At 41.4% G+C, this 72,089-nt stretch overlaps 1 protein-coding gene across 3 annotated transcripts; it reads left to right on the top strand.

The window, feature by feature from the left end:
- Window positions 1-598: 598 nt before the first annotated feature.
- Window positions 599-39,227, top strand: PPIP5K2 (diphosphoinositol pentakisphosphate kinase 2; the record flags this gene model as incomplete). 3 transcript variants are annotated; one of them, XM_082012771.1, is made up of 30 exons in its annotated part: window positions 599-751; window positions 2,268-2,463; window positions 3,196-3,286; window positions 4,154-4,239; window positions 5,296-5,450; window positions 5,858-5,959; window positions 7,722-7,883; window positions 8,825-8,946; window positions 10,460-10,561; window positions 11,117-11,203; window positions 12,151-12,226; window positions 12,312-12,421; window positions 13,444-13,529; window positions 14,179-14,304; window positions 14,396-14,517; window positions 17,532-17,714; window positions 19,500-19,641; window positions 21,045-21,268; window positions 22,835-22,962; window positions 23,166-23,280; window positions 24,587-24,694; window positions 24,781-24,897; window positions 25,643-25,816; window positions 28,165-28,338; window positions 29,550-29,619; window positions 31,685-31,804; window positions 32,697-32,759; window positions 36,629-36,760; window positions 38,310-38,438; window positions 39,124-39,227. In XM_082012771.1, the coding sequence occupies 30 exons, from the start codon at window positions 599-601 to the stop codon at window positions 39,225-39,227; spliced, it is 3,759 nt and encodes a 1,252-aa protein (XP_081868897.1). The 3 variants fall into 3 exon arrangements, with proteins under 3 accessions (XP_081868897.1, XP_081868898.1, XP_081868899.1); XM_082012772.1 differs by having other exon boundaries at window positions 599-742; XM_082012773.1 differs by lacking the exons at window positions 38,310-38,438; window positions 39,124-39,227 and adding exons at window positions 29,231-29,254; window positions 34,480-34,539 and having other exon boundaries at window positions 599-742; window positions 36,629-36,785.
- Between the last annotated feature and the right edge of the window lie 32,862 nt (window positions 39,228-72,089).

The following is a 72,089-nucleotide window of genomic DNA, read 5'->3' on the forward strand; positions in this document are numbered from 1 at the left end:
TCGCAAATATTGGAGAAGACTTTTGTTGGTTTATTTTTTGTATAAAAGATACATTCTGCACTACCCTTCCTAAGTTAAGAAAAAATGCATTTGACAGTCTTTACTTTTGTGAGTTATATTGTCTATTGCATCAGTAGTTTGAAAATATCTTGAAATTATTCCCCCTGCTCTAAACATACATGTAAAAGTGTAGACTGTGTGCAATGTGCATTATTTTATTTCTTATGCTTTGCCCAGAGGTATGTAAATGTCCAAATACATTTTGTAGATGAGAAGGGTTTATTTTTATGTGCCTTTATCCAGTGTGTTTTTTCTTTTTGTTGTTTGTTTGGATGTTTTTCAGGTTAAAAAGTTGTATCCTCTCAGGGAAGCAGTAGCCTATTGTGGGTTTCTTGCAGCAGCAACTCCAACCAGTAATGAGCAGATGACACCAGTTAAACAGTGTCTGGCAGACAACATCATCACAGTGGCAACACTGCACAAGCAACATCAAAGAGCAGGGGACTTTTGTGTTCCTGAGACAGTGGGAAACATGCCCAATATCTCAGCTGCCAAAGTGGCTGCAGTTTCTACATAGATCTCTGTAGATCTTGTAACCATGTCTGTTAGCGCAACGGAGAGTGATCCTCCTAGATTCTTCGTGGGTGGAGAGGATGGAGAAGAATTACTGGATTCAGCCAGATCTACAGATTATGAACACTTCTATGACCATGGGGAAGAAGAAGAGGAAGAGTATGACTCTGTATGTACTGTAGGGACATGTGTGTACTATTTTGTATGTTCCCTAGCATTATTTTACTTTGAAATGGCATTAAATCACAAAGATCTAATACTGAAATGGTGTTCTGAATTGGAAAATTGTTCTTATTCAGGTAATGATCTGTGAGTTATATTTGGAAATGCAACACGCTTGAAAAGTAAGTATACCTTGAACTTTGAAGTAGATGTGCTTGACCTTCATACAGAATTTCGGGGCAGCTGAGGTTGATGTGCTAGTTTTGCAGACTTGATTTGGATTCTGGGAATGAACTTGGTGGCCTAAGCCTTCAATTTATTTATTTGGATAATTAGTAGCAAAAAATTATCAAGAGTTTTTCTTTTGTATGTGTTGTCAACTGCTGCAGGGTTAACCTTTGATTTTTGAGTTTGAACAGACTTAACTCTTCTTTTTTCATCTTACTGTTGTTTTCGTTAAGATCTGACATGTTTTCATTTTTCTTCCTTGTCTTGGTGTACAGAAAGTGCATGCTAAATCAATCTTAAGTTACACCTTAGTTTATTATCCTTGCAGAGTGTTCTGAATTGTATTTTAGCACTCTGCTTACCAATTTTTAGTTTAAGACAAACTTTTAATTTTATTATGCATCAGTTGTCATACGTCATTTTTTTAGCTGTATTTTACTGGTTTTTTAGTCTGTAACATTGTGCTTTAGGGAATAGTCAGATTAAATTTTCACTGATTACAAGCGTGTCTAAAAAATTTAAATGCGAGGAACTGTTAATAAAACACTTCACCATGATTAAAAGTGACTTGTAAATGCAGAGAAGTAGTGCAAAATTAGCAGCTCAGACAGCTCAATTAATTCAGTCAGTATATTTTAGCAAGGGAAGGTAATTGGCTCTGTTTTAAAAGAACAGCAAGTTGAAATAATGGATTGCTCTGGGTTTCTCTTTTTTTTGTTTCTTTTTAAACAGGGGTAGATTGGCTGTTGCACTTAAGAATACCAGTTGGGTTAAGAAATTTTTAAAAGCTTATAACATGAAAGAAAATACAGAGTGTACAACACAAAATAGCTCAGAAATTTAGTATAGTATTTTCTGGTTTACTAGTTTTCCTTTTCATAACTCATGTGTAATATTAGGTAATATGATGAGAAGCCTTGTGACTACTAAGTAGATATAGAAAAATGAAATAGTTTAAAAATTGATTGCTACTTAATTTCAGAGTAAGCCATAGGTATGATTTCATTCAGATTTCACATTTCTGACTTAGATTTTGATCCTGTGTATTTGTTCCTGATATGATACTCAAAAGAAGTAGTGTAGAGCTATTGAACAGTTTCATTTTTTGAGGCATTTTTCATAAGGATGCAGTGTGTCATGCTGTCATGCTGCATTTTGTTACCTGCTAGCAATTTACCTGATTAAAAACTAAATTAAAGGTAATACATGAATTTTAACAGAAAATGTCTGTTCTGGTATTGTGCTGCTAAAACCCTGTTGTGTTCTGAGAAAACTTAATAATTGCTTTTTCTGCCCCTCTTCAGCCACCAGAAAGACAAATCGCAGTTGGGATTTGTTCAATGGCTAAGAAATCTAAGTCCAAACCAATGAAAGAAATACTTGAACGCCTCTCCATGTTTAAGTACATAACTGTGGTAATATTTGAAGAGGACGTTATTTTGAATGAGCCAGTAGAAAACTGGCCTTTATGTGACTGTCTCATCTCTTTTCATTCTAAAGGTAAATCTTCTAATATCTTTTAAGAAATGTTTTTGACATTTAAATACTTTAACCAGTGTGAGGGTTTTCTTATTTTTCTTGTCTTGTAGTTTTACTGGATTTCCCTAGGAAGGACTTCATCTTGTTTAATACAAGATTAATACAAGTTTAATACAACTGACTTATAAAATACAAGCTTTTTAAATTATATTTTTCATTGCTTGAGAAGGATCTGTCTGAGATGGTATTTAAAATAGTTATTCCATTGGTAAATATTTGTGGAGCCGGTAGAAATGGTAATCTAATACTTACTTAGTCCAATAACTGAAGGCATGCTACTTTCTCAGTGGGACTGCTAGGTCTCTGGCCACTTGTTCATGTGTCTCTGCTAATATCTCAGGTTTTGTGGGGCTGGGCAGTGAACCAAAGATGCGTAGACTGAAGTTAAAAATCATATTTTCAGGCAGAGGCAATAAAAGCCTTAGTTCTGGCCCTATGGAATTGGAAGACATGTAGAGTGAGGGAGGAGGGGATTGGAGACAGGACCACTACTTTTGGCAGCCTATGCTGAAATTAGGCTGTAGTTTCATGATCATCTTAAGCTGATGTTATGTGTGTCTGTAGCTGGGGGAACATCCTCCCAATTCAGCTGTATGTCTGGTTGTACTCTAAAGCTTGAATATGAAGGTTCCAAACTATTTTCTGGTATTGTGTCTTGTACTTTTACTTTATTTGCATTAATAAATATTATAGGATTTCCACTGGACAAAGCAGTTGCCTATGCAAAACTCAGGAATCCATTCATAATCAATGACTTGAATATGCAGTATCACATACAAGACAGGTAAGTAACACTAATTACCTGTAAACAGCAAACTACTTTTAAGTTAGAGACTGCGAATCTGCTGGTATTGCATAGCAACAGTTCCAGTGTATTGTATAGTAGTCTAAATAAAATTACAGTGAATGTTATGCATAGTTTTCTGGGATATGTCTTTAGAAGTGTTTTTTCTTTTGCTGCTTTTGTATTGATACTTCTGAAGATTTACCAGGTAGAAGTTGGGTGATACATTTGTCTACAGCTTAGCAAATAAAAAAGTTTTAAACTTTGAAAATATGTATAGCATAGCTATGTGTAGCAACTGTAAAACCTCCTACAACTGTAGAATTCATGGGACTTTACTAAAGGTCTTTTTTTGTCTTATGTAGAATCTTAACAGAAGTTGCTGGTATATAAATATCATGTGGTTATTGAATTTTCTTTTGGGGCTGCAATCATGCATAGCAAATATTAACAAAATCATAGTGAGCAAAATACATAAACACTGGAGCTCCCTGAACAGTGAGCAGAATTGTTAGTTTGGATGCCTTCAGTTGCTGTCCTGTATAAACTTTTTCAACCCTTAATGTTAATAATCACCTTTAACAAGAGAATTGTTCTATGGTGTTGTACTGCTGGAGTGGAGAGGACAGGACTGACATAGCAAATTACATTTTTATCGATATTGATGAACTCACTGCAAAGGTACAGCTGTATCAGTCACCTTTAAAGCATAACACTAATAAGTAGAGTATTATATATGTAATTTCATCCTGTGTGGTTTAAAAAAAAATTGTATGTATTTTTCTCCTCCCTTATTCATGGACTGTAAAATACAAATATTTTCAGGATTTGCTGTCTTACTGTGCAACTTTTGTTCTTTGCTTCTAGGAGAGAAGTGTACGGTATTCTTAAAGCTGAAGGCATTTTACTTCCTCGCTATGCAGTTCTGAACCGTGATCCAAACAAGCCCCAAGGTAAAAACTGATGGCTAAAATAACAACCACTGGCATCTTTTTGTTTTCACTGGAGAAGAGCACATACATAGCAGGAAGCTAAATTTCACTTGCTAGGCAATCAGTTAATTGCTGCAGAGGTTGATTTCTGCTCCAGTATTTAAAGTATTATTGTGGATTAACCCCTACTGGATGTGGGGGCAGTATGTGAAACAGAAAAGGTGTTGAGGCTGTGTAAAGCACTGTTCAGCAATAACTAGAGTATCAGGACTGTTTTGGTCACAAATTCAAAACATAGCACCATACCAGCTGCTGTGAAGAAAATTAACTCCATCTTAGCCAAAGGCAGCACAAGTATGCATCTGAAAATCATGTTTCTGAAGCCTGGGGTCACAATCCCCATACAGCCACCATAGAACAACTAGAATACAAGGGCCTCCAAACTCAAGCAGAGATTGTAATATATCACCAAAGAGAAAATTGAAGTATTACTGTGGTGTAGCTCTTAAGAGGTAGGAAATTTTAGGTTAAAATATCTGCATAATCTAGGGGGAAAAGGACTAATTTATGCTCCAGAAGTCAAATAAAGCCAACCAATAGCGAAGAGATTCCTGATCCCTGATTCCAGAGGACCTAATTCTCTGTGCAAGGTGCATCAATCCCACAGTATGAGACAGTGCTCAGCCTATTAAAAGTACTACTGCATCTGGGACCACACCATGTTCACTGTCCATCTGCCATTCCCCTGATATTTCGGAGAAGGGCACTGAAGAAAGGGACAAACAGGAGGACATATGGCAGACATGCTTATACATCTGTAGGAGGCGATTTCCTGTTTGACACTGAGGAAAACAACAGAATTCCTCAAACATAGTGTTAAAGTAACATAATATAGATGTGGTATATCAGACATGTTCAGCACATGATCATCAAGTCTTTGAGCAGTCAGTAACAAATCAGTGAACCAGAAATGTGATACAATCTTTTTATTTCAACCTACGAAATTCCCCCAAAGCTCTAATAGTTTCTTTTCATTAATATGTTATTGCATCTCTGTTGTTCGCACTGTTTCTTCAGAATGCAGCTTGATTGAAGGAGAAGATCATGTGGAAGTGAATGGAGAAATTTTCCAAAAGCCTTTTGTAGAAAAGCCAGTTAGTGCTGAGGACCACAATGTTTACATTTATTATCCAACATCTGCTGGCGGTGGAAGCCAGAGACTCTTTCGAAAGGTGAGGGTACTGTACTAAAACTATTGAAAAGTTGTAGGTGTCTTAAGAGAATTGCAGAGTAATTCTGTCCTGTCCATGTGTTAGCTGGGACCTGTTTTGTCATGTCCTGCTTGTGTAGGAGTAGTGGCAGATCAGAGAAATTAATTTTAGGAGAATGGGTAAATTGAATGAAGACCCTTGTACCTTGCAGTAGATTATCAGCCACTGCAGATTCTTTTAGGTAAAAGAAGCATACCCTATCAGTGCACTTTTAGAATCTCATAAAGATTTTTTGGGAACAATCAAAACCTACTTGCTTCATTTGGTATGGGAAGTGTTTTCTCAGTACAAGTGTGTTATTTTAAGGAGTTTTGAATTTTCTCAGGCAGTAGCCTGTGAGTTTATTAATAGAAAAATATTCATTTCAGATTGGCAGCAGAAGCAGTGTTTATTCTCCTGAAAGCAGTGTAAGAAAAACAGGCTCCTATATTTATGAGGAATTCATGCCTACAGATGGCACTGATGTGAAGGTATGACAACTGCGCATTCTTATTTATAGTTAGAACAATCAACTGCTCCAAGATCTTGCCAGTTTTAAAGACGAAAATATATCTTTGTGTAAAGGATTAATTTTAATGAAGTTTTGATACAGTTTGTAAGTAAAAAAATGTAATTCTTATTCTAGCTAAACACAGTACTTGTAGAGCACCTTTGCTTATGTTTTTGCAATCAAGTGCTGGAGGCTTATTACCCAACATGCTGTCTTTCTTTTTTGTATTGTATTAGTATATATACAAGTATATATATTTGTATTAGCATATACTTTCCTGTGTAAACAGATAGATGCTGCCTAGATATTTTGTCTGAAGGTTACAAAGAAATCTGTAATTGAAATATTTACCAGCTATCTTAGTATTCTAATTAATATACAAAAGTTATTTACTAAAATTTTATGATGTTGCAGAAAATAATGCATTGACCTTATCTGTAATTATTTTCACTCTTTTCTTCATTTATTTGCTTAACAGATGTAAAGATTATGTATCATGAAAGAGTATTAAAATAGAGCAATAACAGAATAGATGTGAAGCCAGCCATATATGGAGTTTGATTTCTTTTCCGGTGTGTTAGTTCTGGCTATTTTAAGCCTATCACAAAACTTGTGAAACAAATGTTTTACAATATGCATGAGAGATCACCATATTTAGGCAAAAAGTGCAGGTTTAGAGAGTGTGAGATGTAGTCCATCTTAGGCCAAAGAGCCATTTCATCAATTGCAGTCAACTTCTTCCACTTGGTGATACATGAGGGGAATTCTCGTTTTATGTTCTCGGACAAATTCCCTGTTCTTTATGTTGCTATGTCTTCATGAGCTATACTCTTCAGACGGTTATACTGTGCAACACTTTGCAATAGGTTAATCTGAGTTTACAGACATCTGTGTAAGAGCTTTACATACTGTTTCCAAAATGAAAAGTTTTTTGCAACCTGAAGCAATGACTTGAGGGGACTATTTTGACTACTTGTACTGTAGTCATCAAGCAGCAGGGTATGAACTTTAACACCCCAAATAAATAATGCATTTCTTCAAGTAACAAGACTGTCAGCTTTGTATTAGGCAGCTTCACCCAGCTCGCCCTCTTGCCTGAACTGATTAAATTGGTAGTATTTGCAATCGTCTGGTTTTGTTGAATATTTTTTATCAAAGCTTAAGAGTTTTTAATTAAAGTGACAGTAGCCAATTTTTGAGAGCTGCTGACAAGTCTCTTCTAGCATATGCCCCAATCCTTCCAGTGAACATCGAAACAGTGGCAAAGTAGATAGCACATTCTCTCATACCCCTGCCTTGTCATGCTAAAATTGGGCAGATCTTTGCTTTGTTTAGTCCTGCCTAAATAATCAAGTAATCATAAACAAGAAAACTGAAATAATTCACAAAGTAATCTGCTCTCCAAGTTCTGCAGATACTTTGGAGAGGAAAACATTCTTTATCTCTGTACCACCATATTAAGAAATTAATTTTTATTCATCAAGTTTTATAATTACTGTTTTTCTTTACCTGTGCTCCAGCTGTTTTCTCCTCTTGCTTTATCCTAGGTTGTCAGTAAATGCTGGGTGTTCTCTGAAGGCAGAGAATACCATTGAGGAAGGTACTTTAGAGTGACCTTATCAATGACAAAAGCAGTATCTTTTGAAGTCATTTTCACATTTGAGATAAATTTAGCAAGTTGTATGCATATATGTAATGTAATTTAATTACACTGAATCAAGAGTTCCTGTTTTTCAATAAAGGTGTACACAGTAGGTCCAGACTATGCTCATGCTGAAGCTCGGAAGTCTCCAGCTCTGGATGGCAAGGTAGAACGAGATAGTGAAGGAAAAGAAGTGAGGTATCCAGTCATCCTGAATGCAAGAGAAAAGTTGATTGCTTGGAAAGTATGCCTTGCCTTTAAAGTAAGCTGATTACTTTCCTGTCTGATCAAACATTTAGTGTTAATTAATTGTTTATTACATGAAACTTCCATAGGGTTTTAGTGCACAGAGCCAGCGGTGATAAATGCTGCAGAACTCCTAGGAAGGTGAAAAGTTGAACTTCCACATCCACATCTTTTTTAAATGTAGAAGAATTCTTCCTTTAATACATCGAAAAGTTGTTTATGTTGCATGTTTCCTGAATTCACATGTTGCGATTGTGCTTTGCTAGTCCACAGCGTATCTGTTCTATGCATAATATGTTCAAATATTTTGTTAATGGTTTCTAAGTTAGTGAAACACAATTTCAATAGCTAAATGTTTTCTACTTTTGTTACCTGGTGTTTACATTGGTCCCAATGAAATGTTAACTTGGTACTGACATGACTAGGTTTTCTTTATATGAAGTGTTTGATAGTTTCCATTTTTGTATAGTTTTAAGATTCCTTTGTTCAAAACTTCATTCAATCTCTTACCCTTCACCTGTCTTATTACAAGCCTGTCTTTCAGTCTGTCTCACTACCTGTGTGTAATTTGTGTTGTCATTTCTTGCCTGACACCCTTAAAAACTACGTGTAGGGGAAAACCACTGTCAGAATGGGGAGTCTGTAGGTCCAACATTGCTTATGCTGTAAATCTCGACAGTTAAATTAGTGCACATGTGACCTTGACCTTCAATACTGATACTGCTAATTATGTCTAGGAAGGGTAAAATCAAGTTGGGGATATAAAGGTAAAAACAGAAAAATGTTTGCATGACCTGAGCGAACCTAACATGAAACTGGCAAAAGGTACTAAGTATAAATTCTGTCATATTTTTGTCATGTTTTCAGAGGAATACCATGTTAAAATGTGAAATTTATTTAGAATAAGCAATCCTAAGGAAGGTGATCAATGACTTGAACTTTTATTCTTAAAAACAGCAAACAGTTTGTGGCTTTGATTTGCTGCGTGCTAATGGACAGTCCTATGTCTGTGATGTGAATGGCTTCAGTTTTGTGAAAAATTCCATGAAATACTATGATGATTGTGCTAAGATACTGGGGTAAGATTTGTTTCAGGAGTTTTGCCTATTCATTCTGTTGTATGTGACTATAGTTTATGTACTACTTATTCCTTACTGTTAAATTAAATATTTGAAATTAAATGTCATTCATTAAATTAAATAATAAAATATTAAAAAGAGTCCTAAATCAATCAATAAATCATAAATAAATTCATTATTCCTGAAATAATCCAAAACATCTGAATCTGAGTGTTTTGTGAACAGTTAAAGCTAACTGAATAATATATTGAAAGCTGGATTAAGTTCTTAAAGGTAGTTGAGATTGTTTTCAAGTAGAGAAGCACCATGGTTATGCTTGCTGCTGTTTAATATGTGCCCAAATTAATGTACATTGTCCTTGATCTGAAGCCAGTATACTTGTATATTTGTGGATTTCATACTAGTAAATCCAAACTGATGTAGTATCAAGGTGTCTTCTGTCATACCATCTTCTTTCTGTTGCTGGGAGCAAAAAAAGGTATAACAAGGGATCATACAGAATTGGGTAGTGAACTCTTTGCCAGTGAAATGTTGTGCTCAAAGTAGGCTGACGCTATTTTGGCCAGTTGAACTGCCTTCACAGTAAGATTGCACTGATGAGATACAGCATGCATTATCAAATGGTCTAGGATCCTATTAAATGGAGGAAGAGCTAAGCTCAAATCCTAGAGAACAACTGTAGTCCTGTTGTTTTAGGCCACTTTTTGAGTTAGAGTTACAATTCTCAGACCCATTTTGATTTTTCTTTATTCAAATTGTAGCTGTTGAATTCTCTGAAAAAAGTTATCTCATCATTTTTTCTTTATGCTTTATTCCTTAAGGTAATACATTGCAGTGTTAATAGGAGAATTTTTTTTGAGCTTTTCAGAAATTATATTTTGGCTGATGCTACTTTAAGATGCACAGGTTTTTTCCTCAGTGTTACTGCTTTTTATGTCAATATTAATCTGAAGTTCAGTATATTTTGATGAAATACTTGGGAAACAGAACATTATCAAAATTGAATGGCCTTCTATAGGTGGAGGCAGTGTCCCCATTTTGTAGTTATGACTAGAGACTTTACCTATTTTTCCAGTTCTATCACAGAAACTTTTGAGAAATTGCCACTAAAGGTACCAGTTACTCTTTGATAAGAATGGCTTGCTGGTTATCAGGTGCTTCCAGTTAGGCAGTAGAGTCAGGTATCTGAATATTTAAATGAACAAGACTAAATCATATCCAGGAACTATTTTAGGAACTGGAGTTTGAAAACTGAGGTTTCTTACAAATCCAAGGCCAGGAGGCTAATGTTGTCTCTGTAGCAGTTGTAGTAGCTTTAAATTGTTGTTTAAGTAGGTTTTTAATAGAATTAAAAGAAAAATACGCATCTAGAGACTCATGACCGCTTATAGTCTAAAACCACATTGATAAAAATGCATGTATATATTATCTGTTTGGTTTGGAGTTTGCATGTGTTATATAACCTGTGCTTTAAACTTAGTGGTTTTTTTTTTCTTTTTCACCCCTTTTTTAGAAATATCATAATGAGAGAACTTGCTCCCCAGTTTCAGATACCATGGTCAATTCCTTTGGAAGCTGAAGACATCCCTATTGTGCCAACCACCTCTGGAACAATGTAAGAAAATAGTAGCTGCACCTGAATTGCGCAAACCTCTAATGTAACTTTTGTGTGAATTTTTTTTTTTCTTCACAAGGTATGCCCACTTTGGCCTATGAACGCTTGTTTTGTGTGATGAAAACAAGAAAGGAATCACAATTGCTATGCCAGCAATCAGAGTTTCTGACCCTTAGTCAAGCTGAGTATAGAACAGCAGATTTTCAAGTGTAGCATCTTTTATTCATAGCTTCCTTCACTGCTAATCATTGTTCCAGCACCAACTTAATATGCGCTTCTAATAAACATGCTCTCTCATTTAAAATCTCAAAATCGTTTTTTTAAAAACTACTTAAAATAGTTATTCTGTAGTTACCCAAGTCTTAAAATCAATATTTATATTTTATATCTTACATCATTTTCAGTTAACCTTATATTCTTGCATATGCTTCCATCACTTCTGTAGTTATGTCAGATAACTATGACTCTGTCAGTTGTCTTGATTCATGGTGGTTTTAGTATTAAATAAAAGACAGTCATATATAGAATTTTGAAATATAACTCTTGAAATTTCAGGATGGAGCTTAGATGTGTTATAGCTGTAATACGCCATGGGGACCGAACACCAAAACAAAAAATGAAAATGGAAGTAAAACATCAGAAGTAAGTAGAATCTTGGTAAAAATTAGATTGGATGCTTTCGAGCAGAACTCACTTCTTAGGGATGTGCAAGCTATGAACTTAGCAGGAATTGCATCATGCAAGTTATTTTTTGTATCAATTCGCTTTCTTTTAAATCTAATTGATGTTGCAGCTAATTAACAAGCAGGCACCTCTCTTTCTAACAGAACTGTCAAATTACATGTGTAGACTTCCTTCCTTCATCACATGCTGTGCCTTGTGAACAGTCCTGCTTGGCCGTAATGAAAATGCATTTGTCTCTATAGATGTCTTTGTCCAAAACAGTGCAGCAGAGAGTACTTCTGGTTCACCATTTGACCGTGTCTTCTACCTTTCTCTTTTTATCATAACTGTTCTTATGTGAGCTCTCATCTTACTGCACCACACTTTTGCCTTTTACTTTTGTCAAAGTTTGATGACTCTGAATTTCTAGTAGCTACCACCTTTATGTTAGTACTTGTAAAGTCCCTCACATGATTGGCCTTGAATTAGGTGTGATTTCAGTAACAAGTAATTATTTGCTTTGGGACTAGATTCTTGCATTCAGAGATAGATACTGTAAATGTGTAGGACTGCTCATTTGGTATTTTTGGTCCCTACTTCTGTTAAGGATCATTCTTGAAGATTAAGAGTTGGCATAGCTGTCTATTCGAATAATATGTCATTTGATATATGTAATAGCTTCCCTTTTTTTTAACACTTAACAAGTCAGTAAGAGAACATTTTTAGTGCTCTTATTTCTCTAATATGTTGAAGACTTTTTTGAAAATGGGATTTGATAAAGGTTAGTTTGACCTCTGTAATGCAGGTTTTAACAGGTTTTTCAAATTGTGTAGAGGCGCTAATTTCAGACTGCTTTAAGAGCCACTTGTTCAAGTAATATTTTAACTTATTAACTGTGTTTTTTAATCAATATCTTTCTTGTAAAGGTTTTTTGATCTCTTTGAAAAATGTGATGGATATAAATCTGGAAAACTAAAACTGAAAAAACCAAAACAGTTGCAGGCAAGTTTGTCTTTATTTTCTTCCTGTGGTATTTTATAAGTAGAAAACTATTTATTTAAGTAAATCCTATGTTTCTTTTGTTTAGGAAGTGCTTGATATAGCAAGGCAACTCCTTGTAGAACTTGGGCAAAACAATGATTCTGAAATTGAAGAAAGTAAAGCAAAACTTGAACAGCTAAAGACTGTGTTAGAAATGTAAGTGTCTAATTTTCAGGCTTCATAGCAACAAAGTTGTATCTGCTATTTTGACCTGTTTTACCAGTTACTGCATGGATTTCAATGGTTATCAAATATGTAATGATACATTAATTCAAGCACAAGGGTTATTAAGAGAAAGGATGTCATGTTTGACATTATGAAGGAGAACTAGGCCATCGCTCTGTTTCTTCTCCTTATATTTTTAATTGAACTTACTGCTTTATCTGGTGTCTCAGTGTACTTTCTACATGAAAAAGTTACTTCCTTTGATCTCAAATTTTATCTTCTTGCATGTTTTTAAACTTAAAGCATTTGAGTGCAGGGCCTTCTTGCAGTGCGTGACAATGAAGTCTGATGGAGCTAATAAGAACTTTCACCATGTGTACTGTCTTCTTATAGCAAACTTGGAGGATGCCAAATAAATAAGGCTTTGTATATTAAGCCTGAAATATTTAATAATTAAAAAAGAAAAACACAACCAACTCTAAGCCTTCAAGGTTTATTAAAGTGTGGAGTCTCAGAATTCTAAATGGTAGTAGATAACTTAAATTTTAAAAAATCAAGGCAAAGGCAGTTATTGAAATTTATGACAATTGTTTGAAATACTGAGTTCTGCTTGAGAACTTGATTGGCTAAGAAAATAGTGGCCATCTACACTGCTAGATTAGATTCTGGATACTGACAGCCACTGTAGTTGTGGATCTAAGCAGATTAATTACTTATGCAATCTGCAAATGCATTTTTTACCTTCCAGTTTTATGTTCAATGTTGTGAAAACAGTAGTAGATAGTATTTTTAAATGTTTCATTATAAAATGGTTGATATTCCTGTAGTCATTCTGTGCTTGTTGAGTTAGGTTTGTTCTAAGCGCTGTTTCAATAAATGGTGGTCAAATGCACAAATCAATGACTAGCATAGATTTATTATATCCTGTTACAGGAGCATAGCAGGTTTGGAGGAAAATATTTAAAATGTTTCTCTCCCTCTTCCCCTCTTACTTTCCCCTTTTCCTACTTCAGGTATGGGCACTTTTCAGGCATAAATCGCAAAGTTCAGTTAACGTATCTTCCTCATGGTTGCCCAAAGACTTCCAGTGAAGAGGAAGGTATTGTATTACTTTTGCTAATCACTTAATCACTTGCACTTAAACACACAAATCATGTGTGTTTAAATAGTCACAGACTAATGGTATAACATGTCTTGAAGGAGGAATATGTTGTTTTGAATTAATGTTTGTATTGTTGGCAGATATTCAGAGTCTTAATCTGCTGAATCACACGCCTAAAACTGTGTAGTAAATTTGTATTGTAACACTGCTTTTTTGTAACAGAAAAGTAGGATAAAAAGAAGCTTCACTGATTCATTAAAGGGGCCAAGATGGGAAAATCCCACTCAACATTTACTGCTATCTTTAAAACTTTATAAGCTTTTTTGGTTCTTGACCCGTGGTTATTGACTGAAATAACCGTAGCATCCAGCTTGTTTTAATTTTTCTGTCTCAATTTACTTTTTGCTTCAGATTCCATGGTAAATATTTTCACTTGTGTTTTCTCCGTAATTTAACTACTTCAGGTTTCTCTGTTTAAGTGCCCATTTAGTTCTCCAGTTCAATATTTTCTTAATGTTAGAATGATATTAAAGAGTCATAGTGTTGAAGAGATCCTTTACTGAAGCGCTGCATAGTCCAAATATTTTTGCAAAAAACAAATTATAATATATTTTGCTACTAAACTCCTCTCTCTGTGTACAATTAGATAATAGAAGAAATGAGCCATCCCTGCTTCTGGTTCTTAAATGGGGAGGAGAATTGACCCCTGCAGGCAGGGTTCAAGCAGAGGAGCTTGGAAGGGCTTTCAGGTGTATGTATCCAGGTGGACAAGGTAAAAAAAAAAAAAGTGTTGAATGACATAAATCGCTTTTGAAGATAATCCAGTGCAAAATGAAAGTTTGAACAAATTGTTTGTTTGGTAGGAGATTATGCTGGATTTCCTGGATGCGGTTTACTTAGATTACATAGCACTTACCGACATGATCTCAAAATCTACGCTTCTGATGAGGGACGAGTTCAGATGACTGCAGCAGCTTTTGCAAAGGTACAGTGTGAAATTGTATTTTCAATTTTAAAAATTCTAATGTTCCAGGTTTGGTTTTGCCTTTGAAGACTGGGGGAGCTTTACAATTTATTAGAGTCCACAATGTATAATGAGGCTGTGTTTTTTAAAAGAAATGTATTTTCAAAGCGTATTTAGTTCAATGTGAAAAAGTATCCAATTAGTGTGCCAAGCATTTGATGTTCTTTGAGTAAATGCAGACAGGTTTTAATTATACAGCCCTAGCAATATACCTTAGTCTTTTCCAGTAATAACCTCCAAAATCATAGAATCGTAGAATGGTTTTGGTTAGAAGGGACCTTAAAGATCATCTAGTTTCAACCCGCCTGCCCAGAGCTGGATGCAGTACTCCTGGGGGGATCTTACCAGAGTGGAGTAGAGGGGTAGGATCATCTCCCTCAAGCTGCTGGCCATGCTTCTTTGGATGCAGCCCAGGGTACCATTGGCAACATTTTTAGTTTGCACCTTTCTTATTTGTTTAGGGCCTAATTTCCTCAAATTTTGTCACATTTCTGTGACAGATTGTGTGTGTGTGTTGGTTAAAGCACAGATGTTAGAAGTGATTTGAGGTAATGTATTCATTTTACATGAGCAAAAATTGCAATTTTCAGTCACTTCAGTCATTTAGACCGGAAGATTTGGAGTTCAAAAGGCAACTCTTTTAATTAAAACCATCTTTTGTTCATTGATTTGTAACATTATAGAGGAAATTAGAGGGTTTGAAGCTATTGGAAATGTGGAATTAATAAACTGCTTTGCATGTATTTTAATGGGAAATTGTACAGACTATACATGCATGGTTTTTTTGGAATTAATAAAAGTAGTTTCTTAAAGTTGTTACAGGAGACTTTTTACTTTGGAAACCAGGACAGCCTTTCAAAATGGATACCTAATAAGTAAGACATGGTAGCATCTTGTCATTTTATAGAAAAATTTTTTTACATGTATTTTTGACATGAAATTATGAAAATTTTGTGGTGACATTTAAAAAGCATGAACACTTCTTTTCTGTACAAACTGAATTTATAGAGACTATTAATATAAAACATAGAATTCAGAACTTTCTGCATTTATAGTGCTTGCCAAAGTATTCTTTTAACCCTTTTCATGCTAGGCAAATTCCTCTTTTGCTCCTCTTCCCAAGTAGCCCTTTGCATGTATAATATTTCCGCTTGGTAATAATTTATTCACTTGTTTCCTCATTTCAGTGATACAGATATTTTCATCGTGTGAGTGGACACAAACAGTGCAAGTGTTACTCTTAGGTGAATGAATTTCAGTGTTAATACAAAGTGATCAAGAAGTTTTGTTTTCAGGGGGCCTCTGTAGGTCACCTAGTCCAACTCCATACAGCACAGAGACCATCTGGATGAGGTTACTCAGAATCATGTCCAGACAAGTTCTGAGTATCTCCAGGAATGGAGATTCCACAGCCTCTCCAGGTTTTTAATTCCACCCCTAATTTTCAGGTCATGTCTCTGTTCCTCTCATGTAGCCCATCCCAGCTTCTACCTTATGTATGAATTTCCAAATGTTAGAGTGGAGTGCTCTTGTGCTTTGAGGAGGTTGTTTTTGGAGAACATCCAGCTGTCCTGGGCTCCTTGGTCCTTCAAGACACTCCTCTGTAGGATTCTGTGAACAAGATTTGAAGTCCAGGGCTCTAATGCAATTGTTTGTCTTGTTCACTTCTCCATGTATCCGTCATAATACCAGGTTTCAATTACCAATGCTGCCATTGACCTCCACATTCCTGACAGTTCTGAGTAACAGGTCCAGGGGAATGCCTCTGCTCAATAGTTCATCAGTAACTTGTGTCAAAGAATTGTCCTGGGTGTTTTCCAGAAATCTGGATTGTTTGTCCATGCAATATTGCCCATGTATGAAGTACCCAGACCTAAGGGCCTCCATGGAAATCAGGGCCTGCAATCAGGAGACTTTTTCCAGTTGTGTTAAGAATGCTTCATCTATTTCCCCTTATAAATCAGGTGGTGTGTAGCAGAGGCCCACCGTGATGTTGCCCTGTGCTTATTTGTCCTCTGATCCTTAAAAATAAGATCTCAACTTGCTTGCTATTGGTTTGAAAGCAAAGGTTCTGGTGTTCAAGCTACTACTTTTTATAGAGCCCGACGCTGCCTCATTGCCTTCCTGGCTTCCAAAAGGCCTTGTATTTAGCTATAGCAAACCTCCATTCGTGTGAACTATTCCGCCACATCACTCTAATCTTAATAAACTTAAAACCCTGCAGATGTTCAGACTTCTTATTACTCCTGGCTTCCATGCTGCATGTGCTGGTGCAGAAGTATTTCAGCCATGGTCAACAGGCTTTAGGAGACACCACCCCATTTCCTTCCTTATCCCAGAGCCCTTCTGTTGGCAGATAAGTCACAAAAGTTTCCAGCCTTCTCCATTTTAGAAGTCTCCCTTCACCTTTTCTTCAACTGTAGCCTTTGATTGCCCTGTGCCACACAGGATTTGTGGGTTTGTCTCTGTAGGGTCTCTGCAAACACCCTATCTTATCTCCCATTTGCCTTCCCAGATGCTATTCTGTTTGCTGACTCTGCCCACAGCTACTGTCTGGTGACTCAATGCTTTGAGCAGAGCATGTCCCTCACAAGTCAGGCTGCTATTGCTCCTAGCCTCAGGGAGAAGGCACCATGCACTCCCTGCAACCCAAGACCTGAACAGCTGTGGCCTCCCAGGAGCAATGTTGGCACCACTGAGATGCTAGGGTCTCTAGAGGTAGTGCTGGGGAGCATGCTCTATGACATGTCATCATCACTGTTGCACCAACCACAGCAATCCTGCACACGAAGGCAGTGTGTCGGGGGCCATTTCTATGCAAACATCTGCATTGTCTACCAAGTCCCTGTTTAGATAAACCATAGACAAATGATACAATCTTAAATTTAAATTAGTATTTTGGGTGGGGTTTTTTAAGATACTCTTATATTCTCATCTGTATCTGTTTGCCTGATAAATTGTATTATTTGCTTCAGGGACTACTAGCCTTAGAGGGTGAGCTGACTCCTATTCTTGTCCAGATGGTAAAAAGTGCTAATATGAATGGCCTGTTGGACAGCGACAGTGATTCTTTAAGTAGCTGTCAGCATCGTGTTAAAGCAAGACTCCATGAAATTCTCCAGAGAGACAGAGAATTTACTGCTGATGACTACGATAAGGTTAGCATATGATTAGTTTCCTACAAAATGAAATAAATAGCCACACAAATTCTTGTGTAAAAGTAATGAGATACATTTTATGTATCTGTTTATTGTTTACACTTTCTGTGCTTTACTTTGACAGCATGTGGTATTACAAAATATATTGCCTGCCTACTGCAGTTGTTTCAATATTTAATCTGCTACAAGGCCTTTTTTTTTAACTCTAAGAATACAAAGATGCTGAAAACCAGTAGAATACTTTTTAATCGGTGAAAGGGAATTTCTCATTAACATGCTGAATTAGTGCATAATAATATAGTTTATGCTTAGTACAGAACACACATGATTATTCCTGGTTTTAAATGCAAGTACTGTTTGTTATTGTTATGAAATTTTTTTCTCTTTCAATTGCCCTTACTCTGTCTGCTATAACAACTAAATACAAGTCCTCAAGTGAGGTTTAAGCTTAAGCTGCTATTTTCTAACAGGTATTGAGAGCAAATTATTGAAATATAATTTTACTACCCTGCATGTATACTCTATGTGCATACTCTACGTGGATTCATTTAAATATATAAATTAAAACTATCATCCAAACCACTGCCAGCAGTACTTGGAAAAAGTGACAGGCTATAAGGTCTCAATGATTCATTTATATTCCCCATTCTTTTTGCTGTATTGATATAATGGGATTTTGAAGGTGGCTGGAACTAATAGACCACAGTCTTCTAAGACAGTCACTGAAAGTAACAAAACTTTGGGATAATAAAGTAATAATAACTTTTGGGGGTTTTATTTTGTTTGTTTTTTTAACTCGAGTGCGATTTGGGAAAACAATATATTGGTTTTTGTCTGTGCCAGAGCACCTTTCCTATTGATTCATTTGGTCATAATACAGGGGTTGGAACTGCTTCCTATTAGGTAGAGGGCAGAAGTTTCCCATATCCAAATTATCCTATGCATTTGAGGAAACCACGAAAATTGCTAATATATGTGTGTGTTATGTATATAAATTATTGTTTAATATCATTGTTTGCCTACTTTGGATTATGCAGACTTTTCTGAAAAAATGAGGCTCAGTCTGACTTACATGGATATTGACTATTGTTTTAGTCACACTCGATGGTGATAATTTGTAGCTTCTACAATTCTATAATTAAGTCAGCTCTGAAGGACATCTTTGGTCTTGATATATGTGCACTTAAAGGGTTTCTCTTTGGTTGCGTTTGTGTGCTGCAGTCCTATAGAAACAAAAACCTAAAATTTGAAGAGACAAACTTTTTTTCAGGTATCAGTTACTATTGCATATCTGGTTCTTCCTTTCAGTTATGCTAAGGAGAGTACTTCATAGAACAAAAAGTATTTCATGAGGCACATAGCCTAATGATAACATTCCTTACAGAATTTTTTTTAACCTTTTGAATACAATAGTTAGTTGAAAGTAAGTTATCGAAAGTTGCTAAGTACAAAGTTTTAAACGTCTTTCCAACTTTCTTGGAACAAAAAAAGAGTTTTAGGAACTCCTGCAACTGCTCACGTTTATAATGTACAGAATTAGTTGCCCTATGAATTTCTTGTCACCTTTGAATCTCTAGTAAATCCTATTACTTTTTGATATATTTTATTTTTTTAATGCTTCAAAGGGAGTAGATAATTGAGAAATGGTTTCAAAAATTAATAGCAACCTGCTTGAATGCTTTTTCTCCAGTACTTGTAATCTTTCATACATTCCATCTCATGTCCCCAGTTCTTTCAAGTCTAGTCAGTTTGTTTATATAATTCTGTATTTATTTCAAATTGCAGCTTACTCCATCTGGAAGCATCTCGTTGATAAAATCAATGCAGGTTATTAAAAATCCTGTAAAGACATGTGACAAGGTCTATTCCTTGATCCAGAGCTTGACTTCTCAGATCAGGCAAAGAATGGAAGATCCAAAGTCTGCAGGTACTTAATCATTTTTATAGTTGTATCTAGTTTCTCTTGTTTACATCTGAGAGAGAATTGTAACATATCTTTTCTTCATTGAACTCACTTTAGCAGACATTTAATCAACAATGGGTTAGGGATTTTCAGATTTTCGAAATATTGAAAATATTTTAAATGTTTTCTGATTCCATATGCATAATTTTAGAGTAAAAAGCAGGAGGAACACATGGTCATATTGCAGATAAGGGCTTTTTGTGGTGTTCAGAAGTTCAGGCTAGTTCTCAAATGTTTGCAGAAACTCTTGTCTTAATTATTTGAAACTCAGCAGTCAACAAGTGTAAAAGGAAAAGCAGATGGTACTAAATCTGTTACATAGGTACGTTTTTATATTTAAGTATCTTTGCTGAAGATCTGTTGCTTAGTGTATGATGTGTAGTAGTAATTGCACAGAATGATGCTCAGTATTAATGGTGGTGAACCAATGACACAGGAATACTAGAGCTGGAAGTAACCACAGTGCTTGGTACTAGCTAAATACTGGAATGTTTGCTATCTATGTTCACTGCAGCGTATAGTATGCAGACAGCTTCTGTTCTGAGGTTCAGCAGTATAAATGTCACCTGTAGATAGTATCAGTAGTTTTTGTCTGTTTGGTCTAATCTCCTGTCCTGGGATGGGCATAATCACAGAATCACAGAATCATTAAGGTTGGAAAGACTTTTAAGATCATGAATCCAACCGACAACCCAACACCACCATGCCCCCTAAATCATGTCCTGAAGTGCCACATCTACATGTTTTTTGAACACTTCCAGTGATGGTGACTTCACCACCTCCCTGGGCAGCCTGTTCCAATGTTTTACCACTCTCTCAGTAAAGAAAATTTTCCTAATATCCAGTCTAATTGTCCCCTGGCACAAACTGAGGCCATTTCCTCTTGTTCGGTCGCTAATTACTTGGGAGAAGAGACCAATCCATCCTTTCTATCCATCTCTTGTCTCTTGCCATTGACACATGCAAGAGAAAGAGAAAAATGGGATGTGTGGTCTGTTCTAAAAGAGATGTGTTCTTGCTCCTCTTCCTCCCTCCTAGAATATTCTTACAGCTTTTTTTTCTGCTTTTTTAACTATATGAGCTGTACCATTGAACACTATTTTTGGCCCTGTAGCTTTGCTTAAAGGGCCAGTGGTGCATTTCTGCAGCGAAGCTTTCTACTGTTTTGATGTGGCTATGTAGCTGTGGTGCCTTCAGCAGTAAAATTAACCATATGTACATCTGTTCTCTCTTCATAGAAGTAATGCAGTTAACTTATTTGATCCCTTTTATCCCTCTGTATTCAACTGTTACTACCATGTAATTAAAATTTCACTTTTGTTGCTTGTATCGTGTTGACTATTTATATGAGATATGTGTCTATCCAGATATTCAGCTGTACCACAGTGAAACACTAGAACTGATGCTGCGCAGGTGGGCCAAGCTGGAAAAAGACTTTAAAACAAAAAATGGAAGATACGATATTAGCAAAATTCCTGATATTTACGACTGCATAAAATATGACGTGCAGCACAATGGCTCCTTAAAGTTAGAAAACACAATGGAATTATACAGGCTTTCAAAGGCTTTAGCTGACATTGTGATTCCTCAGGTAAGCATTTTCAGGTATTAAGTAGAATAAGTTGTAGAATAAATGCTTTTTCAAATTTTGTGAAAACATCTGCTCTGTCTTTTCAATTGAAGGTTCCTGTATTTTGCAGTAATAGAAACCTTTAATGTTAATTCTTATTCTCTGGTAGCAAGGTGATGATTTTTTGTAAGAAAAAAATTGATTTATAATTCATTAAGCTGTGTTCAAAGTGAATTTTTCCAGCAATTTAAGATGTGAACATGTCTGCTTCCTTTACTGCAGTGTATTAAAATAAAGGGTTCATCTCAGTGGAGCCCCTGCAAACAACTGTGTATTCTGAAATTGCCTTTAATTTCATTCTTCCAGCTTTTAGAAATATCATTTTCAGGTTCTTTGCAAATGATATTGTTAATCCTAATCTATCTAATTTCACTTGTCTTAAGCAAGTTAAATTTAAAAAGACTTTTCTGCTGCTTCAAAATGCTAACACTCCCAGATAAAAATGTATGCATAAAGTTTCATAGAATTTCAAGTCAGAAGCAGACAAATTAAACTTCCATATAACACAGGCTGTTAAATGCAGGCTAGCTCTAAAATGTGGTAGGCTGCAGGATGTGATAGTGTTTTGTGATAACATGACAGAACAGGCTAAAGCTTTCCCCAAGTGTCCCTGCAGTTACAGAGCACTGTTGTAAGAGATGTATTATCTATATTGTATGGAGCAAGTGAGGGAACTTCTTCCTCTCTCTATCTCTCAAAAACTCCCTGACAGCAAGGAGGACAAAAAGCAATGATACTAAGTATGTATTGTGCTATGTAGACCTGTTAAGCTTAAATTTTGAGTAGAGTGTTGAGAAGAGTAGGTAAAACCGAGAACACATACTGAACAAAGGAAAACAAAGAAAACTTAATAAGCCTACATCATGCAAAGGAAAAGCTTATGTTGCTTTCTAGGGTAACCAGAAGATCCATCACAGTGATACACACTTCAATATCATGTGCAGTACAGAGCACACTTCCACACCTGGAAGAGGTGACTGGAAGAAGAGATACTAAAATATTGTAGATACTGTAACAGATATATTTTCCAGTTGTATTTAACTACCATTTTCAGTATTATCTGAGGTGAATAGGAGATATTCTGTGGGATGGTTTACCCCAAACTAAGATAGACATATTAAATAGGTAATGTGCCTATGTCTTTTTATGGACTTTTAAAAAAAAAGTTACTTGAAATCAGGTGACATGAAATGCATCACAGATGTCTAAATCAGGGTGGGGGGACGCAGGGAGAAGGCATAATTGCCTAGATGTTTTGCTTAAGAAAAAGAGCTTCATCATACCAGAAGGTGAATCTGCTTTTGTGGTTTAACTAGTGAATGAAAAACTGTTTCTCTGTCTCAAATCAAACAGCAAAGAGGCAAACCCCTTGTTGCTTGAAGGGACATCAGTAATCAAATGTAATAAAATTGCTAAACAAAACAGTTTGCAGCCAGAGCAAACTAGTAGATGACTAATTGACTTTAATGCACAAGCTTTGAATTAGAAGACATTTTAGTCTTTAACTGCCAGTTTCTTCTTACACAGGAATATGGTATTTCTAAGACTGAAAAACTAGAGATTGCCAAAGGTTACTGCACTCCTCTAGTTAGAAAAATCCGTTCTGACCTTCAGAGAACTCAAGATGATGATACTGTAAATAAGCTTCACCCTCTGTAAGTCTTTCACTTTTTTACATGGTTCCATTAATTTCCATAAGACTTAATGGAGATACTCCATAGCTTTCATATTTGAAATGTCTTACTAGCTCATAGTAATTTAAAAAGTATGATTTATTTATTTGTACATTGTCAGCTATTTCTAAAATAGGGACACATCTCATTATGGTCTAATAAGATTATTTTATTTTTCTTTCAAGTTACTCCAGGGGTGTTATGTCCCCTGAACGCCATGTTCGTACACGGCTGTATTTCACCAGCGAAAGTCATGTCCACTCCCTGTTATCCACCCTTCGTTATGGTGCCTTATGTGATGTAAGTTGAACACTTTTTCTGTTAAAGCTCTGGTATTTTGAGAAGAACCAAAAGGACTCAATCATACTAAAATTGTATCAATTGAAGGCTTAATTTTCTTAAGTCGATTTGAAATGTATCACACTTTTCAAACATTTGATTTCCTATTATATATGCAGAATCACATTTCAAATCACTGGCATGCACATTGGCAGAAATCAGCATGTCCTTTAAAGTAATGCTGAGTTCCACTGGTATGTTCAGCTGTATATGTTATGGTCTCAAAGAGATTTGAAAACAGCAGATAATCCATTTTTTGTCTTCTGTTGTCACCTATAAGTCTTCTAACTCTTTTTCCTTTGAGGTATCATTTAGGGTACTCACTTTTGCATTGCCTTTTGCACTGCCTTATTCGTTTTGACCATTGGCATATTATAATGACCTCCCTACCTGACTTCAAGAACGCTAATGTAGTGCAAAGTTTCTCCTGTTCAGTGGATTGTCTTACTTTTCTATATTGTCATAGAATATGTTGAAGGAGGTGCATTATTCTCCATCTGGTTGTCTTTGAAACAAAGGACTAAAAAAGACAAGGTGTCCAGATTCAGAAATGACCTAACTGAGCTCTTGGAGAAGATAAACCCAGCACCACAAAGCCTATATGGCTGCTTCTAACATAGATCTTGATTAATATACTAACTTTTGAAATGGTTGACATTGGTTTTGAAATATTAACATACTTTCTTCTGGAAATGGATGACTAAACTCACTGATGGCAAAAGCACTTTTTCTCTTAGACCTCTATGACATACGCTACAGCAGATACACCACTAGTTTTAGGCTGATAAACTTTGAAGTTTTTTAAGGTGAAAAAAGGTGAATATTCATTTAAAATAGTTTGGGATATGATGGTTATTTTTCCTCTATATATTAGAAGCCTTCATTTACTCTGACTCTAGAGCGATATCTAGAAACATCTTCCATGATACACCAGTTGAAATTACTTTATTGCAAAATTAACAATTCCTATTTAAACTCAGGAGAGTTTAAAACAGTGCCTTTGTCTACAAGACATGTATCATCAGTGGCGAAAGAACATGAAAGATACACTGAAATAAAATCTGAAAAGTTCTGATCTCCACTTTTTATTAATTTGATGAATAATTTTGTCACTTTTTTCCCCTAGTTGTATCTTGTTTTTTCCTTAGTTGTGAAAAGATTCCTACTTCTGCTGTGAATATAAAATCCATGTAAAAGGGGAAAAATTGTCTTTTTTCTTCAAGAAAATAGCTGGGTTTACCGTTGATTTTTTTTTCCCTTTCATAAGGAATCAAAAGATGAACAATGGAAACGAGCGATGGATTATTTAAATGTTGTCAATGAACTCAATTACATGACACAGATTGTTATCATGCTTTATGAGGATCCAAACAAGGTATTTACAGTGGATAAATATCTTCAGAAACAAGTAATGCTAAGCTATGTATTAAAGTGTAAAACTATTTAATCATTTTTCTTCAGGAACTTTCTTCGGAAGAACGTTTTCATGTAGAGCTGCACTTCAGTCCAGGAGCCAAAGGCTGTGAGGAAGATAAAAATTTACCATCTGGGTATGGATACAGACCTGCGTCCAGAGAGGTAATAATTATGCCTTTCTTTAAAGCAAAAGTCAGTTTTTCTGAATACGGACATACCTAAAATAAACACTGGGAAATTGTTAGCTAAAGAATACAAATGTGATTTTTGTTTTGGTAGAAAAATATCTAGTAAAATATAGTCAGTCCCAACGTATTATTCTATTTTGAGGTATACGGACATAGATAATTTAGACCTTTTATGGCTTTGCCAGAATTTTTGCTAGAAATAGGAAATACTAATTGTAAGAAAAGTGACATCAACATCAGTGTCACATCAATGATATTCTGGCAACTGAAACAAATACTTAAGAAAGTAAGGTAATTTGGCATGTTTGTGAATACAGATTGTAGAGGAAGGATTGATATTTTCAAAGATATATGGGCAGTTCTGTGGAGTTAACCACCTGCTTTTTGAGGAATAAATGAAAGCAAAGCTTGGCTGAAATTCTTCTATTTGACTTGTGGGGCCCAGATTTTATTACTGTGTCAACAGAAAATTGGAGTAAGGTATGTTGGCTGAACAGTGTCGTTAATTAGGACCACACTATCATATGCAGTGGCTGGTTAGGAATAAATACATATTATTAAAAACTGGAGCAATTTTTTCAATAATATGTGATTTACATCTTGTATTTTTAAAATCGACTTGCTTTATGTTTACACAGCAGATTTATTCAACAGCCACTTCTGTCTACATGTTTCAAGATGTGCAACTAAATTGAAAATAACTTATGTATTGTTTGTAGAATGAAGGCTCGAAGAAAAACTCTCATAGAAATGATAGTGATGAGGAGGCACATGCTTCTAAAAGAGATGAAACAGATCGGTCAGTAGTGATGTTCAAGCCAATGGTATCAGACCCAATTCACATACACAGAAAGTCACCCCTTCCAAGATCCCGGAAGATTGGTTCTGTTGAAGTAAGTGTTTATGTTCCAGATAATGTCTTTCATGGAGGTTAACTTGCTTACTTCTAACAAAACAAAAACTGCTTTTTGATTCTGCTTTTGATTACACAGAACGAGTATGACATTAAGTCTCACAAAATGGTTAAAATGGTTGCTCTCATTCTGTGGGAAATCTTCCATGGCAGTAATTTGTTTGAAAGAATATTTTTTAAATTAATTATTATTTTGCGATAAGACTTTTTTCCTTTTTTCTTTTTAAGCCATTTTAGAAAAGCCAATATTTGAAAATGAAGACTTTTTCTGTCTAAACCTACGTCTTCAAACTAACATACATTTCTTTTGTATTCATCCCTACGAGACAGCTGCTGTTGGGAATTAAGCAAACCTTCTGGGTGATCATGCTGAGAGGGAATGGAGGGATTGGGGGCGGTAGGGGAGGTACAGGAGGTGAGAGATGTCTTCTGCTGTATATGCTTTCACGTGGAGTGAAAGTGACTCCACTTGACAAGCATTTGAAGGTAAGAAAATAAACTGGAAGCTTTTTTTTAAGTGGGTGGGGTTTGTGTCCATAAATTCTTTACATAACATCTTGAACAGTCTAATCTCCTGTCTGGAAGGCCATGACATCTAGGTGTGCTTCACAGATATGGCTTTAATGTCACAGAGGTGGGGGGATGCACGGCAGTATCCCTGATACCATTTGTACGGTTGAGTGGCAAAGCCTTAGATGGTGCATAGTGGCACTTCTGTGATATTAATGCTAGAAGCAGACTAACAGCTTCTTACTGCCTCATTTTCAGTTGCTTAAAAACATCAGAAATGAAGATTCACACCAAAAGCTTTTCCTTTCATGTTTGTGTTGGGTATGGGCTGTTTGTATGCAATGAAAGTATTGCAGATTTGCAAGTAACTTCGTAATGTGGAGAGGAAAAGATGCATGGTTCCCTTCTATAAGGATATCTGTATAACTTCACATGACTTCCATAAATTAACAGAGATAATATGTGAATGTCTTACATTTTCTATTTCCAAGTTTTATCATAAACAAATGCTCACAACATCAATATTTTGGATTTTTAAAAGCTGTTTTCACTATGATCATACAAACTGCCCTCCTAGTTATGAGTTTACATACACACAACTTAATAGTCTATTACTTCAAACATTTAACCATTTTAATTTTCATAAATTATGTAGGCGTTATTTTCAAAAGGTATGAAATAACAAATTTTGACTGTGCAGATAATGTATGTTCAGATGGAATGTGTTTCGGCATGCAGTGCTTGTTTACTTGCTGGAAGCAAATAGCTGATTTAAAGAAAACACACACTATTAACCTTTTTCGGAAAAGTAAAATTGGAAGTTTCATCTGGCCTACTGAAATCCGCAAAACCAGTATTTGGAGTATTTGAACCAAATGGTATTTTCAAGTGTTTAAAAAAAGTAATTGCAACTTAAACTGCAACTGCCTTGAACCCTTTTTGCCCTCCCACCCCTCCCCCATAAGGTAATGCTCTCTTCACCTATGTCCATTAATTTGAAAGGACACTGTCAGGTGTGAGATTATAGGGAAGCTTTAATCTGGGGTATAGTCAGCAATATTTACAGAAGGATTGCAACTGTGATTGAGTCATGAAAATAAAAAAAGCAGAGTTCTAATGGTAAAACAAGAAAGTAAGTCTCATCGGCATTGGAAATCAAATTCTGTATTGCTGTAAATGTTGATTGTTAATGATACATAATGATGTAGGGCATGGGGGACTCTTAGCCTGATACTGTCCTCCCTTGAAGTCTTAATAGATGTCCAGTATTAGATAATTTTTAGGGCTTTTTTAAGGTTAGAAAACTACTACCAGTAAGGTTGGTGCTACTACCAGTGAGTCAGCTGTAAAGTCTCAAAGGCAATTCTAAAATTGAGAATCTTTTAGGTAAAGTTATAGACTAGAAATGAAAACTATTAAGTAATAAATAGGAAAGTTTATTGTACTTAGAGGGGGAAAACTATTAAACAGTACGTCAAGGATAACAGATGTTCTGTTTTCAACATGTGGGAAATTCTTAAAATTATGAATCAATTCTTGATAACTATTACTTTTATCTCATATCTTATAATTAGTCTACCAGAAATTTGATTAAAGTGTCGTATTAAAAGATATAATTGGATTAAAATATATAAGTGGAACTGATAACTTCCTTATATTGTAACATTACTCTTCCCTATTTGCTGTTTAATAGTTTTAAAAGCAGTAAACAAAAGGGTGCAAGCAGATTGTTTTTTTTTTTTTCTTTTCTGTTCATTTGGCTCTGTTGAATCTAACTTTGCATGCTTTGCTGTTTTTTGCCCCCTTTCTCACTTCCAGGAAGAGAGCCCCCTGAGTGTGTCTAGCCCAGAGTGTATTGGTACCTGGCTGCATTACACCAGTGGTGTGGGTACTGGGCGTCGAAGGCGCAGATCAGGGGAACAAATCACTTCTTCCCCTGTCTCCCCTAAATCATTGGCTTTCACATCCAGTATTTTTGGCTCATGGCAACAGGTTTTTAAACTTTACTTCATTAAACATTATTCTGCATTCCAAGCAACAACCAACTGTCTTTAAGGACATCTAATCCCTTGTTATGGATTATGTTTGAAGCAAATTCTTCCACTTAAAATTACTTCCCGAGAATGTTTGGGGGAAAAAGAGCAAGTGCATGTTTTTCCACTGAGTATGTTACATGTTTTCCTAAAAATTTGGTTTCTTTATAGGAATTGCAAATGTTACCACCGTAAAAAAGACTTAGTCTACTGCCTAATGAAACAGATTTCTGCTTTGGTTTAGTTGTCCTTTAAGACTTTAAAAACAGCATTGCTTAATTTGGTGGTAGGTAAATTGAAAAACATTTTTTTTAATAATTGCAACCAATAAAATTTAAAATAATTTATTTGGTACTTCATATTGCTACACAAAACTTGTTTTGCATAGATGATATTTTTCAGTGGCCTGGTATTAACTATTGCAGGGAACAAACTCTAGCACTAATAATTCTTGCCTTCTGTATCTGGAGGTATCTGAAACTCCCAACACAGTACATCATCCATTGACTTGTACAATATTTTGAAGATTTCTCTAAATATTGGTGGGGAAAGGCAGGGAAAAAAAGAAACAGCAATTTTTTTTTTAAGTACCAGTGAAGATGTCAAGATTGTGTAGTATGTCAAGATATTGTTTACGCTTATGACAATGGATGGTGTTCTGTTAACCATATCCTTTTTCTTTGAAAATTTTCATAATTTCTAAATCTATTTACATAGGAAAGGTTTATATCAGTAAAGGCTGTGAGCATCTGAAGATTACACTGATTGAGCCCGTGCATGGATCAGTGATTGTATGGTGTCCTCAATAGTTTGTCTGTCTTTCCTTCCCTCCCTTCCTTTTTTCAATACAGGCGCAGTTTAGGAGAGTGCATTTGGTAAAATGAAATAAAATGTCTCAAATGTCTGTTCTCATATCTGTCTTGGTCTGTGTCCTTTCTCATTCTGAATGCTTGCTTTGCACCACTTCATTGCAAGGAACTCATATGTGAAATGGACTCCCTTCAGAAGGGGATACTGCATGACGTCTCATGTTTCCTTTACATATTTTTACTAATACTTATCATAAGCTTATTAACACATGTCTGTCTGAAACAGGCTGCTGTATCAAGTTAAATGGACATTTCAAGCTACTGTTCTACTTTCCCTTATTTTTCTGTTTTTTATATCCAGGTCCTATCAGAAAGCAACAGTAATTTACGAACACCGAGAACTATTCTGGAACAAAAGCAGAGTGGCCTAGGTATGTGCCTACAATTGAAATTTTGTTTGATGTTAGCGGCTTTTCATCTCCCTGTTGTTCTGTACAGTTGTACATTCTTTAAATAGCTGTTAACGTTAACAGGATCCAATAGTACTTGTTATCAATAGTACATGCTGAGTGTCTGCCGATGAATTGGACAATTTTTTCTGCAGCAAAAGTTTAAAAATAATTTATAACTGAAAAGAGCAAATTGTTTGAGACTGTTCACACTACTGACTGTACTGCTTGCAACAGGTACACAGGATTATTTTAAACATTTTTAAGATAATGGAGTTCATGACTGAGTTTTTTGGTTCTGCAAGAATCTTTTGCATTGAAATGGCCTGCACTGGAAACTCTTTAAACACTTTTCTTGAACATTAACATTTCCTTAACATTTTCTTTAACAATTCCATGTGGGCAATTGATGGAATTGAAGGTGCTTTACCAAGGGGAGGGGGATGGGGATATTATCAAGTTTCTTGATAATATCAGGGGTTTTGCATACATTCCCTCTCCTAAAATCAATTTCTTCCATTCAGCAGTAGAATGAATCATGCTATAATTCAATGAGTTGTTTCAAATTCTTTTAATTCAAGTGGCGCTTTTCTGTTGCTTCTTTGAAAGCATACATCTGACTGATATGCAAAAATATGAAATCTTGCACTCCTGTAAATCAGTATTGCATTTTTTTCTGTAAGATTGTCTTTTCATGGGAAAAATGAAGTGTAGAAAATGCATAAGCTATATGCATAAACTTAGAAGTTGCTTTTCCTTTCTTTTTAAAGATCTGTATTTTTTCTATGTCTAATCTTCTGTGATACTTTTCTCCCTGTTATATTTTTCCCTTAGTAAAATGCATACATCAGGTGCTCTTGTTTATCAAAGTTACTTTTTTTTAATTGTGTGCTTGCTAGTTAAACAAATTTTCTTTTGCCAATGTGTGACACAATATGGCTTGTGGAAGTTGATGTATTTCTTTGCATAGATTAAGGTATTAAATTTGGTGTGAAAGGCTTTTGCCACAGACCAGGCACCGATTTATTTTGGCTGTGATTGGTCACATGTGCTAGTAATGTTTCCCCTCAATGGGTTATTAAAAGTCATGAAGGGAAGTATCACTGGACAGATTGTTGGTTTTCAAAAAAAATCTGCTGCTACTTACCTAAAATGTAAAAGATAAGTTGTGAGTGAAAAGCCACTTCTCCTTTCAACTAGTAGTAAAAGCTAAACAAAAAGATGGCAACAGCTTTTTTCCATTTTGTTCATTGTCGTATGTAAATCTCATTTATTGTTGATGATTACAAAAGTTACTTTTATATTCCTGTCTGTGGCTTTCAGTGATTTGTTAAAACTCCCATCCTAGTGGCAGGAATGTATAAGTTGTAACAGAAGTACTCTCACTCGCATGGAGAGACAAAAAAGTCTTCTCAGGAAAGGAAGTCAAGCTAACCTTGGAGAAACTTTTAGGTATTTTCAGTTTGTAACATTGTTAATGAAGTTAGCTGAAATACAAATAGAATATTTCTAATTTGGTAAACATTTTGTTGGGGTTAGAAAGGAAATATTTCCATATTAAGTCTGTGGAATGCATGAGTACATCATTGCAGCCTATCATCTCAAAGATTGATTTTGGATGAAAGCCATGAGCCGTATTTTTCCAGTTTATATTTGTTTCAGAGCTGCAGGTTTTAAAACACACAACTTTCACATCATCATCATCTTCGTTTTGTTTTCTTGTTTTGGTTATGTTTACATTGATGCTAACTGGTAACTTTTCTCCACCAAAAGTGAAAACAGGACAAGAATTCACTTTGTTAAAGCCAGTCCTCTCATTGCACATATAGCAGAGGGTGCTGTGTCATGAGTAGAAGCACAGTAAATTACGATAGTTTCAGCCTACAAGTACCACTCTGACATTACAAGCATATTGTGAACCTGTCCAAGGCACTGCCAAAAGCTGCCTTTTGTGTGGTAAGAGCCATGTGCTTGCATGCTGCATGCATCCCCAATGTGAATGGACGAACACCTGGTTGTTGTATGTATTTTCTCTAACTCCCATCAGGGTCTCACTGTGCGGGCCTGTTTAGCACCTCAGTGCTCGGGGGTTCTTCAAGTGCACCTAACCTACAGGATTATGCTCGTACTCATCGTAAAAAGCTGACTTCTTCTGGCTTCATAGATGGTATGTGCACACTCTCGCACATGCACGCACGAACCCATGTGCCACATTAAACTTCTAAAGATAAATCCTAGGTTACTGATTTTAATGGAATCCTAGAATCCTTGCCTTAGTATTAATTGTATGAGTTTCTATTGCTTCTTTATTGCCCATAGCTTGCTTACGTTTAACTTAATAGCATAGTTAATTCTTGTTTCTGTCTTGAATTGAACAGTGGCTCACAGACTTGTAATGCGTGCCAGGAGATTTCAGCAAGTGCATTTTTAAGTAAACTAAAATTTTGGTTTTGAAATTCTTTACTTATTTTAAACTTCAGGTTTTATCATTACTTATTGATCTTGAAATTAAATAAATTACTTGGAGATTATACAAGGAATGAAAGAGATTATAAACTAACAAGTTAAATACTGATGGTAAAAATTTTAGGATTCCTGACCTTTTTTTGGTGGGGTTTGGTTTAGAAATGAGCAGGAGATTTTCAGTTTTAGATAATCTGGGCTAGACAAGAAACTCTCTCACTAGATTTCAGAATGTAAAGATACCAAAGCACACCTTTATAACTCTGAGGTGAAACAGTATTCATGCTGTTTTCCCCCTAGTTCACTACTCAGTGTTCAATTCTAACCTGATATAACCTTGTATGCCAGAATCACCAGCTCATTCTGCTTGTTTTCATACACTTCATTACACATCTTGTAGATACCAACAATCCAAATTTTCTTCTTTTTAACCTCTATTTAGATTTTAGCCCTGTTCCTTGGTCCCTTCTGCATGCCACTCAGTTCTAATACCTTCTCATCTTTTCTTTTTTTCTTTCTTCTTCCTTTCCTTTTATAAAATGTCCCTCTTTTGGTAGCTGTTACAAATTTCAGGTACCTGTTTTTCTCTTTCTCAGACACCACACGCGGTTCTGCTGTTAAAAGGTTTTCTATCTCATTTGCTCGACACCCAACCAATGGTACGTTTTGCTTTTATTTTAAAAACAAAAACGAAAACAAAAAAGTTCCTTGCTTCATCCCTTTTATTTTTATTTCAAATACGGGGTGTACAGTATCATCAAAGCCGTCTGTCGTTCCTAACTTCAAGCACAACTCCAAATATATTCGTAATCATTAGATATCCTAAATCCCTTCTTTACTATTCATTAGTGTAAATACAACATCAAAATTCATTCCTTAGAAAAATCCTTGAAAAAAATGGAAGTGCTACTGTTAATCATGATCTCTGCAATACATTATTCTTCCCGATTTCTTGTGTGATCAGACTGTATGGTACAAGATAAAAACAGAATTTAATCTGATCTTTATTGGGCATACACTTCTTGATAGCTGCTGCTTCTTCTTTCTCTTTGTCCTGCTGACCTGTTTCACTGACCCAATTCTAAAAGGAATCACTGAATTGACAACTAGAGTTTATGACTATCTTCTTGAAGTGATGCTAAATTAAAAAAACTAAAGCAGAAGCTCTGGTTCCATTCCTGATAAATTGCTATATGTGTCATCAGGCAAAGATTTATTTTACCTTATCATACTTCTCTGTTCATCAGATGTGCAAATTACTTAAATATTGCACTAAAAATGACAGCAAGAGAGCTGCCTGTTGCTTACATTGACCTCTTGAGCTTCAAGAGTGAGAGTTAACTTGTCTTCAGTCTACCATAGTTACAAAAAAAAGTCTGTTTAACACCCAGGACAGAGGTATGTCTTTCTCTTTCTCAGCAAAATATTTCATGCCTACCTTTCTACATGATTAAAGAGGCCCAAAATGTGTCCTGTTCATGAGAACCAGACTTGGTCTTCAGTATCCACCAGATCTTAATGTAGCTTTTCCAGATTTCTTAACTGCAGTTTTAAAATGTGTATGACTGCTGGCTGAGTACAGTGATAGTGATATTACTGAAACTGCAGTGGCAATCATCAGCATTTTTGTGTTAGATTAAAAATGTATTTGCTTAGAAACAAGATTTAAAAAAAAAAGACTGAATTTTTGTTTGGCTTTGTTGAGAAGCAAAATAGTCCTTTATTATATTCATTTGGAATCCATAGTTACTTATTGCACTGCAGTGGTTCTTGAAGGCAGACTGCTATAGTAATGCTGAATTAATACCAGTAAGACTGTGTTTGATGTAAAAGGCCAAATCTAGTGTCCTATTTCAAATAGGAAAGTTAGGAGTCCATTTTTTATCTTTAGACTCAAACCAAGTAATATTTCCAAAACATACAAGGTCAGAAAGTAAGAACTGCATTTCAGTATCAGTGTCTAATACTATGATTACTTTCTATTCCATTTAGCACTATCTTTTAGTGACCGTATTCTTTAAAAAAGGATCTAAATTGCTTTTAATGAATGCATTGATTGTTCTGATTCATTTAATACAGCAGTTTTACCACACATCTTTTACAAGGTTAATGCATGCAGTATGAGCTCCTGTGAAACCTAAGTATATTGCAGGTTTCCAAGGATTCACTACTAACATTAGAACATATTGATGTTGTTTCGTCTGTCTGCTGGACTATCATTTTGATTCTCCTTGTCCCTCTCACTCTGTTTTTTCTTATTTTTATGTTGTTATCACACCTTCTTAACTCATTTCAGACCACCCCCCCATCTTTAGTTCAAGGAACATGAACAAGTATCTTCTGACAGTGCTTTACCTTATTTTCTGGGCCTCTGTGCAGAACACCCACACCTCTTTAGGTGCTGGTCCATTTCCTCTGTGGAATTTCTAGGCTCCAGTGGTATGTCTTTATAGCTTTTAAATGTAAGGCAGCAGGGTGGCTTTTTGAGATGCTGCGTTAACCCTTTCATTGTCTTGCCTTTTGATGGGGACAGTGCTTTAAAAAGAAATATAGCCAAATCTCAAACGCTGTTAGTTTACAGGAAATTGCTTTTTTAAAGGGATACTGTCAGGCTTCTTAATCATTAAAATTCAAATTTATTTCTCATAGCATCATAAAATATTTATCATAAAATATTCAAATAAAACACTGCAGATAGATTTCCAGGGTATCTTCCAAGTCATATCCTTAGATGCAAAGATACTACAACAACATGCTGGGATATGGCTATCTCATAGCAGAATTGTCAAAACTGAACAAAAACCTATGGAGGGGAAATTCCTGAAAGAATTGCCTTTTTTAAAGGGCATGGGTGTATTTTGAAATTCCTTACATTCTGTAACACTGCACTATAAGAGTTATTAAGATAATAGTTATTAAAAAGTTAACCTGACATTGTCCCACTCTGTTCTTCGCAAAATTAAAAAAATAAATTCTCATTCAAGTGGTAGTGACTTTTCTGTCAGAGTAAAGAGATAAATCTTGTATTTTACTCTAATGCAAAGAAAGGGTTTGCGCTTTGCATGCATGCATAGTTATTTAGGATATTAACATATATGCCAAACATTTTAGTGCTTACACTGAAGCTTAGCTACTGCCTTTATAGGAAAATAGAAATTAAGTGTGTGGTGGCATTTCTTTTGTACATGAAAACCAAGTTTCCATGAAATACAACATTTTATTTGTAATGTAAGTGAAGCTGACATAAGTACACTTCAGTTGATTGTATATTTGAAGCAACTGTCCTTCAAATTTGGGTATGGCCAAGATGGATCCAAATATAAATACAGACATTTGGGGATTTAAATTTTGTTGAGCTACTTCTCTATGCAAAGCACTAAATGGGCAGTGAATGGGTAACATTGGATATCCCAGGAATATTGATGCTTATTATTTTAGGGGAGGGAACAGTTCACAGTCATAATGCTATCTCTAATAAATGTACCTTGAACTGAAATGCTAAACATTATTTCATTCACTATTGTTTCTTCATTTAAATATCTTAAAAGAAATGTAGCAACTGTAAATTTACAATATTGAATTGCAAAGTTGTAGTGTTACAGCTGTATGTTGAAAACACTAATGGACATATTAAGCTCTTCGGAAAAGCAATTGTTCATTGAGTTATCAAACTTGCATCACTTTAGAGAACTGCACTTTTTTTTTTTTTTTTTTTGCCAAGATGTTTAAATGCTTTTTAGTATGTTAGTAATATGCATATGCATGGTTGGTGTATGATCAATACTAATGTAGAAAAGCAAAGTCCAATAATTTTTTAGATTTTGGGTTGCTATACTTACCTGTTCTAATATATGAAACTTCTAGTCTTTTAAGTACTGTTTTTAAATGCATAAAGGTAGGTGTAAATCTGTCTTACAAAGTTAAATATGTAACCTCAAGGTACAAAAGTGCTAACAGTGGTTTTTCTTTGATATTGAAGGCAACAGTTTGTTTTCACAGAATACTGAAGATGATAGAATGTGGATTCTGCAAATTTATTTCTTGGAAGCTGTAGCATTTTTAGTTCTTGTCTGCTAATAGTTGACAACATAGCTATCCTATTTTACTTGCATGAATGTGTTCTCTGTTTAGTGTTGTGCCAGATAGGAGAATGAGTAGGAGGAATACTACCATTTCCTGACAATTTTTTATTAATGATTTACTAAGTTTCTCTTAGAGGAAAGTTATCTTTCATTAATTGATTTGGGAGTAGAGCACACTTGTAACATTTGAAGACCACTTTACATGTAGGTGGGATTTGTTTCCCATGGTATGTTACATGGTACCTTTACTTTAGTACACCCTGGAAATTGGCACATCTTCTTCCAACTCCTATTTAGTGTCCATGATTTCAGGAGTACTGTTGTCTGCATGTGCTGATTTAAAATAGTACTTGTTACCATGCCATGCGTTAATACTTGCCCATGCAATAGTTTGAATCCTGTCTTATGTTTGGAAATCTCTTTTTTTTTTATTATTTTTCTTTCAGGTTTTGAACTATATTCCATGGTGCCTTCTATTTGCCCTTTGGAAACTCTACACAACTCCTTGTCTCTGAAGCAAGTGGATGAATTTCTTGCTTCTGTTGCTGCTCCATCAAGGGAAAATCTACAGGAGACATGTACTGATTTTAGTTCATAATTATGTTCATTTTAAATTGCTAAGTATCGTCTAGTTAATCTTTCTGGTATTTTACAGCTAACAAGTAAACTAAGAATACTGCTTCAAAAAACCCAAAATACGTACATAAGCCATAATGTTAATTTTTGCAGTATCCTTTTGTGGTATGGGCACTGTCATAATTCATTGAAATAATGTCTCTATCGACTGGGGTAGTAAATTAAGGATTTAATGAAATCATAATTAGTTTATTTCCTCACATTAAGAACTTCTCTGTACTGTCCACACTGTTAGCTGAATTTCAAGGAATGATTTTTACTGAGCATGTAGTATTTCCAGCTTTATACTGTGCTGTTGTACTGGCAGCAAGCTCAGCAAAGTAGTGTTGCCTTTTACAAGCCTTTTACATCTTAAAAATGTCTTATTTCCTGTTTCTTTCAATTTTACTTGGAGTTTCATCTGTGGAGTGCCTTGCAATTACTTAGTTTTTTAGTAGTTTGTTCTGAATGTTTAATGTTTAAGTGATCTTGAAATGAAATGCAAACTGAGTTCTCTCCATGTACACGTCTCTGGGAAGATGACTTCCCATTGTGATTCTACTGCTGTGTCTTTGGAAACAGTTTCAGTAAGGTCAGGTTTACCACATATTAGGATGCTTATAATAAGTATTTCAGGTGATTGAAAATCATTCTTCTTGAGGAAATGTCTAAAGACTCATGCTTTGATCAGAAAATTTGTACTTGCTAATACTGATACAAACGTTACCTAAATGTTAGGATTTTTCCTTTTTTTTCTGTTATTATAGTTTTATACAGTTTAGAGTTGAATCAGCAGCTAATTTGATAGGCTAGGCCTTCCATGCCTGAGAAGGAAGATAAGCAATTTAAGAAAACTGATGTTACTGAAAAAGTACTCAGGGAGGCTTACAGATATTTTAAAGTTCTTAGCTATTTAAAATGCTTTGTTACACTGGATAGGAAGTTCATGTCTTTTCAAAATCCGTCCAGAATTTAGAGTACACAAGATGAAAAAATACTTTTACAAAACTGTCATACTTCTGTGGTGGTCTGGTTGTCACCTTTCTACAAAAGAGTGGTCAGAAATTAGACCTGATAGAATCGAAGCTGTAGGTGCTTTGCTGTCTCTGCTTTCCTGTAACATTTGGAAGTTGTATAGAGAATAATGTGTTGTATGCACTTTTCATAGGCATTTTGGACTAAGAGGCTATTCCAGTGCAATCTTCATAACCTATGAGAAGTAGCACATTTGCCAGTCTTCTGGCAAGGCAGCTGTTACTGAAATTCAGTCAAGCTGCCTTAGCAGCATGAAATTATCACGTTACTTCCTGAGGTAAAAAGGAAATTTTTAGATTTGTCTTTCATGCTTTGAAGTTTTGACACTAGAGGCAAAAATCAGTAGCTGAACTGCAGATGTGGCATCTATGTTGCTAGAGAGGTACACAGTTCTGTGGCTACTATTTTTGACATTTTGCTCAAGTGACACTATTTTTATTATTAATGATGTGTGTCTTCCCCCCCCCCCCATTTCAGCTACTCCAACTTACATGATTCCACTGTCAGGAAGAAAAATTTCTTTAAATACATATACCCCTGCAAAAATTCAACCAACACCACTTGAAACTTTGCCTGAAAGGCTAGCAATAGAGAAACCAACATTATGTAAGTAACTTCTGTCAGAGGCAGAATGGCTAACTTGACAATTATTTCCAGCAGTAGGATTCTTTTTTATATACTACATAATTTCTTAGGGCAGCTATTTCTTGACATTCCCTGTCTACGTAAGTGGGATCATTTTATGGGTCAGTAAGACCTCAATAGCACTGCACAAATAGTTTTAGCAGTAAAACTGTGTTAATAGCTACTTTCTTTTATACTCTGGAGTGTTTGAAAGAATTTCTTTGGCCTGAAAATTCATGGGGTTTTGGTTTGTTTTGTTTTTAAGTATGTTTTTAAGTATGACAGTATTTCCAGCTATCTCCAAGTAAAACAAGCAAAAGAAATTTATTTATTTAAATGGCAGAATTTCTAAGATGTTTTCTGAACATTTACCACAGAGCTCTGTGACCAGGTTCTGACTAAAGCTGCCAGTAACATGATGATGCATTCAGTTAATAGTGTATTCAGTCCGAACTGTTGGCCAGCTACACTGTGTGCTTTTGGATGATTGTGCTGTTTAGAGGGCTTCTAGAACAAAATCCCGTTGCATTTCTGTTTTCATTAGATGCAATGTAGCTTTGTGTATGTTTCTGCACTAGGTAACTTGCATTTTTCTTGCTTTTGATGCTTTTTAGTAGGGATATTCTTAAGTGTAAAACCTAATACTTTTTTTTCTTTACCTCTACAGCTACCCCTGGATCTTCTGTCTGTGTATCTAATGTTGAGCTATCTCTTGAAGAGGCCTCACTAGATGTAGAACTGAGCAGTGAAACTCCTTCTGAGAAGAAATGAAGTTCAGACAAAACTGGAAGCAACTTCTTAAACAATTCTTTAGCGTGCGTTCAACTAAATTACTGAGCTTTCAAAAGCCATTCATGTCTGCAGTTCATAGTGCACTTAAGTATCTTTAGTTAATACATGGTTAATTAGTGTGCATGCTACATATTTAGGTCAAATGTATTTTCTAATTTTCTAAAACATTTCAGGAAATACAGTTGTTTATCAGTTTGATGAACTGCACACCTTTAATGGAAAAGCTGCACATGAACCTTTACAGTGTCTTCAAATATTTACTGTAGACTTGTACAAAAAGAAAATACAAATGCAGTGGTGTGTGTTACAGTGGCTCTATTGATGTCACTGTAATGAAGGCATTGTCTGTTGTCATTATAAACTTCTATTTTCAGGAGTTTATAATCTCCCTGTGAATTTCTTTTGTGGGCTGAAATGTAACACACGTCTTGGCTAGAAACTTTTTTTTTTTAATTTAACTACATTTCCAAAGAGATCTCTTTTGCCTGGTTTTGAAGATAAGCAGATGTTTTCTGCATTTGAATTATTTTATATCATATATGCTGCAATAATTGGGCATGATGGAGTGAGTTAATATATTGTCACTTTTTACTGTCATTTTTATTCTGTGTTTACATCAGGCCTGTAACATTCAAATACACCTTCTCTTTTGTTGTTTAGTATACATGCTTGTATACGGGTACCTGTATATCATCCAGCAGATAAAACTGTCTTTTATATGTTTTTATCAAAAACTTCTTTTGTTTACTAAAAAGACAGTTTCATTTGCTTTGCCATATGTTCCTACAAAAAGGTGATATTAAAAAGCAGGTTTTGTAAAAAGAGAAATGGTTACAGCTGGTCTGCTAGTAAGTTTATCCTAAAAATTGTAAATATTCCATCTGTGCTTTATTATCATCCCTTCAGAGTAGAGAGAGATTGTGGTCTACCAGAACTCAGTGCTTACTGTTGCAAAATACTCAGGATTCATCATGGCCTGCGAATTTTCACACCTCTCTCCTTCCAACCTAGGTGGTTGACAAAAGCTCTGATAAAAAAAAAATTTATGATTTTATAAGAGCTGTGAGAAGCATTAGTAAGTCAGTGGAACTTCGAGTTATTGGGTTACATAATCATCCAGCCTCAGCAGTTCTTGTGATTTTATCTGTGGCGTGGAAAATTATTGAACAATTGTAATTTTCCCAAATCTATGAAAATATTGTCCAAGTTCAAGTGGCTGATTATTAATAACGGACTTCATAACAACAAGTTAGATAATTCCTTTCATATTTAAGTTGCAGAAGACATCGCTTCCGAGTAGTACTTTTAAGTAGGGCTGTTACTCATCTCCAGAGCTAGTGCAACTATAATTACATTCACTTTGCCACAGGGTCTGTTTTCAGTGTTTACCACACATGAAATGGCTTCAGCAGACTAATTCTAAAAATGCTGGTTAAATACCAAAAATATGAAGGGTTTCACAGCTATATACTTAAAACATTTCATTTTCTGTAGTGTAATTGTTATTGTCAGTGTTGGTCTTGCACACAATTGAATGTACACTTGTTTACCATTTAAAAACAATACTGTTAAAATTTAAGTATGTGTATCATTCCAGTCAACCAAAGTTGTGGCATAACTTTTTTTATGTGCTCCTAAATAAAAACAATGTCACTGGCAACTTCTCTCCCTTTTGTTTTCTTTTAAGAGTATATGTGAAGTACAGTGAGTAGTTGACTCACACGTCTCAGTGGAAACAAATTTACAAATAAGCCATTAATATACAAATAAGCCAAAATTTCTCTTGGTGATGAAGAACATGACTTAAAAGAAACGAGGGTTTATCAATTTATACTGAAAGCACTCCTCAAAACAGTAAACGGTAATCACACATTCTGCAGTGCTTCGTCATGTTCCAGAATGGTAACATTAAATACAGAACCACTATGAATGCTCTTCCATTTCCTATTAGGCAATAACACAGAACATGGATTGTACATAGCTGATTTGAACCTATTTTTACTCCAATTTCTTTATGCAATTGGACTCTCCTGCACATCAAACTTTTTGAACATATGTACTATTCCAAGCAGATTTCACAGAGGTCAAAGAATAAGTTCACAAAAAATCAATGGTTGAATATGACTGTAACTCTCAAAATACTATCACCTTGAAACATAGTTTAAGTAAAAACTCCTAAAATAATTTTTACATCTTTTATCTGTTTTATGTTTGTTATAATAAAGACATAAATCTGTACAATTATACTAGCAATTAAAATCTGTTAAGAGAAAGCATATTTGCTTTCATAGTTCAATTTGCAGGAATCCATATAAACAAGCCTAGGGAAGTATGCATAGAAAAAATAATGATCATACACTGATCAACAGCATCAAAACCAGCTAACCAGAGTTAGAAGGAAGATGGCAGAAGAGATGTAAAAAGACTTTCAATAGCCATTTCAGTGCAATAGACTATTCAGTTGGCAGAATGTAGGGATTTAACATTGTTAGCTGTCATCTAACATGGATGGAAGCACAATGTTCCTTTATTTTTTCTATATTTTTTCTTTATCAGTTTATAGCAATTATATTGTTGAGACACTCATAAGTAACTTGCTAAAGACAAAATTGCAAAAACTTCCAAGAAGTCAGTTCTGAAAGAACTTGTGGAAGAAAAGAAGGGTACTTTCTAGTAGTTTTTTGTTTATTTTTCTTTTTAAACAATGGCTTGAATTTTGCTTGGTTTTGAGGAAAGGACAGATTTCATTGAGTATTTTCAAATATTAATTTCTTGTCTCCCTCACTTAGCCCTTACAAAACCATCTTCTGCTCTGAAGCATAAAAACTGGTGTAATAACAAAGCAGTCCAGAGTGTATTACTGTGGAAAACAGATGCCAAATAAAACCCCACAAACATCTTTCTATAAATAAAGAAATAAAACCTAGCATACTCTAGACCACATACTGTATTATCTCCAACAGCTTTCTAACTGTTCATTTTTAAATGTAATAGTCTTGTGGTCTAATCAAATGCAGTTCCATTAAGAATAGCAAAGACTCAATATTCCAAGCTCTCAAGTTCCCTCCAAAATAGCTAGCTGGAGGTCTGGCTCAGTCTTCAAAAGATGTCCAGTTCTGACTTTGATCCCTCTTTCTTCTTTCAGTGAACAAGCTGAAGTATGATACAATATAAGATCCCTGAAAATCCACTTTGGACTTTGGACTTCGTGAACTTTTGCAGTTCACACTGTAGAATAATCTTGGAGAGGTCTGTGTGTGTGTGAGTGGCATCAAATATGGGCCTTTGAGCAGGATGCACTAAATATAGAGAATATCCATCTCATGAAAGAGGTAGAAACTAGTGTGGAAAAACCCTTAGAAAAACCTTTGAAGTCTTTGCATTGATACAAAACCAGTTCTAACATGTAGTTGCTAAAAAAAAAACAGAAACTGAATGGGTGAAAAACAGTTTATCACCACGCCACATAATGTAGTATGCAGAAATAGACTTCTAGTCCAGATTTCTAAGAATTATAAATTTTCATGTGATCTGCTATGAAGGCGAGTAGCAAATATCTTTTCTGAAATAACACATTACTAGAAAACATTTTTTGTCTTCCTCCAAGCTATACTGAGATAAATGTATATTCTTCTACCATAAAGTTGCTGGAAAAGAGGAACATCTATGTGGAAATTATGATGTCTAGTGGTGTATTCTTTCAAAAAGAGCTACCCTAATTTGGTGATAATTGCTCTAATCTAAGCAGGATTATGTGTTTGACAGGTTCTAGTGAGAAATTCTTTGGTTTAATCCAGCTGTAAATGAGAAGTGCAGGAAAGGAAATTTTATATGGGTATATCAAGATTAGCGTGAAAGGGAGATATACTAGCCTATTTTTGCCTGGATGCATCTTTTATCCAACATGTTTTTGAGAAATCAACTTTTTGTGCAACAGTCTTGTTCTGTATAATCTAATGTCCAAGTAGAATGGAAATACCATCAAAGCCATTTTCTGATTCACCACACTTAGAGATCTCCATTCTGTTCAGTAAAAGGGACAAAAGTCACCAACAAGGAAAAACAAAGTAATTGGATGATGCACATCTTGTACCAGATCAAGAATTCTCCTAATATAATTGCAGTATCTTTGCTTCCAACAAAGCCTATTTGTTTTGGGTGCACATGTCTCACTAAATCTTCTGTTCTAATACATCTCTCCAGAATAGGGAATAACTGCTCCTTTCATAAATTATTACTTATCGTATACTAATATAAATACTAAAACTCTTATGAATATTTTAAAATGTGAGTATAAGTCCATTTGGACCTCCTGTCTTATTTGTTTTCAACTTCTTGATAATTTTTGAATTCCTCTTTTGGGTCAGGGCTGGGAATATATTTAGACTTAAAACTAAAGTCCTCCTAAACTATCTAAATCCCCCATAAATTATTTTAAAAGACTACTCTGGGAAATATTTTGAACTATTTATGAATCTTAACTAAGAGTCTATAGTCATTTTTAAAGGAAACTTGCACAGTAAATGTACAGTTACAAACTACTGAGGGCTGCAAAGGAGAAACTCAAAACAAAAGAATTGAAAAGACTGAAATAACATTGTATTTGAAATAGAATGGAAAAAAGCAAAATCTTGGAGATTCCTGCCTTTTCTAGGCTGAATATTACTTATGAACAAGTAAACACTGACTCAAACTGTGTGCAGTTCTAGCCCCCAAAATTTTTGAAGGATGTTAAGGTCCTTGAATGCATCCAGAAGAGGGCAACAAAGCTGGGGGAAGCGCTAGAAGGCATGTCCTGTGAGGAGCTGCTGGGGACTTTGGGCTTGTCTAGTTTGGAGAAAAGGAGGCTGAGGGGAGACGTCATTGTTCGCTACAGCTTCCTGAAGGAGGGCAAACGGTTTATTGCATTGTCTACAAGGAATGGTTCAAAAGGTAGTAAGGAATGCCTGGCTAGCTAATAATTCAAACGAGTGTCTTACACACCCAATGAATGAGCTTTGTCAGATAAACACACTCAAAACAAAACGGGGAAGAAGCTACCACATTACTCTCAGAACGTTTGAATAAAGCCTTATATGTGTTAAATTATTTGCGGAAGGAGAAAGGACCTTTTCAACTGCTAACCTGGGGACGAGGTTGTGCTTGTGTCATTACAGATTCTGAAACTCATTGGGTACTCGCAAAATGGGTAAAACCATGGGTGGAACAGTCACCATCGTCATCGTCGGACACATCTTGACACTACCAGGTGTCATCGCAATCTGGATGCCACCTCAGCCAAAAGAAAATGTATGGGTGAATCACACTGAAATTCGCGGTATCATGAGAGAAACATGGAAAGCTTTTAGGGCAAAGCGCTCTATAACTACAAATCCTTTAGTAAGATACAATATTGGTTTTCATAGTTTTGTACAAGCGCTTTTTCCATCGCTAGGAGTAGTTTCTATCGCTAGGAGTAGTACAACTAGAATTGTTTGCCTTGTAATATTCTGCTATTAATTTAAGCACAGTTGATATGTGACTGCTGGATTATGGTAAGATGCCGTGTGAACACAGCCTACGAACCAATAGACGGGATGGCTGTGGCGCGTGCAGCACGTCTGGCCAGCGGGCACATGCGCCATAGGCTCCCTGTGTTGGAAGGTGACAACCGAGGCGTGTTCTGACACTCGCTGGCCACGTGTGTCGAAACTCATTCCTCTAAAAATGTGTAATACCAGGATTTCCCGAAGGGCAGTGGGCTGGTGTATGGCAAGACCACCGTTGCCTCCGTGGGGACGCCCACGTAAAGCTGGCACCTACCAACTGCTGGGCTGAGTTCATGGCACAGGACGATGCAAGAATGTACAGATGGTCCATCTTTCTCACACTCCTTGGGTTGCGAATGATCCATCAGGTTTTGTTTATACAAAAACAAAAAGGGGGAGATGTTGGGATCACTCTGCACGGCTCGACCTTAAGGAGAAGGAGCTGCAGCATTGAGAAGCTGGTAAACAGCTGGATATCTGCACGGCTTGGCCTTGAGAAGAGGAAGCTGTGGTAAACAGCTAAGAAGAAGCAAGAAAAACAGGGACACCTGCAAGCAACAATCCTGACTGTGTGAGGGGAGCGTGGACAGTGCGTGATCAGATGCTTGTAACCAATGGGGGGCGATGTCTGGCGCGTGGACAGTATGTTAACCTATAAAAACTGTGTACTTTGCTAACATAAAGGAGAATGACCATACCCACACTGGGACTCATCATTACTCCGGGATCGCCTCCCACTCCGGCACTCGTCCACATTGTATCTGGCAGGGCTGCCAAAGGGGTCTGGGCTGGGTGCGGGAGACCCTCCTCGGGAGGCCCCGGGGCTGACGGCAGCAGCAGGTGGGCCTCCCCGCTGCACAGTCGCACGACAGCGTTGATGAGATCGTTCACAAATGTCGCCGTGTGGTTATAAAGGAAGCGCCCCAGCAGCACCGTGGTGCCTGGCCCTGTGCTCCTGCAGGGCTTCAGAGCCCCGATTCATGTCCCACAGGGCCTGGCCCGATGGTCTTTGGGGGCTTCCTTGCCTCCGCTTGAGCGCCATGGGGCCTAGCCCTCTGCCGTTGCAGGGCCCCTGGGCCCTGATTGCAGCACCATGGAGACTGGCCGTGTGGCCTTGCAGGGCCCCTGAGTACTGATCTAGGTGCCTGCGGGCCTCGGAGCACCATGCGGCCGGGCCCACTGCTCGCTCATGCGAAGCCTCTCTGCCCGGATTTGGGCACGATGGCCTGGCAGGGCCCCTTTCCCATGAGCCAGCCACCACGGGGCCTGACCCTGTGCTCCTGGAGGCCCCCTTTGCCCTGATCCAATCGCCATGCAGGTGGGCCCTCTGGCCCTGCTGGCCTCTGCCCTGAGGAGAGCCCCACGGGGCTGGGCCCTCTGCTCACACAGGGCCTCTTTGCCCTGCCTTGGCTGCCATGGGGCCTGGCTCCTGCACTGGCAAGGCACTTGAAGCAGGACAAAGAGGTGCGGCACGACCCAGGCCAGGCCCCATGGTGCCCAGCTCTGGGGGAAGAGGCACTGAGAGAGCAGAGGGACAGGCCCCACAGCGCTCGGCTCAGGGCAAAGAGGCCCTGCGCGAGCTGACAAACACGTGTCAAACATGTTTGAAGATCTGCTGCCGGGCCCCAGATCAAGATCCAGGTCCCAATGCCAGGTCCGCAGGTGACCCTGCATGCCTCAAGCACGCAGCAGGAACCTGGCGAGAAACGGAGTGGGGTGAGGCTCGGCAGGCAGGCAAGCAGAAAGCAGCGAGAGCAGGCCAGGCCCCACTGCTCTCGGGCCTGCACAGAGGGCCAGAGGTCTGCCCTGGGAGCAGAACCCAGCTGCAAGACATGCGCTCTCGCTGGCGACCACACGATGCACGAGAGCAGCCACCTTCAGGGGGGCATCATGGGGTCTGGCCGCACTCCTCAGGCTCAGGAAGAATTCATATTCGCTGCCATGCAATCTGCTACAGCAGTCTGACACAAATCAAGGACTTCTTTTTGAGGGGCTTTTCTCCCCTTTCCCTTCCACCCTGGTGTTCTTGGTTCTGTGGGGAAGGGCAAGATAACACCAGCCAGCTATCAAACGATGGCAGAATTCAGCCTGAATGGCTTTTTGTGGCTTTTTCCACTTTCCCTCTGTCAGACCAAAGCAGTCACCAAAACATGGGGTTTTTTGGCTGCAGAAACCTCTTTTGCAAGCAAAACAGAACAAGGAAATAGTCAACTCCCTCCTCCCACCTGCCCCCCTCCTCACGCCCACCCCCACCCCTATTTTGAAAGGGCCTCTTGAAAGGCTTTTTAAAATATGTTTATAGCAAGAGGAGGTCTAAGGAAAATACTGGACCCACAGCTGATGAAGACGCTCACCTGACAAATAGGGGTGAAGAAAAAGCAGAGGCAATCAATGCTTTTTTTGCCTGTCTTTTATCTATCCTGATAGACCTTGGCCTGCCCGGTCCTCTGAGTTGGAGCACCGTGACGGCGGGAACAATGTCTTTCCATCTGTGGACACGGAAAGTGTAAGGGATCTGTTGCATCACTTGACTGTTCAGAAGTCCATGGGACCTGGTGGGATTCACCCCAGAGTACTGAAGGATCTAGCAGATGTTATGGCAGGAGCCCTCTCAATCGTCGACCAAAGGTCTTGAGAGTCTGGGGAGGTCCCTGCTGACTGGAGGCAAGTCAACATTATTCCAATTTACAAGAAGGGCATGAGGGAAGACCCAGGAAACTACAGACCTGTTATCCTAACCTCAGCACCTGGAAAAACTATGGGGCAGATCACACTGGATGCTACTGAAAGGCATTTAAAGCATAATGCAATCATCAGGCATGCCCTGTGAGGAGCGGTTAAGGACTCTGCGTTTGTCTAGTTTGGAGACATTGAGGCTGAGGGGAGACGTCATTGCTCTCTACAGCTTCCTGAAGGAGGGCAAGTGGAGAGGGAGGTGCTGGTCTCTTCTCCCTAGTATCCAGTGACAGGACACCTGGGAATGGTTCAAAGCCGTGCCAATGGAGGTTCAGACTTGGCATTAGGAAACATTTCTTTCCCAGCTGGGTGGTCAAACACTGGAATGGGCTTCCTAGAGAGGTGGTCGATGCCCCAAGCCCGAGAGTATTTAAGAGGCATTTGGACAATGCCCTTAATAACATGTTTTAACTTTTGGCCAGCCCTGAAGTGGTCAGGCAGTTGGACTAGATGATAGGTTTAGGTCCCTTCCACTGAAATATTCCATTCCATTCCACTCCATTCTGTTTCTATTCCATTTACTATGGTAGCTTTTTAATCTACTCTTGTTACGAAAGATCAAGGTTTTGGATGTGCTCTTAAAAACAATTAATTAGATCCAATAACTTTTTCCCATAACCTAGAGATTTTCTTAGTTTTATTGTCTGACAGCATAATGTAAAATCACACCTGCATATAAGTAAGATCATATCTTTATCATGCCCCAAAATACTTCAACTAGTTGGATACATAAGATAATTCATAGCTGAAAATTCACGCAGAAAAACCTTATTTTCGTCCTTAAAATCCCAACTGTTACCTGCTTCACTTCTTTCTCAGCTGTGTTTATCTTAAATATTTTTACACCATAATGTTCACCAAATACCTGGTGACTATTTCCCAGATTGGATAGACACAGGAAGGCAGAGTTATTTAGCTAGAGGAAGCAAGAAGGTGTAGATACTACAAGTACTAACTACCCCAGCTTTCTGAAAGCTACTCGTACCCATTTGTCACCAGAAACAGTTGTCAGGAAAAGGACATTGCGCTGTATTTTTATCATACTTCTGCTTCAGGAACCTTGCCCCATATTATGCATGCATTTCCACGGACTTGTTTTCTTTTGAATGTTGCATCGCTTTCCCAAACAATAGTCACGGTTTCCTATCTTTTCCTGAGTTCTGGTATTTTTAATAGGATCTTCACCATTCTTGCCGATTAAAACTCAAAATGCCACAGCGTGTCTAGCTTAGGAGAGAGAGCATTAAAGAAGAAAAAAATATTCATTTCTGCTGTGACTCACCAATAAAACCCTACCATGGTAGAAGGCTCAGAGGAGATGGACAGGTGTGATGTGCCCATGAAGCTCAGGGGATAATGGACGGTGTGACCGACCACAGCTGTTGCAAGGAAGCTGACATTACCTCAACACAAAAGGGACTGGAAGGTGGCCTTTGTTTTAGGTAAACTGCTACGTCAGTTGCTTACACCTGTGTTGTGTTTGGCAATATATTTTTTGTATCACTCTGATAAATCAGAAATCCCGTGTAACATCAGCTCTCTTCATTTGAAGATACTCAACATTACACGCTCCACGGTTGGAACCATCTACAACAACCTCGTCAGAGAGTATTGGACTCTGACATCTCTTCATAACAAACCTACTAAAACATGCTACATCTGAATTCCTACCCCATCCCTCGGGGCGGGGGGGGGGGGGGGCGGTCCGTGTATTTGTGTGTTTTTTCCTTTTGTTGCTGTTTTTTCCCAGTTGGCGTCTCAGGTTTGTGGGAAAGAGCTAGTTACCACCAGCCAACTATCGAATGATGGTGGAATTCACCCTGAACAGCTTTTTGTGGCTTTTTCCACTTTCCCTCTGTCAGGTCGAAGCAGTGCCCCAAGCGTGGATTGTTTGGCTGCAGAAACCTCTTTTGAAAGCAAAACAGGATGAGGAAATAGTCACCACCAATCCCTAGATTCCCCCCCAGATTTTTAAAAGATTCTCTTGAAAGCTTCTGACTCAAATGAATGAGAAAGTGGTTTTCTGACGTTGCAACTTCTGGAAGCTGTTGCACCTTTGGAAACCTCCGCTACATTTCCCACTGGCAATGCTTTCTCTTCTGGGATTTCACAGGGCATCCCTTCGCAGGCTTGCGACGGTTGTGCTCTGGGCTGTGCCCATTCAGGTCTTGAAAAACTCCAGGCTCGGGGACCCCACAACCGCTCTGTCCGAGCCACGCCGGTGCTTAGTGATCCTCATGGTGATTTTGTCCTTTCGTCCTTATCTCCAGCCTGAACTTCTCCCAGTTTCAGGAGATGCCACCGTCTCTTGCCCTCCCGCCAGGCACTTCTGGGAAGACCCTGTCGCCATGCCCTTGGTCCCTTCCCCACAGGCACTGGGCTGTGCTGTGACGTGCCTCGACGCCTTGTCTGCTCCATGCTGAACCAGCCCCAGCCCCACAGACCCTCCTCACCGGGTGAGTGCGCCACTCCCACCGTCTCTGTGGCCTGGCCTGAGTCCGTCTGATGTGTCTGACCTCTCTCCTGCCTGAGACGGTCCCAAACAGGACGTAGTGCCCGGAGGAGGCCTGATGGGCGCTGAGCAGAGGGGATCACCCTTGCGCCCTCTGGCTAGGGGAGAAAGATGGGAGAAAATCCCCATGAGCGAAGCAAGGGGCTGCCTTTGACCCCCCGTGGGAGGAACCAGGGGAGCCCAGAGGGCTGGCCAGCAGTGCTGGAGTGTGGGCAGAGCCTGTGGGAATTTGTCCCGCAGCCTCCCAGGGAGGCAGGGGATATTGTCAAATGAACGCTCTTGCCATATGTGCCTGGAGACGTGTACCACGGCCACAGAAACCTGATGGGGCCCTGGGAAGATGTGGCCAAGACCTCAGTGACTGGCATGAAACTCCGATGCCCAGCACAGGACAAGAGGTGGGAGATGCACTGGGTGGTGGTGGTGTGGTAACGCCAGTTGCACGTGCTGGGGCCGCAGTGCTGCCACGGCAAGCGTCCCATGGGCAAGGACGGCCCATTGTGACGTCCCCAAGGAATGGAATGTGATGTCCCCGAGCGATGGGTTCTGACATCACTAAGGGATGGACTGTGACCACACGTTCCTCGCTGCTTGTATCTGGGTGGCGAGTCTCACCCAGCTGGCTCGTGCCTTCACTCCAGCTGAGCGAGTACGCGAGGTCTGGAGCGTTGAGCGAGGCTTTCGGTTGGTGCTGGTGTCGTGCGCAGAGAGTTGCTGACTACAGCTCCCAGTGCCCGTCCCCAGAGCCATCACAGGTTTTCCCCTGCCCTGCCAGGTTCAGGCGGCCGGGGCACCCAGGAGGCGTGCTCACCGCAGCAGAGGTGAGCTGTACGGGGAAACTTCACCCTGGGGAGCTGTGCGGGTTTCCGTCTTGAGGGAGCTGTACATTTTCTCTACCCCTGCTCAGGCTAGCCAATGACCATGGCCTCTGTTCCTTTCCTAGCGCGTTAGCCGCTGCTGCAGCGCCCGTGAGAGGGAGCGCCTCGTCATCGCCAGCTCTCCCCAGCCCACTGCAGCACATGGAGAGCGTGGCCACGGAGCTGGACAACCGCTGTCCCATATGCCTGGACAGCTGGGAGGAGGCCAGCTACGTGATGCCATGCTGCCACCGTTTCTGTTTCACCTGCATTCGGCGGTGGGCTGACTGCAAGCCCGAGTGCCCCCTCTGCAAGAGGAAGGTGAGCTCCATCGTGCACTCGGTGCGGGCATCCGACGACTTTGAAGAGTATGTCGTCAGACCACCTGCGGCATCATCAGTCGTTGTCCACCAGGCCGCCCACAGCCCTGCAGCATCCCCACCACGGGCTGCTGGACAGCTGCCCAGGGCTCCAGTAGGCAGCCTCCAGGATGACACCTGGGCAACCCTTTTCTGGGACCACCCAGCTCTCCTGGAGCCCCTGCTGCCCTGGCTGCACCAGGCGCTGGGGCTGATGTTTGAGGACGACCATCTGCAGGCAGCCATCGTGGAGGACATCATCATGTCCAGCCTGGCCCTCTTTGGACTGGACGAAGATGTCCTGGTACAGCTGCTGGGGCGCTTCCTTTATAACCGCACGGCGACATTTGTGAACGATCTCATCAATGCTGTCGTGCGACTGTGCAGCGGGGAGGCCCACCGCCTGCTGGGCCTAGAAGATGCCCGTGCTGCCGGGGGGCAGGAGGGCCACCCTGCTGCTGCTGCCCTCAGCCCCGGGGCCTCCCGAGGAGGGTCTCCCGCACCCAGCCCAGACCCCTCCGGCAGCCCTGCCAGATACAATGTGGACGAGCTCCCCAGCACCTCCACGGCTGCCCTTGGTGGCGTTCCCAGCAGCCCCGCCTCTGCCCCCATTCCCATCCTGGCGGAGCAAGAAGAGCCCCAGGAGGAGCCAGAGGAGGCTGTGCCAGCTCCCTCCACTTCCAGCCAGGGCGGGGAACACTCCCCCGGGGGGCCACGGCGACCCCCAAAGAGGAGGGCCGGCAGCCCTGAGGCCTCTTCACCACCCAACAAGAGGCCACCCCACCGGCAACACTAGCAGAACATCCCAGGAGCTGCTGAAACCAGGGCTGGGCCGTCAGCTGGGACATGTGCCGGCCCCCAAGAACATCTGAAGGCTCTCCTCAGTAGTCTAGATCTAACGGTCAGACAAAGGAAATAAAGGCATGTAAGCGACCGAAAAAGCCTCAGTGTTACTAACAATGCAGGCGGCATTGCTATCCTCACCCATGCTGCTTTCTCCCCCTTTTCCTGGTGCTGTGCCCACTGCTTCCTCTCTTTGTTCTTAGAAGAGCACCACCGAGTTTCTCCCCCTGGTCTGGCACCACCTCTCTGCCCTGCTTTGACTATCATGCAGCGTGGACCTGTGCTCTCTGAGCGCATCTCTCCCCAGAGCACAGCGCCACAGCTCACGGCCCTCTGCTCTTGCAGGGCCCGTTTCCCTTGAGCAAGGTGCCATGGTGCCTGGCCCTGTGCTCTTGTAGGGTCCTTCCCCTCATTCGAGTACCACGGGCCCTGGCACTACAGGTTTGCAGGACCTCTCTTCTCTGACTGGAGCACCGTGGTGCCTGGCCCTGTGCTCCTGCAGGGCTTCAGAGCCCCGATTCATGTCCCACAGGGCCTGGCCCGATGGTCTTTGGGGGCTTCCTTGCCTCCGCTTGAGCGCCATGGGGCCTAGCCCTCTGCCGTTGCAGGGCCCCTGGGCCCTGATTGCAGCACCATGGAGACTGGCCGTGTGGCCTTGCAGGGCCCCTGAGTACTGATCTAGGTGCCTGCGGGCCTCGGAGCACCATGCGGCCGGGCCCACTGCTCGCTCATGCGAAGCCTCTCTGCCCGGACTTGGGCACGATGGCCTGGCAGGGCCCCTTTCCCATGAGCCAGCCACCACGGGGCCTGACCCTGTGCTCCTGGAGGCCCCCTTTGCCCTGATCCAATCGCCATGCAGGTGGGCCCTCTGGCCCTGCTGGCCTCTCTGCCCTGAGGAGAGCCCCACGGGGCTGGGCCCTCTGCTCACACAGGGCCTCTTTGCCCTGCCTTGGCTGCCATGGGGCCTGGCTCCTGCACTGGCAAGGCACTTGAAGCAGGACAAAGAGGCGCGGCACGACCCAGGCCAGGCCCCATGGTGCCCAGCTCTGGGGGAAGAGGCACTGAGAGAGCAGAGGGACAGGCCCCACAGCGCTCGGCTCAGGGCAAAGAGGCCCTGCGCGAGCTGACAAACACGTGTCAAACATGTTTGAAGATCTGCTGCCGGGCCCCAGATCAAGATCCAGGTCCCAATGCCAGGTCCGCAGGTGACCCTGCATGCCTCAAGCACGCAGCAGGAACCTGGCGAGAAACGGAGTGGGGTGAGGCTCGGCAGGCAGGCAAGCAGAAAGCAGCGAGAGCAGGCCAGGCCCCACTGCTCTCGGGCCTGCACAGAGGGCCAGAGGTCTGCCCTGGGAGCAGAACCCAGCTGCAAGACATGCGCTCTCGCTGGCGACCACACGATGCACGAGAGCAGCCACCTTCAGGGGGGCATCATGGGGTCTGGCCGCACTCCTCAGGCTCAGGAAGAATTCATATTCGCTGCCATGCAATCTGCTACAGCAGTCTGACACAAATCAAGGACTTCTTTTTGAGGGGCTTTTCTCCCCTTTCCCTTCCACCCTGGTGTTCTTGGTTCTGTGGGGAAGGGCAAGATAACACCAGCCAGCTATCAAACGATGGCAGAATTCAGCCTGAATGGCTTTTTGTGGCTTTTTCCACTTTCCCTCTGTCAGACCAAAGCAGTCACCAAAACATGGGGTTTTTTTGGCTGCAGAAACCTCTTTTGCAAGCAAAACAGAACAAGGAAATAGTCAACTCCCTCCTCCCACCTGCCCCCCTCCTCACGCCCACCCCCACCCCTATTTTGAAAGGGCCTCTTGAAAGGCTTTTTAAAATATGTTTATAGCAAGAGGAGGTCTAAGGAAAATACTGGACCCACAGCTGATGAAGACGCTCACCTGACAAATAGGGGTGAAGAAAAAGCAGAGGCAATCAATGCTTTTTTTGCCTGTCTTTTATCTATCCTGATAGACCTTGGCCTGCCCGGTCCTCTGAGTTGGAGCACCGTGACGGCGGGAACAATGTCTTTCCATCTGTGGACACGGAAAGTGTAAGGGATCTGTTGCATCACTTGACTGTTCAGAAGTCCATGGGACCTGGTGGGATTCACCCCAGAGTACTGAAGGATCTAGCAGATGTTATGGCAGGAGCCCTCTCAATCGTCGACCAAAGGTCTTGAGAGTCTGGGGAGGTCCCTGCTGACTGGAGGCAAGTCAACATTATTCCAATTTACAAGAAGGGCATGAGGGAAGACCCAGGAAACTACAGACCTGTTATCCTAACCTCAGCACCTGGAAAAACTATGGGGCAGATCACACTGGATGCTACTGAAAGGCATTTAAAGCATAATGCAATCATCAGGCATGCCCTGTGAGGAGCGGTTAAGGACTCTGCGTTTGTCTAGTTTGGAGACATTGAGGCTGAGGGGAGACGTCATTGCTCTCTACAGCTTCCTGAAGGAGGGCAAGTGGAGAGGGAGGTGCTGGTCTCTTCTCCTTAGTATCCAGTGACAGGACACCTGGGAATGGTTCAAAGCCGTGCCAATGGAGGTTCAGACTTGGCATTAGGAAACATTTCTTTCCCAGCTGGGTGGTCAAACACTGGAATGGGCTTCCTAGAGAGGTGGTCGATGCCCCAAGCCCGAGAGTATTTAAGAGGCATTTGGACAATGCCCTTAATAACATGTTTTAACTTTTGGCCAGCCCTGAAGTGGTCTAGATGATAGGTTTAGGTCCCTTCCACTGAAATATTCCATTCCATTCCACTCCATTCTGTTTCTATTCTATTTACTATGGTAGCTTTTTAATCTACTCTTGTTACGAAAGATCAAGGTTTTGGATGTGCTCTTAAAAACAATTAATTAGATCCAATAACTTTTTCCCATAACCTAGAGATTTTCTTAGTTTTATTGTCTGACAGCATAATGTAAAATCACACCTGCATATAAGTAAGATCATATCTTTATCATGCCCCAAAATACTTCAACTAGTTGGATACATAAGATAATTCATAGCTGAAAATTCACGCAGAAAAACCTTATTTTCGTCCTTAAAATCCCAACTGTTACCTGCTTCACTTCTTTCTCAGCTGTGTTTATCTTAAATATTTTTACACCATAATGTTCACCAAATACCTGGTGACTATTTCCCAGATTGGATAGACACAGGAAGGCAGAGTTATTTAGCTAGAGGAAGCAAGAAGGTGTAGATACTACAAGTACTAACTACCCCAGCTTTCTGAAAGCTACTCGTACCCATTTGTCACCAGAAACAGTTGTCAGGAAAAGGACATTGCGCTGTATTTTTATCATACTTCTTCTTCAGGAACCTTGCCCCATATTATGCATGCATTTCCACGGACTTGTTTTCTTTTGAATGTTGCATCGCTTTCCCAAACAATAGTCACGGTTTCCTATCTTTTCCTGAGTTCTGGTATTTTTAATAGGATCTTCACCATTCTTGCCGATTAAAACTCAAAATGCCACAGCGTGTCTAGCTTAGGAGAGAGAGCATTAAAGAAGAAAAAAATATTCATTTCTGCTGTGACTCACCAATAAAACCCTACCATGGTAGAAGGCTCAGAGGAGATGGACAGGTGTGATGTGCCCATGAAGCTCAGGGGATAATGGACGGTGTGACCGACCACAGCTGTTGCAAGGAAGCTGACATTACCTCAACACAAAAGGGACTGGAAGGTGGCCTTTGTTTTAGGTAAATTGCTACGTCAGTTGCTTACACCTGTGTTGTGTTTGGCAATATATTTTTTGTATCACTCTGATAAATCAGAAATCCCGTGTAACATCAGCTCTCTTCATTTGAAGATACTCAACATTACACGCTCCACGGTTGGAACCATCTACAACAACCTCGTCAGAGAGTATTGGACTCTGACATCTCTTCATAACAAACCTACTAAAACATGCTACATCTGAATTCCTACCCCATCCCTCGGGGCGGGGGGGGGGGGGGCGGTCCGTGTATTTGTGTGTTTTTTCCTTTTGTTGCTGTTTTTTCCCAGTTGGCGTCTCAGGTTTGTGGGAAAGAGCTAGTTACCACCAGCCAACTATCGAATGATGGTGGAATTCACCCTGAACAGCTTTTTGTGGCTTTTTCCACTTTCCCTCTGTCAGGTCGAAGCAGTGCCCCAAGCGTGGATTGTTTGGCTGCAGAAACCTCTTTTGAAAGCAAAACAGGATGAGGAAATAGTCACCACCAATCCCTAGATTCCCCCCCAGATTTTTAAAAGATTCTCTTGAAAGCTTCTGACTCAAATGAATGAGAAAGTGGTTTTCTGACGTTGCAACTTCTGGAAGCTGTTGCACCTTTGGAAACCTCCGCTACATTTCCCACTGGCAATGCTTTCTCTTCTGGGATTTCACAGGGCATCCCTTCGCAGGCTTGCGACGGTTGTGCTCTGGGCTGTGCCCATTCAGGTCTTGAAAAACTCCAGGCTCGGGGACCCCACAACCGCTCTGTCCGAGCCACGCCGGTGCTTAGTGATCCTCATGGTGATTTTGTCCTTTCGTCCTTATCTCCAGCCTGAACTTCTCCCAGTTTCAGGAGATGCCACCGTCTCTTGCCCTCCCGCCAGGCACTTCTGGGAAGACCCTGTCGCCATGCCCTTGGTCCCTTCCCCACAGGCACTGGGCTGTGCTGTGACGTGCCTCGACGCCTTGTCTGCTCCATGCTGAACCAGCCCCAGCCCCACAGACCCTCCTCACCGGGTGAGTGCGCCACTCCCACCGTCTCTGTGGCCTGGCCTGAGTCCGTCTGATGTGTCTGACCTCTCTCCTGCCTGAGACGGCCCCAAACAGGACGTAGTGCCCGGAGGAGGCCTGATGGGCGCTGAGCAGAGGGGATCACCCTTGCGCCCTCTGGCTAGGGGAGAAAGATGGGAGAAAATCCCCATGAGCGAAGCAAGGGGCTGCCTTTGACCCCCCGTGGGAGGAACCAGGGGAGCCCAGAGGGCTGGCCAGCAGTGCTGGAGTGTGGGCAGAGCCTGTGGGAATTTGTCCCGCAGCCTCCCAGGGAGGCAGGGGATATTGTCAAATGAACGCTCTTGCCATATGTGCCTGGAGACGTGTACCACGGCCACAGAAACCTGATGGGGCCCTGGGAAGATGTGGCCAAGACCTCAGTGACTGGCATGAAACTCCGATGCCCAGCACAGGACAAGAGGTGGGAGATGCACTGGGTGGTGGTGGTGTGGTAACGCCAGTTGCACGTGCTGGGGCCGCAGTGCTGCCACGGCAAGCGTCCCATGGGCAAGGACGGCCCATTGTGACGTCCCCAAGGAATGGAATGTGATGTCCCCGAGCGATGGGTTCTGACATCACTGAGGGATGGACTGTGACCACACGTTCCTCGCTGCTTGTATCTGGGTGGCGAGTCTCACCCAGCTGGCTCGTGCCTTCACTCCAGCTGAGCGAGTACGCGAGGTCTGGAGCGTTGAGCGAGGCTTTCGGTTGGTGCTGGTGTCGTGCGCAGAGAGTTGCTGACTACAGCTCCCAGTGCCCGTCCCCAGAGCCATCACAGGTTTTCCCCTGCCCTGCCAGGTTCAGGCGGCCGGGGCACCCAGGAGGCGTGCTCACCGCAGCAGAGGTGAGCTGTACGGGGAAACTTCACCCTGGGGAGCTGTGCGGGTTTCCGTCTTGAGGGAGCTGTACATTTTCTCTACCCCTGCTCAGGCTAGCCAATGACCATGGCCTCTGTTCCTTTCCTAGCGCGTTAGCCGCTGCTGCAGCGCCCGTGAGAGGGAGCGCCTCGTCATCGCCAGCTCTCCCCAGCCCACTGCAGCACATGGAGAGCGTGGCCACGGAGCTGGACAACCGCTGTCCCATATGCCTGGACAGCTGGGAGGAGGCCAGCTACGTGATGCCATGCTGCCACCGTTTCTGTTTCACCTGCATTCGGCGGTGGGCTGACTGCAAGCCCGAGTGCCCCCTCTGCAAGAGGAAGGTGAGCTCCATCGTGCACTCGGTGCGGGCATCCGACGACTTTGAAGAGTATGTCGTCAGACCACCTGCGGCATCATCAGTCGTTGTCCACCAGGCCGCCCACAGCCCTGCAGCATCCCCACCACGGGCTGCTGGACAGCTGCCCAGGGCTCCAGTAGGCAGCCTCCAGGATGACACCTGGGCAACCCTTTTCTGGGACCACCCAGCTCTCCTGGAGCCCCTGCTGCCCTGGCTGCACCAGGCGCTGGGGCTGATGTTTGAGGACGACCATCTGCAGGCAGCCATCGTGGAGGACATCATCATGTCCAGCCTGGCCCTCTTTGGACTGGACGAAGATGTCCTGGTACAGCTGCTGGGGCGCTTCCTTTATAACCGCACGGCGACATTTGTGAACGATCTCATCAATGCTGTCGTGCGACTGTGCAGCGGGGAGGCCCACCGCCTGCTGGGCCTAGAAGATGCCCGTGCTGCCGGGGGGCAGGAGGGCCACCCTGCTGCTGCTGCCCTCAGCCCCGGGGCCTCCCGAGGAGGGTCTCCCGCACCCAGCCCAGACCCCTCCGGCAGCCCTGCCAGATACAATGTGGACGAGCTCCCCAGCACCTCCACGGCTGCCCTTGGTGGCGTTCCCAGCAGCCCCGCCTCTGCCCCCATTCCCATCCTGGCGGAGCAAGAAGAGCCCCAGGAGGAGCCAGAGGAGGCTGTGCCAGCTCCCTCCACTTCCAGCCAGGGCGGGGAACACTCCCCCGGGGGGCCACGGCGACCCCCAAAGAGGAGGGCCGGCAGCCCTGAGGCCTCTTCACCACCCAACAAGAGGCCACCCCACCGGCAACACTAGCAGAACATCCCAGGAGCTGCTGAAACCAGGGCTGGGCCGTCAGCTGGGACATGTGCTGGTCCCCAAGAACATCTGAAGGCTCTCCTCAGTAGTCTAGATCTAACGGTCAGACAAAGGAAATAAAGGCATGTAAGCGACCGAAAAAGCCTCAGTGTTACTAACAATGCAGGCGGCATTGCTATCCTCACCCATGCTGCTTTCTCCCCCTTTTCCTGGTGCTGTGCCCACTGCTTCCTCTCTTTGTTCTTAGAAGAGCACCACCGAGTTTCTCCTCCTGGTCTGGCACTTTTGAATGTTGCATCGCTTTCCCAAACAATAGTCACGGTTTCCTATCTTTTCCTGGGTTCCTGTATTTTTAATAGTATCATCTTCACCATTCTTGCTGACTGGACGAAGGTGTCCTGGTACAGCTGCTGGGGCACGGCGACATTTGTGAACGATCTCATCAACGCTGTCGTGCAACTGTGCAGCGGGGAGGCCCACCTGCTGCTGCCGTCAGCCCCGGGGCCTCCCGAGGAGGGTCTCCCGCACCCAGCCCAGACCCCTTTGGCAGCCCTGCCAGATACAATGTGGACGAGTGCCGGAGTGGGAGGCGATCCCGGAGTAATGATGAGTCCCAGTGTGGGTATGGTCATTCTCCTTTATGTTAGCAAAGTACACAGCTTTTATAGGTTAACATACTGTCCACGCGCCAGACATCGCCCCCCATTGGTTACAAGCATCTGATCACGCACTGTCCACGCGCCCCTCACACAGTCAGGATTGCTGCTTGCAGGTGTCCCTGTTTTTCTTGCTTCTTCTTAGCTGTTTACCACAGCTCCCTCTTCTCAAGGCCAAGCCGTGCAGATATCCAGCTGTTTACCAGCTTCTCAATGCTGCAGCTCCTTCTCCTTAAGGTCGAGCTGTGCAGCTCAATGCCACAGCTCCTTCTCCTTAAGGTCGAGCTGTGCAGAGTGATCCCAACATCTCCCCCTTTTTGTTTTTGTATAAACAAAACTTGATGGATCATTCGCAACCCAAGGAGTGTGAGAAAGATGGACCATCTGTACATTCTTGCATCGTCCTGTGCCATGAACTCAGCCCAGCAGTTGGTAGGTGCCAGCTTTACGTGGGCGTCCCCACGGAGGGAACGGTGGTCTTGCCATACACCAGCCCACTGCCCTTCGGGAAATCCTGGTATTACACATTTTTAGAGGAATGAGTTTCGACACACGTGGCCAGCGAGTGTCAGAACATGCCTCGGTTGTCACCTTCCAACACAGGGAGCCTATGGCGCATGTGCCCGCTGGCCAGACGTGCTGCACGCGCCACAGCCATCCCGTCTATTGGTTCGTAGGCTGTGTTCACACAGCATTTTACCATAATCCAGCAGTCACATATCAACTGTGCTTAAATTAATAGCAGAATATTACAAGGCAAACAATTCTAGTTGTACTACTCCTAGCGATAGAAACTACTCCTAGCGATGGAAAAAGCGCTTGTACAAAACTATGAAAACCAATATTGTATCTTACTAAAGGATTTGTAGTTACAGAGCGCTTTGCCCTAAAAGCTTTCCATGTTTCTCTCATGATACCGCGAATTTCAGTGTGATTCACCCATACATTTTCTTTTGGCTGAGGTGGCATCCAGATTGCGATGACACCTGATAGTGTCAAGATGTGTCCGACGATGACGATGGTGACTGTTCCACCCATGGTTTTACCCATTTTGCGAGTACCCAATGAGTTTCAGAATCTGTAATGACACAAGCACAACCTCGTCCCCAGGTTAGCAGTTGAAAAGGTCCTTTCTCCTTCCGCAAATAATTTAACACATATAAGGCTTTATTCAAACGTTCTGAGAGTAATGTGGTAGCTTCTTCCCCGTTTTGTTTTGAGTGTGTTTATCTGACAAAGCTCATTCATTGGGTGTGTAAGACACTCGTTTGAATTATTAGCTAGCCAGGCATTCCTTACTACCTTTTGAACCATTCCTTGTAGACAATGCAATAAACACGGTGTAATAAGCATTAGTATTAAGATAACAAGTCCTATTACAACTGCCCCTTTTACTAAGTCTTGTAACCATCTGCTTAGGCCCAAACTTGACAGCCATGATTCGAGGCCTAGTGAACTTGTCTGTAACCTGTCCGTTAAGTCCTTCAATTTTCACAATTATTGAGTTACCGACTGTGACGTATCTGTTAAATTCATATAACACATGCCATCAAACTCCTCACACCCGTGCCCTTGGGCCAAAAGTAGGAAGTCGATAGCTGCCCTATTTTGCAATGTCACATGCCTTATTGAGTCAGTTTCCATTAACAAAGCACTGAGTGCTGCAGAAGTAGCATTGGTTTGTTTCGCTAGCCAACATCCCAATTTATTTAAAGTAGTTAAGCCTTTATAAACAGGTAGGGGCTGTAATGCATCCTAAAATATCCAACTCCTGCGGTTCCAACAACTCCTGTGGTCTGCGTGCCATCCATCCGTCCCACTTATCCATAGCTGCAGAGGTGTTTGTTATTTTTAAAAACAAGGCTAGATCAGGGGCGGTCTTCTTTACTACCATTGCCGAGTCATAGTCCCCTAAGGGCAGACCAGCCAAGCATGTTGTAAACGGATTCTCAGCAGTGGATATGGATAAGCAAAGGTGGCCTTGGCCCGTTTGATTAGCTAGTGTAACCCAGATATTTTTTCTTGGTTGAGCGGAAAACCATGCCTGAACCTGGCATATCAAACATGTGACTATCAGACTCATACCAAACACGTGACTATCAGACTAACGAACAACTTTCTTCCGCTTGTGGAGAGAGGTGCGCTCGCCATGGTCGAAGCCATCGACTTGGAACCCATCTCACTCTGCTATCTGTAAGAATACAAGCATAGCCTCGACCAGTCATTTTTAACTCTGCAGGTCCTTTCCATTCTCCAGTGACCACATCTTTATACTGTACTAAAATTCTTTCCCCAGTCTGGGACACCCCAGATCGTAGACTTGAAGCATGAATCACCATTGGAGGGTCTTCCCTGTCTCCCGTAAAACGCATATAATTTAACACATAAATCGCCTTTGCAAGTCGTTGCAAGTCGTTCTGTTGTGTCCAGCAAGCTTTCCCTTTTTTTTTTTTTTTTTTTTTTTTTTTTTTTTTTTTTTTTTTTTGCAAAAGCGCTTTCATTGCTTGATGCGCCCGCTCCACGATAGCTTGCCCTGTAGGGGAATGTGGAATCCCTGTAATATGTCGAATGCCCCAAAGCTGACAGAAGTGGGAAAATTTTCGAGACACATACGCAGGCCCATTATCCGTTTTTAATTGTAAAGGAACTCCTAAGGCCATGATAGCAGCATGCATATGTTTGATAACATGTCGCGCTGTTTCTCCGCCTTGTGCGGTAGCCCAAATGGCATGCGAAAAGGTGTCTATCGAGACATGGACATATTTCATTCTCCCAAATTCCGGAACATGTGTCACATCCATCTGCCATAACTGTAACGATTGGAGCCCTCTGGGACTGACCCCTATACCAATACCCATCCCTGCTTTCTGGCAGCTGAGACAAGACTGGACAATGCCCCTCGCATCAGTTACGGGAATATGGACTGTTTTGCCAACGCCTTTGCTGAGTGATGAAAAAAGTCATGTGACAACTTAGCTTGTTCAAATGTTTTTTACCGCAGGTGCAGTCCAGGCTGGAGCTACGAGGTGATCAGCATGGGCATTTCCTATGGCTAAGCCCCCACAGTGCTGATGGCTACGAACGTGCTGCTGTCGTTGGTTTAAATACCTCATCAGCTGCAGCAATAAGGAATATAATACCAGATTTTTGACTGCTTTAACCATGCCATGTTCAAGTCGCTGTACCGTGCCCACCACATATTGAGAATCCGAGACAACATTAACAGCCTCTCGAATACCCAAAGGACTGCCCGAAGTTCCATAGTTTGTAAAGAATCTCCACACACCCCAGGTAACTGTTGATGTTTCCATTCATCATTTTCCTGCCAAGTGACAGCGTCCTGCGTTGGTAAAGACTGTCATCCCGTTCACTGGGGTCTCCGATCGCATAGGCATTTCTTCAAACTGTTGATTAGCCAACAGTGACAATAATCTATCGGACAGATAGCTATTTGTAACACGTCCTAAAAAATCAGAGATTGCGATCTGAAACTCCAGAGAACTGGCCAACAACCAATCTAAGTACTTTTGAGATACAGGAACATAAATTATTACAGGTTCTAATCCAGATATTAGGTTCTAATCCAGATATTTCTACAATTCTTTGTCTTCCCTTAATAATGAGTTGTGCAAATAATTCATATCTAGTGACCACTGTTTTTCTGGGTTGATAGGAGAGAAAAACCCATTCCAATACTTTCAAACTGTTTGCTGTATTTCCTAACTGCACGATCAATCCTAGTGGATATTGCTGTTCCCCTCCTGAATTAACTATCATAAGCAAGATACTCTCAGTAGGTGAACATCTGTGAGCATAGGCTGTTGCTATCTTCTCAGTAATTTTCTGCAATGCTTGTTGTTGATCCTCGTCCAGTTGCATCAAAGGCCTCAGATCATCATTAGTAATTCCGCAAATATTTCGAACCCACTGTATATCCCCCATTAATTTTTGGACATCAGAAAGATTTTCTATTTTAGAATTAATCTTTATTTTTTGTGGGCGGACCGCTCCCCTGGTAATAATCCAGCCCAAATATTGCCATGGTCCCTTCTTTTGAATTTTTTCCGGCGCTATTTTTAAACCTCGTTTTCCTAAATCATGCTCTAAGTGCTGTAGAATGTGGTCTGTATTCAATTGTGTCCCTGCTATTAATATATCATCCATATAGTGATACATTATTAAATCTGGATACTTTTTCCACACCGGCTCTAGAGCCCATGCCACAAATGTCTGAGACATCGTAGGTGAATTTTTCATTCCTTGTGGTAATACTACCCAATGATACCTCTTTGCTGGCTCTCCTTTATTTACCGATGGTACCGTAAAGGCAAACTTCTCTGCATCCTCAGCTGCTAAGGGAATGGTAAAAAAGCAGTTGAAATATACTCTTTGATTCCCTGCAAAAGAAATGGTACATTTGTGACAATAATTACAACGACGTAGAATGAACCCACAACACTGTTTTACAACTATGGCATATTGAAGTTCCTGCTCTTGACTGTCCAGGGAGAGCCGCTGAGACGGTCAACGAGCCGTCATTCCACATACAAAAGAGCGAAAACATCAGCTGGCGGTACGTCAAAGTCGGACTCTGCGTCCGTGGGACATGTGACAGGATCTTCTGGACTTACTGCCGGCTGTACCGACCTGGCCGGTACCCACTTTGCTCTGTCCCCTCCCCCTCTGCCAAGGCCTCTTGTCTCATGCCTCGCCAATGTTGGGCAGGGTCGTATCTTGACTTGGGGGAAGGATCATCCCAGGCAGCCCCCTCCTGTTGCAGCACGGGTGACCAGTGCTTATGTTCCGGGTCAGGAGGCGGAGGCCAAGGAGGACTCGCCACCTCCGTTGGTTGCGTTAGCGGGGAGGGGGCCGGGGTGCGGGGGGGGGGCGGGCAGGGGTCACTTGTTCTTATCATCCCCAGCTCAGCCTCCCTTCTCTCCTGAGGCTGTGGCAGCGGCAGCTGCTGCCGCTGCTGTCCGCTCTGATTTTATCGCCTTTATAGAGTCTCTGACTAATCGCCAGGTTGTTAACACTTTTGCAGCCGTATGATCCTCTTTAACGGCTGCCTCAAACACCAATTTCCCTGCTTTCTCCCAGGTAGGTAACTCAAAAGCTGTTGCAGGGGCTCTTCAAAACAGTCTCCAATAGCAATCGCCACATTGTTGCTAGCTCCACTGCTTGCCCAACTCCTTTCGAGACTCGCCCCATTGATCTTTCACATGGGCACACAGGGGAACACTGAGTACATTGTTCTGGGCAACGTTGTCCCGTCTTGCCCTCACATGCATCATCGTAGATCTGTTTCTCTGACTTACCTAATGCAGCCGGTTCACCGGGTGCATCTGGCACCTCACAAGGTGCAGTCGGAGTCACTGAAGGTCCTGGACCCTCTGACTCAGTTAAAAAGGAATTGGTTGAAGGTGGTTTAACAGCCTCCTCCATATCAGCTGCAGCTTTTCTCTCTGCCTTTAAGGCTTTTACTGTGGTTAATATCAACTTCCACGCCATCACTAACTCTGCAGCGGTTTTATCTCCATTCCCAATATGTTCCTATAACATTTTTCCTATCTTCTCCCACATCTCTGCCTTAAACGCCACAGACGGATCGGGGGGGTACCCTTTTGGGCACCAAATTGGAAGCCTTCTAAGTGTATATTCATCATATTTCAGTCCTCTCTTAGAGAGCATATGTGGCGGGAGTCTGACCATCGCCCCTTCTTCATGCGATGCGTTCTGCCTTTAGTTCTTTTAATGTCTCTAGGATCAACCTCCAGAGTGTCAGAAACTTTATACTGTCTTTGTTGCCTGTGCTGACTTCCTCCCACAGTGCTGCACCAATTCCAGCCCGGATCCAGATCGGATCTCAAAAGCCTCACTTACTGAGGGAATTAGTCCTTTTTGCCGCGCCCATACCAATAATCTTTTTAGGCCGGCTTCCTCATACTGTTCACCTCTCTTGGAGAGGATATGTTGGAGGAGCTTAACCACTGCGGCTTCCTCTTTTGTCAGCGTGGACCCCATCTCCTCCCCAGCCGCTCACCTGATCAGGGCGAGATTCCAACAGTTTCCTCGGTTGCGCTAGCGACCTCCAGGCACGGGGGCAGTGCCTGCTATGGCTGGCTTCTGCACCCCCTTTGCTGTCTCTGCTGTCTTGCTCGAATCCCGACGACTTCCGCTTTTTCTGGAGAAGGCGACATTCTCGACGAAAGCGGGGAGCATAGATTATCCGGCTCTTTTGTCCCCGAATCCTGCTCAACTTTATCACGCAACTCAGCTCCAGTCTTACACGTAGACCCCGTCATCCCTTTCACAGCAGGTAGCCCAAAGAACCACACGATCGGCCCCGCCTTGGCGCCCCTGTTTTTCGCTTTCTCTGGCATCAGACCTGGAGTTAGCATCTGAGCAGCCGCACATGCAACTTCTTGTTCCGCTTTCATAGCCTTTAAAGTTTCTATCACGTCTCTCCACAGTTCTCTCACAGACTTTATTTCCTTTTCCAGCTTTTCATCTCCTTCAATAAGCTTCTGCCACATTTGTTCTCCCATCTCCTGCCACTCCGTTATCGAAAACAATGTGTGAGCGTCTTTAAAATGTCCCAAGCGCTGTCCTAATTTAATCAGCTTAGTAAGCTGTTTCACCATTGTCTCGATCCCTCTCTTAGAGAGTATGCTTGCGAGCAACGAAGCAGCTGCCTCACTCTCCATGATGGCAGCTCACCCTCTCCTAATTTAATCCCGTTGTCTCGATTCCTCTCTTAGAGAGTATGCCTGCAAGCAACGTAGCAGCTGCCTCACTCTCCATGATGGCAGCTCACCCTCTGGGAGGCAGTTAGCTAGACTGCTCTGTATCTGTCCCCACGCTTGAGGATTGCAGTACCTCTCCCAGTCGCTTGTTTCCCACTCCCCTTCTCTTGCTGCGCTTACCACAGTCACGAAGAATTGTAGCACGTAACCATCCTCTGCTACCAGATGCCAGAGTGGGAGGTGATCCCGGAGTAATGATGAGTCCCAGTGTGGGTATGGTCATTCTCCTTTATGTTAGCAAAGTACACAGCTTTTATAGGTTAACATACTGTCCACGCGCCAGACATCGCCCCCCATTGGTTACAAGCATCTGATCACGCACTGTCCTCGCGCCCTTCACACAGTCAGGATTGCTGCTTGCAGGTGTCCCTGTTTTTCTTGCTTCTTCTTAGCTGTTTACCACAGCTCCCTCTTCTCAAGGCCAAGCCGTGCAGATATCCAGCTGTTTACCAGCTTCTCAATGCTGCAGCTCCTTCTCCTTAAGGTCGAGCTGTGCAGCTCAATGCCACAGCTCCTTCTCCTTAAGGTCGAGCCGTGCAGAGTAATCCCAACAGACGAGCTCCCCAGCACCTCCATGGCTGCCCTTGGTGGCATTCCCAGCAGCCCCGCCTCTGCCCCCATTCCCATCCTGGCGGAGCAAGAAGAGCCCCAGGAGGAGCCAGATGAGGCTGCGCCAGCTCCCTCCACTTCCAGCCTGGTGTCCAGTGATAGCACACCTGGGAGTGTTCAAAGCTGTGCCAGGAGAGGTGCAGACTTGGCATTAGGAAACATTTCTCTACCAGCTGGATGGTCAAACACTGGAACAGGCTTCCTGGAGAGGTGATCAATGCGCCAAGCCTGTCAGTGTTTAAGAGGCATTTGGACAATGCCCTTAATAACATGCTTTAACATTTGGTCAGCTCTGAAGTAGTCAGGAAGTTGCATTAGATGGTTGTTACAGGTCCATTCCAACTGAACTATTCATTTCCCTTTTCTTTTCTTTTTTTTTCTTTTTCCTTCCCTTCCCCTTCCCTTTCTCTTTCCCTTTCACTTTCACCTTCTCTTTTACCTTCCCTTTCCTTTCCCTTTCCCTTTCCCTTTCCCTTCCCCTTCCCCGTCCCCTCTCCCTTTCCCTTTCCCTTTCCCTTTTTTTCCCTTTCCCTTCCCCTTCCCCTTCCCCTTCTCTTCCCCTTCCCTTTCGCATTATTAATACCCATATATTTTGACCTTAACATATATTATGCATTCAGTCCACAAATATAAGGTTAAACAAGGATCATAGGAACACAGAATAATTCAGCATGGAAAGAGCATCAGGATGTCTCTAGTCCAACCTCTTGCTCAAATCAGGGTCATCTGTGAGACCAGATCAGGTCACCTAGGACTTCATCCAGTTTGTACTTTAGAACCTTGAAGGGTGGAGACCTGGAGCACCTCTGAGAGCAACCTGGTCTTATCATGAACATGTCTTCATCGCTTCTCCTGTTTATTTATTAGATTTACATTTTGATTTTTATAAACTTACTTAGGTTCACTTAACAGACCTAGAGCAACGTTAGCAAGTACTTTCTGTTGCTTTCTCCTGTTCATGTGCATACTAAATGCATCATCATGACTAGTCCAAAACTTTACTACCCTTTCCCAGTAACTTTTAAATCTTGTAGTGTAGGACAGAGTGTAACTTTTCATGTTAGTTGGTTCTATTTATTGCTTCAAGCTGGTCTGAATCAGAGTTGGTACTAACTGAACATGTGCAAAACACACAAAGCTCTAAAACCACCTTTTCACATTCTTTCCTGTGCTTACCATTTCCATCTGGACTCAAATTCAGCCTTGCTTAAGTAGACAGAATTCCTATTGAAATCAGCTTGATGAGGCAAAAAGTAAATTTGGCACAAAAAGTATCAAAGGATACTTTTCAAACTCACTAAAATTATTTTTTTAACTTATTTTATAAAAAATAAAGGTGGGATTTTATTAAATGGTGTTTCAGTTCTAAGTAAATTTTCACTATAGTTTCTTTTAACTTAGCCAAATAGCCTTTTAAGATATGTTTAAAAATGACTAAACTTTTGGGTTAGGATGGCAAAAGTTGTTAAGTTGTATGGCAATAGATAATATTTCTTTTTTCCTCTTTTGACATAAAAATATTCCAGTTTTAATGATTTATTTTCAGTGTAAAAGTTATGCTACAACTTCAGCCATACCCTGCTCAGAATTGTTTTTTCTCTTCCCTCCCCGCATCCCAAATAAATACTTTGTATTTTATCCAGAACGTGGTGATGGATTTCCAGCAAAATCCGGTTTTTCATAATAATGGCCACAATCCTTAATATGAGAAATTGAATATTAAACAAACAAACAAACAAACAAACTTGTCTCATTAGGCTTTGGGATTAAACCCATATGCACAAAAATTAAGAAATAAACACACTGAGTAAATATTCTTTAAATTGCTCAGCTTTCAGCCCTTGGATTTAATAACTTCATTAATGCTCAAATTGCCATAGCAATTTCCACTGTACAAACCCGGAATATACAAAAGGAAGGGAAAAAATATTTTGATAAAAGATACCTAAGGAAAGTAAATAAGGAAGAACTTAGAAGAAATTGCGCCCTTTTTCTGTGTGTTTTAGTTTTAATATGTTTACTTTTAAAAATTACATTATATTATCATTTTAATTGATTGTCATTGATGCAAGAACCTACTGATGAGCACAGCCATCATAAGATGTAGGTACTTCATGTTCTGGCCAGGGTGATAATGCAGAGAAAATGGTCTGTAGTGGTCTGTGTTTTGCTGTGTGTTGAAGCAGCACTAAAAAGTGTTCACCAGATGTTAAGTGGGAAAGCAAAGCCCAAGCACTTCAAAGTATCTTTGTCTCACAGGTAAAATCTTGGATGACTTTAAGAGCACTGCAACAAATAGTGAAATACAGCAGTCAGTCTTGGCAAAATTTTAACGACATTGCTTGTTGCATGGAAAATGCGTAACTTCGAAAATTATGGGGTTTTAGGAAGATCTAGGTTTATTTTCAAATATTTAGTGTGGAGTTCAGATACTATCTTTGGGAGAATTTTTTAGGATCTGCCTTTCTTTTGGTACCTAGAAATTGAAAAGACAATTTTGCACCACATTAATTCTGTCATTGCAATAAATGTTATTAAATATTACACTTTATTAAATGTTAAAATACCTGAATTGGGAGGGAGACACATACTGCTAATCTGTAAAGCATGCTTTATTTTAAACCATACTTATCTAGAACACACTATGATAACCCCCAAGCACCTGTTATCTCCTGAATTCATTCACCACTGCTGCCTGCTCCCCGCCATCAACCTTGAAAGTCCGTCTGAGACTGACTGACAACTCTGTCAACAGCAAGGTGGGGGAAAGTTGTGGGGGAACGTTTGTTGGGGGAAAGTTGTGATATACTGACTCACAGGATTTTATAGCCTCATTTACACCGCAGGACAACATAGGATCATGAGTTTCTGACTCAGGCTAAAACTAGTATTGTAGATGTCAACATGAACCAAAGGATTTTGTGTACTGTAAGCAACATAGAGCGTCATAATGACTCTGAATTACACTCCAGATTCCTTTTCTTACACTGCTGCTAGACCAGATATATTTTCCATGATCTGTACTAAATCTACTAATTAGAACACTTCTGTGAAGCTGCAAAACCAATGACTCTTAAGGGCTTGCAGAGCTAAAGAGACTACATAAAATTCCTTATAAAACACTTGTTCTTTGTTTCTCTGTTGTTTGTTCTAGCTGAGATTTTCCAAGAAATGCAAATTCCACCTGGAATTTGTGCATTGGGTGCACAATGAGTGGCTATTCTGGCTGGTCTGGGTGCATACCTAATGCCAAAACCCTTCTCTGCAATTCAGGACCAGATAACCTGCAGCCTTCTTGACCATTGGGACCAGAGGGAGGCCAGAGCATGGCCTTTGTACAGAGGACATCTATGGATACCCAAGGAGGGTGATAAACTTTAGCTATGTATTTAAGAATGCATCTTTAAAGACACAGTTTTAGGAACAAAAGCTGGCTCAAGTCTACCCCAGAGAGGTTTTGCTGTGTAGTTCAGGTCCCAACAAACTATTAGTGCAAGGGGGGGAAAAAACAGACTATGATGTTACACTTTCTCTTCCCCTTCCCTTTTATTTTTACTTACAGGAGGGAAGTTAGGCAATTGTTTGCAAGTTTTGCTGCAGTAATAGTGTCTTTGCTCCATCTTTGAGTAGCAAAAAAGGGAAATGATCTAACCAGTTGTCAGAAAATCCATTACTAATGCTTATTATCTAGTGAGTGTCCAACCTTTCTAGATGTTAAATACCAGCCAAGTTATAGATGGAGATGGGCAGTATTTCAGTGACGTGAAAGTCGCCAAGAGATGATTACTTGATCCCTTCTTATAGTTGGTACAAAGTGAAAAGATAAGTGAGACTAAAGCTTATTAAGCCAGAGAGCATCAGAATGGGTGGAAGACAAGGCTTTTGCTAACAAGGCTCACTGCCTAGCACTGAAAAGTCGCCCCTGTGGCATCCAGAAAGACATTTCAACTCCTACGGCCCAGCTGACTTGGCTTCTCCTGCCTTCTCCAGTGCAGCTCTGGCCCCAACCACAGTAAGCTGCAATGCTGCGCAGAGCCAAAAGGCCGCTGCCCCGCTCTAGGGTGCCGCGTGTCAGCCCAGGGCCATCCGCCGGGGTGCTGCTCACCGCTGCTCACCTCGGGGCCCGGCACGGCCTGTGCCAGCCCAGCCATTACCGGCGCCTCGGCCTCCTCGTCACAGACACCAGCACGCGAGGGGCGGTTTTACAGAGAGAAGGGAGCGCGGGAGGGAAGGGAACAAGGCGAGACGCGGCCATGGCGCCGGCCGGGCCCGCGGCGGGTCGGGTCCGCCCCGCCGCGGGGTGCGCAGTGCCTGCAGCTGCCGCTGGGACCCGCCACCCCGCGGAGCCCCGCGACCGGAGGGCGCCCCGCCCCACCACGCTGTCGCCGCGTCCCGCCCCGCCCTCAGCCCCGAGTAGGGTGGGGCCGGGGCGGGGTGAGTGAAGCGGCACGGGGTGTAGCTGCCGCTTCGCTGTTCTTTCCGCGCGCGGCTCTGCCGCTCTGGATCGCAAGATAGGCGGTGGCGTCGCTGCGTGCCGTCGTCGGGGCGGCGCCTCGGCAGCCTCAGGCCCTGTCCGTGCTTCACGGAACGGGTACCGGAGCGGGGTCGTTGGCTGAGCGCAGGGAGGGGCCGTATGGCGGGGGAGCCCGGCGGGAGCAGTGCCGTGCGGTGGGGCCGAGGGACGGCGCGGGCTGGCCGGTATTGTTGGTTGGGAGGCGGGCGCGGGCCGCGGCGGGGCCTGCCGGGGAGTCGTGGTGATGCCGCTTGGGCCAAGGCGGGGGCCACGGGGAGCCGCTCGGCGCGGCCCGGCCCTCCCGCGGGCGGTGGCGGCGCCCCTGCCCCCTTCCAGTGGTGCTGGGCGCCGCGGCGGGGCCGCTCCCGCCTTGGGAGCCGCGTGGCGGCTGGACCCCGGCCCCAGGCGGGGCCGCGTAAGACGGGCTTTACCCCCGCAGCGTCGAGGTCCTGGCGCATATCTCCCGCCCGCCTCCTCCGTCGGCCGAGCGGCGGGCCCCGCGCTCTTCGCAGGAGGAGGTCCGCGCAGGCCCGTGTACCCCGCGCTCCCAGCCCATGGCTCCTTCGCCTTCCCCAGCAGCAGCAGTAAGTAAGCAGGCAGTGAGGAGCACCGCAGGGCGTTCGTGGACTTG

Source organism: Phaethon aethereus, assembly GCF_964289735.1.
Source record: "Phaethon aethereus genome assembly, chromosome: Z".
NCBI classification, from domain to species: domain Eukaryota; kingdom Metazoa; phylum Chordata; class Aves; order Phaethontiformes; family Phaethontidae; genus Phaethon; species Phaethon aethereus.